The sequence below is a fragment of the Rhipicephalus sanguineus genome, chromosome 4 (assembly GCF_013339695.2).
Source record: "Rhipicephalus sanguineus isolate Rsan-2018 chromosome 4, BIME_Rsan_1.4, whole genome shotgun sequence".
NCBI lineage: Eukaryota > Metazoa > Arthropoda > Arachnida > Ixodida > Ixodidae > Rhipicephalus > Rhipicephalus sanguineus.
Window position 1 is genome coordinate 137,054,044 of NC_051179.1, and position 72,089 is coordinate 137,126,132.

The 72,089-nt window shown below is 45.9% G+C and overlaps 1 protein-coding gene across 1 annotated transcript; it reads right to left on the reverse strand.

The window, feature by feature from the left end:
- Window positions 1-6,024: 6,024 nt before the first annotated feature.
- On the reverse strand, window positions 6,025-43,775 carry LOC119390738 (monocarboxylate transporter 2). The gene is made up of 6 exons (XM_037658428.2): window positions 43,655-43,775; window positions 37,045-37,157; window positions 12,043-12,189; window positions 11,420-11,563; window positions 7,428-8,216; window positions 6,025-6,254 (listed from the first exon to the last, which is right to left on the reverse strand). Exons 2-6 carry the CDS (start codon window positions 37,133-37,135, stop codon window positions 6,094-6,096), a joined length of 1,332 nt encoding a protein of 443 aa, XP_037514356.1. The 5' UTR covers window positions 37,136-37,157; window positions 43,655-43,775; the 3' UTR covers window positions 6,025-6,093.
- Window positions 43,776-72,089: the final 28,314 nt, after the last annotated feature.

The window sequence follows — 72,089 nt, forward strand, 5'->3', positions numbered from 1 at the left end:
ATGGAGGTGAAGACAGAACACCCCTGGAAAACGCCCGACTGCCATCCACTCCTCCACTTGGTTTGTCAGAATGACGCAGTGTGCTCTTGATTTCATATGAGGCTGGGGCGATGGCCTCATGCTCACCGAGGATGGCATCAGATTGAGAGCCACTTTGTGGCATGCGAAGGAGCCGCCGCTAAGTGGCCCGACGGCATACGGCTATACTACTGCAATGTGGACGTCGACCGCTATAACGCACTTTGCCTCAACGCTGCAGACAACGGGTTACGTCATCCCATACATAACATAACTCTGTCATACCATACAACATAACTGGCTATAAGAACGAGCAGGTACACAGCGATGCCCTGAAAAAGGTGGCCAACATGAACGCAAGCGAGATGGTTAGCCTGCCCAAATCAATTTACCTGAGCATCGGCAAGCCGTATATGATCATGGCCAACATCGACGTAAGCGACTACCTCGTTATGAAAAGATGTGCACCTTGTGGTACATCGAGCTCGATGGACATGGCAGCATCTTGCGACTGTGGCTTCAATTTCACACGTCCACGATAGGTATTGTCGTTCCAGCTAGAAGGAAGCACATCACTATCTCACACGCTAAATAGAATTGAAATAAGTGTAACTTAATAGCGTTTGCTGTCGGGCTAGTTGATGCATAGCTGAACTTCAATTGATGGCGCAAATCTTAAGACAGGAACGTAGAAGACACGTAAGACACGTGCGCTTGTCCGTGTCTTACGTGTCTTCTACGTTCCTGTCTTAACATTTGCGCCATCAATTGAAGTGCAGCTGAAATGAGTGCCCGTGGGAATGCGAACCACCACAACTGCGACATACGCCAGAAAAATATCTGGTGCTAGAGGGCACGGTTTACCCTTGCGCAAGCAAACGCCATAGCTATATGTAAGTCACAAAGAACCACATACGGCCAGGACACAATATGCGCCATCCACTGAAGCCGGTCTATGTAGCACTTTCCAGGGCTACCAGCCTCGACGGCCTATACCTCACCGACGCAAAAGTTCAGGTTCCGACATGTCGCCGGCTTTATCGTCAGTCTGTCGACGACATGACCCGGCTAGCAAACAGACCTCTGGACATTGTCGTGGGTCGGGCTACCACCTTCATTCGGGACCACAACCACAACAATCACTTCGCGCTCACCGCTCTCAACGTACACTCTGTGCACGCGCACGTGCACGATCTCGAAAAAGACGCCCTGCTCACAGAAATTGACGTGTTAGCACTTTCTAAAACCTGGGGCGATAAGCGCACTGCAATCAACGGGTTTCCAATGTGTTGTCCACAGCAACCGGCTTCATTGCAGGTGCGTCGGCGTCGCCATGTAGAACACGGCGATGCGAAACTCCAACGCAGACCGCGTCCCACTACGCCGGCCGCCAGACACCGAATACACAGACAAGCAGCGGAATCGGCGAGGTCAGCGTTGCGCACATCAATCACAATAACAGGCATTGCGCCCGCCGCAACCTACGTGAGAACTGTCAAGAACCCCTTCCACACAATGACGCGGCTTCGTGAAACGCGCGTGCGTTCTCCGTCCTAACCAACGTTACTAGAACAAACTCAGTTTAAAAGCTCCGCCGGAGAGGCGGTCCGCGTGGCGGTGCAGTCACGTCTAGCTCCCGCGGCTGGCGCTTGTGATCGGCGCCGTCGATGTACGAGCGCACGTGGGTTACAGCGTCGTCTGCGCTTTGTTAGCCCGTCATATTTGCGACTGTTCTTGACCAGGCTTAGCGTCTTGTACGGAGACAAGTGCATGATGTACGAAGCGTAACGAGGGCGAACAGATTCACAGTGCGGTATGCCGACTTGCTTTGCGCCGGGCTGCAAGAGCGGCTACCGCAACGACGACTCCGCTTCACGACACTTCTTCGGACCTGCAAGAGACCCTATGCCATTCAAGCTTTGCATCGCAAAGATGGAAAACTTACTGCGAAATGCAAGGTCTGTGACGTTCATTTTGAGAGTGACGACATTGTAAAGCACTATGGTCGTGTCGTTGCGGGACAAGAAGTTTTGATCCCACGTGGAAAGTGGGAACTCGCGCCAGGTGCCGTGCCGCGCTTGTTCCCAGCACTTGCACCCCACATTTCAAAGTCAAAGTGTTCGGGGTTTAGGCGCAAATCCCCCCCAAAACGCACGGCATCCCGCGAAAGCCCAGTGCCCAATCTGGAGGAGCCGCCAGAAATAGAACAGCAAAACGAAAGGCAGGCGATTACCTATATACGCTACCGAGACTGAGAGTTGCATCACACTAACATTCGATCAGTTGTCAGCTGTCGCTATGCGTTCAAAGCAGTGGATTTTCGAGAGATTTTACGATAGAGGTATTGAACAAGATGTGCGGAATATTTTACACCCGCCGGCTCGGGAACGGGCTGCTCAGCGCAAAAATTTGACACGGTACACATAGAAAAGACGAGGACCAGCGCTGGTCCTCGTCTTTTCTTTGTGTACCGTGTCAATTTTTTTGCGCTGAGCATAATAATGGAATACCAACTAGCCCAATCCCACACTTTGCTTCGGGAACGGAGACTTACTTGTGCAAAAGGTAATTGTAGTTGACGAGCAGTTTAACTGCGTAGTGAACGGCTACAGCACGAAACGCAAGCGGCTGTCGTACAGTGTAAAGTACTGCGGGCATGGAACATCTGCTCGGTGAAGTTGAAAAACTGAAGTTGAGTACTGACGACTCTTCTAGCGACAGAGTACGCGCGAATAACTGCTCTGTGCTCACATCACGGCCGATCTGTTCGAATTGTTTAAGGCACCGTAGAAGGATGCGGCGTAGAAAGATGGGACACCGAAAATACAACTATCCGCTGAAGTAATTGCTCAGAGACGACATCTATTCGATGTAATCGCACACTGAGATTTCATTTACCGAGTTCTCGTAAAATTTTCCGATTTTGGGTCAGTATCCCTTTAACCGTCGCGAAAACGTGTCTTGTAAACATTGCAAAGCATTGGTGATGTTTTTCGAGGAAGTTTTTTTCAATAAATTGTAGAAACATGAGTGCTGTTTTTCTAGAACGTTTTTGTATCTCGAGTAAGTACGTTTCTTTGTGCACTATAAAGGCTTTTACAAACGTGTTGGGTTGTTCTTGGTCTAGATAAGACGGCAGCGGCTAAAATTGTGGTGGTAGTTATAAAAATTACTCTGAAAACCCTCATTCGCATAGAAACTCCTATGCTTGGAAGTTAAGCGCAATGTAGACAGCTCAAATATTGTCACAGGGTCGTGACGTCGACGAAGGCAGCAGTCAGCAGGTCAGAGATGAAACTCTTTATTTGGCCGAACTTGTGGCCGGGAAACAAAGTCAAGCTACAGCAATACACTGATAGCGGCGAACAGAGCGTCGACCGTCGATCAACTGACAAGCGGTCAAGCGCGTTGGCTTTTATATAGGCGCTATCGAACTTTCCAGCGATATCGCTGGTGGCGGCGTTATCTCTCGACAAAGCTGGAACATTCGCGTGCAGCGTGCAATCTTACCAAAATGATCTATTACAATCGCAAAGCTTCTCGAACACTGCTTCGCGGAAAGCGTCGAGCGTTGATAACCGTCCTTGCTGGTCAAACCCGAATACATAAAAATAAAACAAGAAGTGGGCGTGGCAATATGGACCGAACATCGATTCTTAGCCAATCAATGAACAACGCACGCGGGCCAATGCATACAGACGACCTTATGCATATCCACCTAAGTATCCACCTAACTAGTACAATAAGAAAGTTGCCGCGAGCAACTGCGCGGCGGACGGCAGCGTTATGCCGTGGCAGCAGACGACGCGCCGATAGTGGCGCAAGACGGAACTGCAGTGCCGCTAGTTCTCGCGACCGCCGTTCGGACCACCCTCCTCCGCTGGCGGAGATACGGAGCTCTGAAACTGAGTTTGTTCTAGTAACGTTGGTCCTAACGGACAAGTATAAGCACTATATATCGGCTTACCACGTCGGGTGTTGGTAATACCTATGTTGCCGTTAGCATCGTTGCACAACTGTAAAAACTGGTTATATAACACATGTGCGACTCTAACATATGTGTGTGCGTATACCACTTGCGCCTATCTTTAGCGTCATTTCGTAACGTCTCGCTCGATGTAAAAAAAAAAAAAAATACGCCATAGTCACCTTGCCGCCGCATGCTTCGCATTACATGGTTTCCCACGGTACGTGGGATCTGCCGAACTTTTTAAAACAGTTTCGTCCTGTGCCATCACGATAAAATAGCTATAAACGGACGCAGGGCTACATAGACGGTCAGCAATGGCAGCTCAGTGACTGTAGCCTTTTTTTTTAGCTCTGCGCTTGATGGATATGTAAAGTATTCGGATTCAAGGAAAACCACATGTGACGAGAGTTTTAATTCAGAAAACATATACGTAGGTTTTTGTGTCCCGCAATAACGCCAGGTTATCCGTTGAATGGCAGTCATAAGCTACTACGTCACATGACTGTAAGGTCAGGTCCCTTTCTTGGCGTGAAGCCTGATTGAATTGCCACTAAATTCAAGAACCCACATATGAATTCCTTTTGGGGCGAGGCAGTAAATCAAACTCAAGGCGAAATTGAAAGCACTTGAGGTTTTCTGCTACATCACGTGCTGTAGAAAGGCAGCGGTACTGAATGTGGCCACACCAATGCTCAAAAATGGTAACCGGTGAAGTTGTGGTTCTCGTTTTTTTACAGATTATTGTTAAAGCCACTACACTTTGTACTGGCGTCGAACTTTTCTCAAGCTGTGCTGCTGGCAGGACGCTAAGATACCTTGCCATGTTAAAGTGCGTATATACTCTCTTTATATTTCACGGTACGATTGTTTCCAGAACTTCAGTTATAATAATGGGACTCTAAACAATCGGCATGCCACCTCTTGTTTGAAAATGCAAGAATGTCCTTTGCGCAACCGAAGGTTCGAAGCTTACGTAATTTCAATGTCAAGTTTTCAGATTTAACGAGAAATGCTTGAACAGTTGGTGTCGCTGAAGCCACCGTTTTGGCAAGTGATCTGGTCTTCTTCGAGGATGCAGGTGATCTTCATGGCTGCGCGTACTTGTACACTTTGCTGACTCCCCTCGACCGCAAAACAAGAAGAGGGGAATATCTGGTTTGTTTCAAATGAATTATTACCAACTGCAACGTCAACGCAGTAACATAATGTTTTATGCTCTTGTATCCATAACGCTAATTCCTAATAAAGTAGAGGTGTCCGAGTAGTGAATATTAGAACCGAATCAAATATGAATCGAATAGTGGTGACTCCCAATCGAATACGAATACAAATTGAATACTGTTCTAATACTTTTCAATAGTAAGGTAAGCATTTTGAAAGCAACCCTAGACTGCTAAGGTAACAATTTTGAAAACAGCCGAAGAAATAAACCGCATTTTATTTCAAGCAATTATCCTCAAGCTTTAACAAAAGAACATTACGATTACTTTTAATCGACAAAAAATATACAGTTATTTAAACTGAGGAAAGCTCATGAACAGGAGCAACTAGACCCTTCGAAATATTTTGTAGATGCTGGCTGAATTGTAGCAGTGACTACAGTATTCAAGGTGGTACTTCGTGAACAGATTTTAAATAAAACATATATATAAGTACTACCTAATTTTCATGGGTTAACGTCATCATGAATGCCATGTTGAAGACAGTGGATTAATGACATTGTCACTTCGGCGACACTGGAGTTCTAAGCAAAAACGTCTTCATCCAGTGATCGCTATAGCGTCGATAGTCGCGTAAGTACATGGTTGCGTGCACCTTAGTAATTCGATGATGCAAAGTTACCTCACGCTGTTCCACTGTCTCGTTCTTTCAACCATTTTTTTGTCGTTGCTGATTATCCGAAAAAATATTCGGTATTTCGAATATGCACTATTCGATTCGAGCACCGAATCGAGTAGAACACTGTTCGATTATTTATTCAAAATTTTCGTATATTTTCACACTCCTTGTACGAAGTCAAAGATTTGTGATGCTCCATATAAATAGCGCCGTTCGTTATATCGCATTAGGTGTTCTAGTTGCTTTATTTGGTGTAATTTGTAGCATCAATGGCGCCTGTTGGATTTTTTTTCAACAAGAACAAGGATCTTTTTCCTACTTCTCTCCAGTGCCAAAACTACAATCCAAAGAGCGGCCGCAACCACGTTGACAACTCCACAGATTACGAAGAGCCAGTCGTAAGCGCCCCCGTTGTCCCTGAAGTGGCCTGCAAAACAAAGATATGTCGACTCTGTTATAGATAGCGCCTAGCACCAGGACGTTGCTCCTATTAAGGACAAGGACAGCCACATCTCGACTAGGTGAAATGCCAAAAAGTCCGTTTACTCAGTTTTAAGTGGACGACAAAGTACCCAAAAAAATCGTCATATTCAACTGGGAGGCCTCATAACTATATGAAGGAAAATGTTGTGGAATTGTAACGCGTAGAACTCCACAATTTATATTGCTGATAGAAGATCTATGTGCTTTGAAACGCAATAAATTTAAGATCATGGCTGTGAAAGAATCTTCTGCTTTAGCTAAATCACGCATATTTAGACGTGAGTATTGACATGCATTACGGGAAATAAAAACTACTTTCACCTAAGGTAAGCACTGCTTCGCTAAGGATAAAACAATATGCAGACTACTATGGAGTCGCTAATAGATGTAAGTTTTCTCTAAAACACATGGCCGCTTCAAGACCTGCAACAATCAAGCGTAATCAACCATCAGCCATCAGACTATCGGAGTGGAGCTGATGCCGAACGAGGCAATGAAACGTCTGCGCTGGATAAAATGCACAAGGATTAGATTGAAATTAGAGATTGTATGACAAACCTATAACACTATTTCTTAGAACTATTCAAGTCAGACTCCACGATAAAATACCATCTGCATTTCACAAGTTGTAGCAGTTGATCTACACACAAGCATGTTTTGAATGTCTTCGTTACAGTTCTGTTTCCTTTAAAACGTGTGTGTTAGTGCTTGCTTTCGGCAGGCAGTGCCCGTGGTGATGTGTCCGCACATGTTTTCGTTGAGCGAGCCGCCCGCAGTGAAAATATCGCCAAATAGAAGTTGACCTTCATGTGGCCGCTTAATGAGCACAGCGTTTATGGCAAAATATAAAAAAAATATTGTTTGACATCTTGCATTGATTATTCAATGGAGCCTCCAGCACCGACTCTATAGCGTTGGCCCCAAGCATTAAAATTTAACTGAATTAATATCAATTACCGGAGTGGATGAAATCCACTGATATATTTATTTAAGAGATGCTAACTTCAAAATCAGCCGCTAAGAGCAAGCTATTCGATGCCTAATTTTTAAATCGGTGAAAGGAACGCAATAGCTTGCGTGTGAGATACCTTAGAGGAAGTGCACAAATAAGACATACTTATCAATAACGGCCGTACAAATGATTGCAATCCGGCCGATGCGACGATGATGCCGAAAGCTACCGACATCTTCTCATGGCCGAAGTAGTGCACCAGGGTCACCGGGAAGAGAACTATAGCAGTGCCGATGATGAAGCCAATCGCAACGGCCACGGCGAAGATGGGTCCGTTGTTGCGTAGGAAAGGAAGCAGAAAGAACGCCACGGCCTCCGCACTCAGTGTGAACGTAAGAGCGACATTGTTCTTTAACAAACTCCGGTCGACGGCGATCGGTAGCAAGAACCTCCCAACACCCTCGGAGACAGCTCCAGCAGCCATTACGGTAAGAGCAGTCGACACCGTTACTCCTCTATCACAGGCAAAGTCAACAAACAAAGACATGTACAAGTCATACGACATGCAGTAAGCGTTGAAACTGTACATTATAAGATAAAACATCGGGCTCTTGAACACTGTGAATGCGTCGGATAGCTTGTTGTTCCTTTCGTTTTCAATTTTTTTCGGAGGAACATGAGCAAAAACTTGAGACTCATCGACGGCAACAGTCCGGCAACCTGGCCTGCGGGTGAGTAAGCTAAACGCTAGTCCATTCATAGTGATGGCACCACATATAAGAAGAGCGCCATGCAGTCCATATCCAGCCACAAGGTATTCGAGCAGCTTTGGGAACACAAAAAGGGCTGCGGTGATGCCGGCGTAGTTGATGCCCATCGCGAGGCCCGTGTTCTTCACGAAGTGCTCGCTGATGATGATAGGAGCTACTATGAACACCATGCCCGTTCCAATGGCTGCAAATGTATAGATATTTTTGTTGGGTGACATGATTACGCATAAACAGAAGGCTCACTCAAATACACACATTTAGTGAATGTTCGTCTAACCATGCGACGCATCAGTTATAAATGTTACTCAGAAAAAAAGATTGGGAGATCCCACGCATTGTGGGAATTGCTTTCATGCGAAGCAGTCAGCTAGTACCTGTCTTTCTAAAACTGCTGCTTGGGCGAGTTGGTTCATGTTTATGACAAATTTTACCAGCGAACAAAAAATTTTTGTACGAGTATAACGCACAAAAAGCTATCAGGGGCACCTTGGTGTCAATTGTAGGAATTGAGGCCGCGCACCGAAGTTTCTCGAGACAGCTGTCATTGCCAGACACAAAGAAGAAAGAACTAGAGAATTAATTGAAGCAGCTGAAATGCGTAATCATGCAAACCACAATTAAACTTTGCAGCGGGTTATCTCGAATTACAGACATGCTAGAATTCTTTCAAGTGGAAATGTGTAGAACGCGACTGCCTCTAACTTTTCTATACAAACATGCCCGCCTGCTGCACTCATTAAAAAGTTCATTATTCAATCTCTGCTAATTGGACGGCTGACAGCGATCATTGTTGTCTCACTTTGTGTCCCCCTTGATACATAACTTATCTAAAAATGTGGTTTTCACGTTCCTTTCAGTGCTGAATATTAACAAATTCAGAAAGCTTAACTTTGAACACCCGGTGTAAAGAGATTTCACAGCTTTTCTACTCCTGTTCCGAAAAAGTAGGAAAATCCCGAACTAGAAATGGGTTTCTCAAGGAGACACAATCACTCTAGTGCTAGTCACTGCTTGTATAGAAGTATTCAAACGACTAGATTGGTAAGGGATAGGTATAATGATTAACGAACATATGTCAGGAATTAACGGTTTACAGACCAGATCGCGATCTCCATGAATTACAGCGACACATTTTCAAAATGACTGAAGGAATCAATTCAGAAGGCTTCAAAATTGGGTGAAGGATGAATGTGTAAAAACCAAAATTTGTTAGTTGGCCCTGCGACAGAGCGAGAGTTGGTGATAGCTGTTTCAATCACTGTTGTACCGGACCCTATCAGGCCATGCAATAACAGATTAACCTATTCGAGTACAGGAAATTCACCGAATAACAAGCATGTGATAGTATGCATACGGTAGAAATTGTCAACTCTTTACCGGTACAGTGTCACTAAACCTGAAAGTGTACAACCATTGTACTTTGGCTGTTCCAACATAAGGGGCAGAACCCTGCGTAATGCCAAAGTCGAGAAGAGGCAAAGCAACTGCCATTGTGCAACGCCAAGAGAAGAGACAGGCCTAACCCCAAGAGACACGAATACCGCGGAGTGTGTAAAAAACAAAAAAATGAAACAGGCATTTTCGGTATTACAATATATATTGAGAGAAAAATTTTATTAGGATGGCTCAAGGGCGCCAACAGTTGAACATAGCCGTGCACAATTGTGCTTTGTCCCGCACGGTTAGCAGAACACGGTCTCTCCCGTGTTCTGCACGGTAATTCAAGTGTCCACTGTCGAATCAACACACCCGTGGGTGTCTTTTCGGCTTGGCTGAGAAGGGCAGAGCAGGAGCAGATAGCCAGATCGCTAACAGAGCAAAAGGGAGAGATTCCTCCTATTGGCCGGGTCGAATCGCGTAGAGCCAATTTCTCCCCTGGCAGTGAACCACTGGCGTAGACAGGCGGGGGGGGGGGGGGTATTCAATCGCTCCTCCCCCCCGTTTCGAAACATTTCAGTTTTGCATCTGCATATATACACGCACACAAAAAAACCCACGCACGATGACTAGTACATAAAGTATGGTTGAACTCCCTCCGAAAAATTACACCATCTCCCGCTAAAGGGGACCATGAGGCGGTGCGAAGCCGGAGCATTTGCATGATCGCGTTCCGCTGGCGTTCGTTGGGCATGCTACCGACTTCGGGCATGCTACCGACGTCGCGTCGCGGTACGCGAAGAACACTACGTGCGTCGTGTCTTCCCTCTAGCCTGGCCGTTAATTCTCACAGGGCGAGCGGGCAACGCGGTCGACAGGCGCGCGAGAGGGAGGGGGAGCGTAGGATGGCAGAGAGAGGGAGGGGACGCGTGCGCGCTGGCGCTCATCGTGGCGTTGCGCAGGAGAGAATGCGGCGCGTGAGATGGAGGGGGCGTAGGAGAGGAGAGGAGGTGGAGGAGGATGCACATGCGCAGTAAGGGTGGGAACGCCGCACACCACCACCACCGGATTGAACTCGGCCATAACATGCTTCGCATCTAAAGATAAACCAGGCGAGGACACGTCATGAGGAGGACAGATAACCAATGGGCAGTTATATCGTTGGAATCGACATCAATAGATCGGAAGCGCGTTTGGATATGGCAAAATGTCAGGTGGAGCGACGAAATTCTAAAATTTGAAATCATACAATGGTAATAGCTCGCACAGGACGGGTTGGGTCCAAAACCATTAGGTGAGGCATTTATCCTGTAGTGTATAGAAGTTAGGCGAATGATTATGATGATGTCAGTGAAAAGTTATTTTCTTGTGTGTAGTTCTATCTGTGCTTATGTATCTATTTTATTTGTGCTGGTTAAAATCGATTGTTTTCACAAAGAGTTACCTGTAAAGCATATTCTGAACATGTTACTTTGATGATCTCTTCAAATTGACAGAAGGAGAGGGCTTTTTCAAGCTTTTTATTCTACAGATTTCCCATCGCCTGGTTTGTTGGAAGATCTGCACTCTGCATTTGTGTGCAATTTTGAGAAATGTCAGCTTTATTGAATAGCTGGAAAAAAAGTCATGTGCCTAAAGCGCCGGTTGATATAAAAACTACATTTCACTAGCGAGAACTATTATGAGACGCTCAGTTGTGCATACGCGTGGCTTCGCTAATGTTACATACGAAAATATGACCTCGTAGACACAGCAATAAAAAATATAATCGCCTCCGGGTCACCGTGGTGGAGCTTAAGAACACGATCTTTAGACTGGAAGAATTGGTAACAATTCAAAGAACGGAGTAAACTCATTGAGACACGCGTCAGTCTCTTTGTCCCGTTCCGTGCTCTGTTACCAAATTCTTCTAGTGTGCACCAATCAGCCCAAGTTAACATCTTATTGCAGATCTTTAGTAGGTGCCACATCCTTTTGGCCTATCATTAGATGCTAACAAATGCGCCTTACCGTGTATTGCACCCAGGGAAAATGTCAGGAAACCAATACTTGTGGCAAAAAAACTCAACATTAAGCCAATGCTTGAAATAGCAGCTCCCGCAATGATCACAGGACGAGCGTAGAAACTGTGAGCCAGTGGTCCTGTAATGATGCCTATAAAGAGAAAAAATTGCAGGTACACGTTTTTCTCGCACTTTTTGTCACTGTGCTCGGCTGCTTCGACACTGCACACATTTCGTGTTCTCGTAAACTTTTATTGATAAGGTTTCTGGCAAATGCATATATGAGAATGCATGCCGGCCAACAAACTAGGTTTCGGGCTTCACGTTGCCTAACTATTCCTGTTTTTCTCGAGCGACAAGGTCAAGCAAGTACTAACTCCTACTGCCAACACATTCCCGACATAATTCTGCCAATTGCAGCATAACGAAAGCAAGAAAGCCTGTTTGCCTTAATATGTGCTGAGGTTGCCCTCCGCTCTAACGTTAGCACTTGCTCATTTTTTTAAAGCGCCGATACGGAAGCGAGCAGTGCGCATTTCAAGCTTTGGCACTCACTTTTACACAATCTCACAAATAAATGTAATGTTTCCAGGAATAAAACTGCTTGGTTGCACGGTGGTTTGTTCTCACCTATTAGGTAACCTAGAGCACTTAGCACTACTATTGGCCACGAGCCTTCGGTCCTGTTGACCTGGAATGTCTCTTGTATAGAGACGAACAGGAATCCCAGAGAACGCCAGCCAGCGAGTGCGAAGAACGATGACATTGCACACGCACCTGCATAAAGGACATTGATACAACATACATGTCAGAGCCGCTTGCAGACGTGCTTCGGTGAACGCATTCCGTTACAGACATTATCATCGAAGAGTGGCAATCCAAAATAATGGCATGTGATGGATGCCGTATCTTATGAAGGCTAACTCAAGTTATAATCACGAAATCTGATGCTCATTAGAACTGAAAATGCGTGTACGTTGTCACCCACAAAACAAGTACGAATAAGACATAGATATATATTTTCGATCAGCTTACAACAGAATAAAAAAACGAAGACGCAGACCAAGGATCTAACGACACGAGCGCTGACTCTCAACTAAAATTTATTGGAAGGAAGGGCACGAACAAATACATATAGAGGCCAACCGGCTATCGACCGAGCAACTGCGCGTGTGCGTCAGAGTCATCGAGGTGATAACCCAATTACTCAGGGCACGTGGAGCACCTCCGTGCTTCAAAAAAAAAAAACATACATACAAAATAAGACTCGTGCCCTTCCTTCCAATAAACTTTGGTTGAGACTTAGCGCTCGTGTCGTCACATCCTTGTTCTGCGTCCTGGTCTTTTTATTGCGCTGCAAGCTGATCGAAAATTAACGATAACCAACTAGCCAAGATTTCCCTTCTTTATATAGATATACATTTAAACGGGGATAGTAAAGTAAAATACATATAGGAGGATTGGATATATGATGGAGCACCTGTTCTTCAGTGTTGATTAAGAGCATTCGTTACATTCTGGCATAATCCAGATACATACCATTTCAACACAGCCAATCGACATTATCACTACTTTGTTTATACAAGGCTTATCCGTAAAGCAGGGTTCCCAGTAATTTTTCACAATAAGCAACATGCTTATTCGCATTGGCTTATTCGCATTGAAAAACTTAGTCTTTTCAAAAGCTTAGTCTTTTCCCTATTTTTTCACATAATTGCCGTGGAGATCAATGCATTTTTGCATGCGGTGTGCCATCTTATTTATGCCTGCATCGTAGAAATCTACCGCCGCGCCACGAAGATGGCCTTCTCGGGACTGACCTTGCCCAAACCTTGGCATAACCTAACTGGCCTGAAAATTTTGTAAATGCAGGTCTCGTTGACATTAGCAATCATCTCGCAGAGCTTCCGAACCGTCGCCGTTCAATCTTTCAGCAGTTGCTCCCACTTTCGCAATGGTTTCGTCCGAAACCGATGGCGGCCCAGAACGCAGTACGTCATAGATGCTTGTCCGTCCGTCTTTGAATTTTCTGCACCATTTGCGCACGTATTGAACGCTCATACACTTTCATCCGTGGATCTCACACAGTAGGGAATGAATGTCCACCGGCGCAGTGTTTTTTTTTTTTTTCGCACACAAAAAGCGAATCACAGAGCGTAATTCGCACCTAGCGGGATAAACGAGTGGGAGCTCCATCTCTATGCTGCCAAGCCAGGACTGAGCGCCGCAGACAGTTCGGCGGGGCAGGGACTGGGAGACGGGGAACTAAGCTACACGACAGAGACGCCGAGTGCCGCGCAGCTGCGTTCCTCGCGACTGCAGCTCCTTGGGAACCTTATTATACGGACAACCCTCGTACATGTAGCACGCAGTTCTGCAAGACGAATTGAGGCCCCAATGCGCGTATGTTTCGCGTAAGAAAACGGCATAACTGTCTCACTCTGCATTTGGTCGAAGCTACTCGAAACAGTCTTTTGAAACAGTTTGGGATTGGGTTATGCGCTAGAATGTCGTCAATTACGTCACTCAGCTTCGCGCATTGTTGGAAACGATATTATAGGAGTTTATCACCACAGATCAACAATGGGAAAAATGAGCACGACAGGAGTCCTCTATATCGTTAATTTAGGTATTATGTGTCTTCCTCCTCCTTGTTCCTGCCATCACAAGTGTCGGCGATAAAGGCCAAGAATATGTCTAACCTACAAGGCTACAGGGCAACCCTTGCTATATATTGTTTTGCTGCTTTTTTGCGCCATATTGTTTTTGTTTATTCTTTCTAGAGCGAAGCTCTCAGGCGCCTGTTCCTGCGTTGAGCGTCGTTGCTTTTGCCCTCGCCGTGAACAATCAAACGAGCGCAGCGAAAGATCTTCTGGCTCTCGTGCCTTGAGTCACGTGACACCCTTTTTCATTTGCTGAGGCCGGCTAGATTAAACTCGAACATTCGTTGCCCAAACAGACGACAAGAAAAGTAAACGACAAAAATTATAATTGACTTAATAAAATACAACACTATTATAGAGCGTTCTCTGTGCAGTTCGCGCCGGCGAACAAGAAAATACATATAATAAATAAAAAAATTTAAAAACATAAGACAAAGCATGACGAACAACAAAGAATTTAAAATTTTACAAAATTCAAACAAGGAATGAAGAGTCATCCGTGCCTGCACGTACAGACGTGTCCGTTTGAAATTATTCGCCTCAATAGATCGCCAAAATAAAACACGCGTACAGCTGCCATCACATTTCGCATTAAGGAGCGTCCTAATCTTCGGGAATTTTTTTCCTGTGCTTACATTGAGCAAAGCTATCGTTACAGCATTAGTGTTGCTCGTTTCTTTTTTTTTAGGGGGGGGGGGTGGTGGGGGGTGCGCGTGTTCGTTTCTTTTACTTATACTTTACCATAAACCCCATACAACTTGCACAATTTCCTGCCTAAAGCTTGAAAAGAACAGCGCAGCTTCCGTTATGAGTTCATGTTAACATTGGTGAACACCCTGTCATTGCCACTTCAATTCAGAACACTTGCAAAGAGGATGCCAAGTAATCTCTTCAGCTCTGTATGCCAGGCAGTTAAGTTTGTTTGCACGGCTTATCGTGCGAAAATGTAGCCGAGTGAGTGCCCGCACATTGCCTAAATCATCAGGGTTGCCAATGGTGGCTACTTTTCGCCAAATTGGCGAATTTGAGAGGCCCGTGGCGACCTAAAATTACGAATGGCGACATGGCGAATGTTTGACGATTTTCGGCTTAGGTCTCCACCGAGTTTTGAATCCTAAGCTCAGTGTCTTCCCAACGAATGAGCGGCAACATTCTCAGTATGTTTTTTTTTTGGTTTTAGAGCCACGAGTAGAATGTGCACATTACGCGTCATTCGGTATGTCCGTCCTGTAACTCGTGTTTACCTCCTCGATTTATCTAGATAGATAATAAAACGTTTATTTGATGTTCTGTGAAAATAAGATCAGTGAGTGGGATCCTTAGTTCGGTATGCCATCTAGATGCAGGAGGTACTGGAACGTCCCCCAGCGACATTCTAGCAAAATGTAAGTCAGCGGACTGCCTTGCAAACCACGAGGGGGCAGTGATTGACTAGGGGTTTATGGCTTTAGGTGCTTTAAGCTTATCTGAAGTTTCGCATCTGAAGGGGCAAGACGACGGGTTGGCCGCGTGTTCCGACCATTTCTTCCGCCAAAGCTCCAACTGCTGTGAATAGCTCGGCGACTTATTCACTGTTGCAGTACCCCCAGTTGAGCTCGCAAAGACTGTTTTGGAATAGCGAAGAGAGGCGGATGCGCGGCTCTTTCTCCAATAAAAATTATTTATTGAGGCATTTTTTACTGTTCTCGGTGAGCGTGTGCAATAAAAACAATTGCTATATAACATTTTACATTGTTATACAGCAATAACGCATCGAATTGACGTGTGTAGATATAGGTAACTATAAGATAGGGTCGGTGATGTCCGGTATCATATTAGTTCACACTGAAAAGGTGTAAGACTCACTAATGATCGGTTCCTGTAAGAATTCTGCCGTGTTACCTTCAATAAACCGTTTAATCCTTTTAATTCATATAAGGGTACGTAAAGCTGTCTACAAATAATGCTTTCACGGCTTTCGCCCAAGGTTTATACCACACTTTTAGCTTTGAAACGAGAGGACGGGGATGGAAGGATATCATGAGCGTTTCGTTCATTCACCCTTGCGCCACCACGCACATCTTGCGGCTAGTCGGAGAAGCAGCACCATGCACTCCCATGGTGAAACGGGCGATACGACGGCATCGAGAAGCGTCAATATAATTGAAGGGTCTTGGATGGTACTGTGTTCTACGGGGCTATACGTGAATGGAAATTTTTATTACTGGGTATACCGCACATATCTAGAATGGCTACTTTTTTGGCGATATTTGTAAAAAAAATGGCGACTTTTGGCGACTTTTTGCTCGTCGTTTGGCGACATTTACTCGAAATTCAGTGGCAACCCTGTAAGTCATCTAAGGCAACTGCCATAAAGAGTGTTGACATTCTTAGTCCGTGGAGAGCTCAGACATAGTTCGATAGTGACTTAGCTATGGACAGTATCGATAGTCCTCCATCACTACTGCTGACCCGAAGGTCGGGGGACCGAGTCCCGGTCGCGGCGGCCGCATTTTCAGCGGAGGCGAATGTGCTCGAGGCCCGTGTGCACGTTAAACAACCCCATGTGGTCTAAATTTCCGGAGCCCTGCACTATGGCGACCCTGATAACCAAATCGTGGTTTTGGGAAGTTAAACCCCAACAATTATTATTTATTAACTCCGTGGTAGCGTGTCGTGCGCGCTGGGCGCGATCAGTTTTGATATCGCCCTTACAATTCGATGAAGAATATCTCGCATTACGCGCACCTTTCGCGATATCTAGAAAAATGAGTGTTGCATAAATTATCATGCACTACCACTTTCAAATATGAACAGCTGGCTTAAAGTCAATAATTATAAAGTTAATTACCGAGTTTTTGTTAATTTATCTTGACAGTGTCATTTTAGGTACGGAAAGCATTTCCGACATGACGTAGAATTCGTGTGCTAAATCGACAGAAGCCTTCTTGCCATACGATTTTTATAACAGAGCAAAAGCACCCTGTATGTTCTTGCCGACGGGATACTGCCACTTGCCTAACTACACAGGGTCAAAGGCCTCCCTCGGCCTTTCCAACCTGTGACTTCCCAGCACGCACTTATATTTCTATGTGCCGTAAACGAAAATATAAAAAAATAAAAAATACTTTTGGCGACCCTAAACGTTTGAGGAATTTTGGCTCAATTGGGTAGGCTTTAGGTAAGGTTTTGTTCGTGGACTTCCATAGTTTCAATGAACACACACACACCCTCCACTAACTTTTAGGGGCGAAGCTCCTCTTAGTCTAACCTTGTCACGCGTCCGGCGTAAGGCGTAACCGGCCCATCACCGATCCTTTGCAAACTGCCCACTACTTCGTCTTTGCAAACATCCCACTACGATTCATCACCGATCCATTAATTCACCGACCATAAAACCGTTATAATGAAGGGGGAACGGAAGCCACTTTTGCAAACTGCCCACTACTTCGGCTTTGCAAACATCCCACTACGACCCATCACCGATCCATCACTTCACCGACCGTAAAGCCGTTATAATGAAGGGGGAACGGAAGCCACTTTTGCAAACTGCCCACTACTTCGTCTTTGGAAACATCCCACTACGACCCATCACCGATCCATCACTTCACCGACCATAAAGCCGTTATAATGAAGGGGGAACGGAAGCCACTTTTGCAAACTGCCCACTACTTCGTCTTTGGAAACATCCCACTACGACCCATCACCGATCCATCACTTCACCGACCGTAAAGCCGTTATAATGAAGGGGGAACGGAAGCCCCGTCTAGCTATCACTTACGATTAATAAAATTTCTTGTATAAATATATATAGTGTTTGTCACGTCTTTGATGATGTACTGGGCTATCGCTTTGGTTACTGCTGGGCGAAACCACTGAATATTTCACGGTGTAACCATGATTGCTTCAGGAGCTTCGCCCAAGCTTCATCATTCACCCGTGGATATGCTGTGAATTTTTTCACCGTCGTCCACTTTAATGAGCCAGTCGATGAGTGAAAGAAGACTGTTCTGTAGTGGGTATGTGCGATTTTATGTAAAATACCCACAAAAAACAGTCTATGATAGTGCTGAACACGGTATATCGATTGCTAGATTAGTGAGCTGTGATGTCCGAAACTACATTGTATCCTGGCTACAGGAGTTCCTCTCCGAGGGACAATTCTTTTGTTTTCAAGAGGGAGTTACATCTGGCTCATATAAGCAAACAAGAGGTGTTCCGCCAGCATCGTGTTCCGCCCACTTTTATTTATTAATTGATTATTGTCTATGCCGGTTCATCGATATGTTTACTTTTATGTCTATGCCGACGTTATCGCATTTTTCTCGCCATCCTGAGATATGAATACTTTGTACCAAATTTTTTAGTCTTATATGACTCAGCTTGAGGTATGGCTTGACAGAGAGTTTCTGTCGCTCAACGTTAACAAATGCGATGTACTTGTATTCCCATTGTCATATTCCGTTTTACAGCGAAAGCTGTTAACAGGTTACAACGGCAGTGGGGTAATTGTCCGCCGCCGCCGGTGTCCGTAACCACTATCGCGCGGAATAGGAAAAATATTACAGCATGTCCACGGGTGATTGATGAAGAGCTTGGGCGAAGCTCCTGAAGCAATCATGGTTACACCGTGAAATGTTCAGTGGCTTCACCCAGCAGTAATCAAAGCGATACGCAACTTTGATTACTGCACGCCATCTGGCGTGCAGGGTGCCACTGCATTTTTAAAGACGATAGTCTTTCTTGGGGAACCTAAACGCAGAAAATTTGGTCTGTCTTTCTGTCTTTCTGTTTATCGGCACGTCACCCGATTCAGCCAACCGGCCAAAGTTGAACCACTTGCTTACCGCCCACCCATTTTGAACTGCTCCGGCTGTTCATACTTGTGAACGTTGTCGATCAAAAAGTAAATATTACGCATATCTGAGGCGTAACATCATTAGGTAAGTATTAGGTGGTGTGTTCCTTTAATAGAAAATACCTAGATACGCAATTTTAAAGACCTTGATGGTATGCGTTTAACGTTGAGACAGTAACGCGTTTATTAAAAGATTGCCACAGCTGAAGCCATCAGCGGTCCAAGCCGAGCAAGCGCGAGCGCCAACAACAACCGTCTTCGTCTTCTTCTTTCGCAGGCGTTCTCGTCTGCGCCATACCATGTTACAAATCACTCCCCCGCGGAAAAGGAGCCATCCTGGCGACCTAAGGAACAGGTACAACTGGTGGGTCATAATGCGGCTTCAGTCGATCGACGTGAAGAGTCTCGCGGCCGCGACGACGGCGGTCCGTAGATGATTGAACAGGCTCAGTCATATAGTTAACTGGGGATACTTGACGTAGGACGCGGTAGGGGCCTTCGTACTTAGGCAGTAGCTTTGTGGAAAGGCCAGGAGCGGAGGAGGGAAAGCGAAGCCACACCAACGTCCCAGGCGAATACGACTGAGGAGGCAGGTTTTCGTCGTGACGGTCCTTCTGGCCCTACTCGCCCTACAATGTTACAACCCTAGTTTCTTAAGGTGCGCTGAAAATGCGACTGCGCTGAAACTTGTCTTTCTCCGTGCCCTCTGCACAAGCTCAGGTTGTGTTTCGGTTTCGGTTCAGTATTGCAGTGTACGAATGACAGGGGGCGCCGCCCTGTTTTACCCAGGCAACGTGTAAGTAAAAGAGTTTGTGGAGAGTACTCGTTGAGTGCGGACGTTTCTTCTCCTTCGGCGCATCGCCCCAAACAGCGTGTTCAGGCTGGCCGGCGTCCCCACCGGTCGCGTTGGTCACCGCCGGTCTTCGCCTGCCGCTGCGCCGGGACTACCAACCCGCAATACAGCACTCATGTTTCCCGACGTATTGCCAGATGGCGTCCATATCTCACGCAGCGCCTCTTCTATCGTCTTTAGACGACATTTGCAGCGAAGCACGCAGATACGCGGCCAATTTTTTTTGCACACATCTCTATTGTACAGCGCCATCTAGCATATCGTCACACAACTGCAGTTTCCATGCATCTCTATGGGACAGCGCCATCTATTGAATGATACGGGAGACGCGACGGCGGGGGCACGCCGCATGGAGCGACGACCGACCAGGTGATGCTATAAGGAGCTTCGCTCCTAAAAGTGAAACGAGCATAAAATTTCTAGGCATCAACCTGGGCGTCAGATACCACCGGTGGTGCGTGTCGTTCTTTGCTTCAAGGATGGCCACTAGAGGGCCGGAGCGAACGGACGTGTGTTGCGTCCGCTCCGTGAAATGACCATTCTCTCTTGGAAAAGACAACGGCCTGCTGATAAAGTGCTCTGTGTGTTTTTCGGACGTGCTCAGGATACTGTGGATAATTTCACAAGACTGTAAGTCGACTTTGACGGTTTCTGTTTGCGCCTTTAGTGTTCGACGACGTAGCGCGTCTTGCTAAGTCCACCGTTCGGCCTAGCGCCGAGGTGGCAGAAGCGGCGTCCGAGGGCCCAGGCGTCGGCTCATAGAGCGTCTGCCGCTGCGCTATGACGATGGAAGTGAGTGTTAACGGTACGGATGTCGATCCGGCAGAATTGGAAAGCTCGGACTGGGTGACGAAAGTATCGAGACGCGTGGCGGAGCTCCACGAGCGTTAACAACGAGAACGCAATGGCGCCACCAGGGTGGCGTCTACCAGCGGTGGATGCGGAAAAGAAGGCAGGACAGTGCCAGCCGGCTACAAAAGCGACAAGTATGGTGTACGCGGGGGACCCTCGTTCACAGCAGCGGGAAAAAGCTCGCGGAGCGGTCCGTGGCGTCGCACTTACCGCGTCTTCCGAAAGCGGATCATAAGATTATTATCAGGCCCAAAGAAGGATTGACGCTCACCGAACTCTCGGCGCCCATAATTGGGGGAGCAGTCAGGATGGCCGCAGGCACCCCATGGCAGAAAGGTCGGGAGGAGGACAGGATCGTCGTGAACGACAAGCAAGGAACACTGATATCCCAACATTCCAACGGAGATGACGCCAAGAAAATGTTGGGCCTGAAAGTCATCAAGCTCGATGGCAAGGAGTATGAGGTGACCGCATATATGGCTGCACCCGAAAGCTGTAGAAAAGGAGTGGTACGTGGACTTGATCCGAGACTCTCTGAGAGGGAATTGGAACTGGCTTTCTCATACGAAGAAAATCGTCCCATTCTTGGTGTGCGGAGGATGGGCAACTCCACCTCGGTAATCATCACCTTTGTCGACGACTACGTGCCAAGATGGATGATCTGTTTTGGGACGCCGATGAAGTGTTTTCTATCCAAGTAGAAATATGAAGTGTGTTACAGATGCGGTGAGCTGGGACATCGATCCGACGTGTGCGACAGTCCGCACGCAAAATGCAGAGGTTGTGGGGCGACCTCCCCATCCAAGGACCATGAATGCACACCGACGTACCGCCTCTGTGGCAAGGATCACGTAACCGGAGACAAAAGGTGCAAAGAACTTTTCCCAACACCTTACATAATGAACAAGCGACAGTGGGAAATGAAGCTGGAAGAAGAAGCGCGGGAGCAAGAGGAACGACGCAAGGCCGAAGCGGAAACGCAGCGCCACAGCAGGACAGACGGGGGTCAAGATCGTTCGAGGCGTAAATCCAAGCATCGCAGCGGGTCGAGAGGACGCTCGGAATCTTTTCCCTGATTGCCATCACTGGAGAAGCAGGGGCTTTCTCACAATGAACCCCAGGATAGTGGTGATTGCGCCCGAGAGAAGTCAAAGTCCTCTGGACCACAGGTGGGTTGGGTAACTAAGGTCTCCCAGGATGCTAATACAGAAATGATTAGTGCTCTTAAAGAGCAAAACAGGATATTACAAGAGCAAAATGCGGAATTACGCAAGCAACTTGATGAGATTAAGGCACAACTAACCAGTAAACCAGGGCAGGCACTGGAAACACCCCGCGTAGCAAACCAACCGTCTTTAAAAAAGAAGAGGGCTAAGGAAATAGAAGTTGAAGAAAATCATGGAGCGAGAATTGTAGCGCTTGGGGTAGAAACAAAATCCTTACAAGGAAGGCTTCAAACGGTACTGGAACAGATGAAACAAGTAGGCAGCGCTATCGAGCAAATGAAGGCTGAATTTGCTAGTCGGGACAGACAGACAGAACTCAAACATGATGGCACTGCGCCCCTGTAATAACACGATTTGGCAGTGGAACTGTAGGAGTTTCTTGCGTAAGCGTGCGGTTTTACAGTCCTTTCTTACCAACGGCGATCGACCGGAGGTTATTGTGGTCCAGGAGTGCGGGAGAAATGCTAAATTAGCTGGTTACAAATCTTTTTCCGGGTTGGGTAACGATATCCAAGTTACGACCTTTGTAAAGAGAAACATTCCAACGTTGCAGCACGAGACGGGGAATTCGCAGATTGATCATGTTTTAGTCGAACTCGTTCCTCGCAAGCGCAAAGACAAGAATCTTTTCATCCTGAATGTGTATAGTTCCCCCAAACAGCGCAAATGTGACTTTGGCGATTTTTTCACGAAAACCAAGGTTATTTCAACAAACAGTCCACTTTCGATTTTTGGCGACTTTAATGCGCATCATATAGCATGGGGTTATAAATTCACGCAGATTAAGGGCAGAAATTTGTGGAATGAAATTCAACAACATGTGCTGATCATTATTACGGACCCGATGAAGCCCACAAGGAAAGGAAATAGCGTATCCAAGGACACGACACCAGATCTAACTCTGGTAGGCAGTGGCACCACTGCCACATAGTGCAATACCGGAGAAGACCTAGGTAGCGATCATAGAATCTTAGAGATCATAGTTGAGAATGGCCCACAGGTGATGAATAAGAGGATAATTAAGACTACAGATTGGGTTGCCTTTAGAAATATCAGGTCGGGACAGGACCCGATAAATGATATTAACGAATGGAGTAAGGGGTTATCCAATCGGTTCAGGATGCTACCGAAGAGATTGACGCTGAGGATCAGGAAGTTGTTGATAGACATCTCGTGCACATGTGGAACAAAGAGAAAGAGTTAGAGCGAAAAATCGGTCAGAAAAGAGGAGACAGGAATCTCCGAAAGCAAGTTGCTGCACTGAACAAAGAGATTGAATATCATGCATTGGAACTCACCACGCAACAGTGGGGCAGTATCTGCGATCAGATGGATAAGGAAATTGGCAATGCTAAAACATGGCACCTACTACGACATCTATTAGACCCAGAGAAAACAAAGTCGGAGGCTAGACAGCAACATCACAAGCTTGTGTATAAATATGAAGGTCAGACGACGCAATTATTAGCGGAGGTTAGGGATCGATACCTCTGCTGCGCTGAATGTAAAAATCTGCCTGACTACGCGCGTTCAGAAAACCCAGACCTAGACAGCCACATCACGTTTGGGGAATTGAGGGCTGAAATTAACAGACTCAAAACCAAAACGGCTGCCGGGCCGGACAAAATCAACAACAGAATGCTCAGAAATCTTGACGACAGCTCCATTCGTCACCTTGCCACTTATATGCAAGAATGCTGGGACAAGGGAGAGATACCGCAAGCTTGGAAAACTGCGAATATTGTCTTTATTCCGAAACCAGGGAAGAAGCTTAGTCTTGAGCATCTCAGACCCATTTCCATCACGTCTTGTGTTGGAAAATTGATGAAGCACGTCATCCAAACAAGACTGACTAGGTTCATGGAAGATCAAAGCCTGTACCCTGATACCATGATAGGCTTCAGATCATACCTATCGACGTGCGATATTATGCTACAGCTGAAGGAGCAGATAATAGACAAAACGACTGTTGACACCAAGGTAATTGTGGGACTGGACGTCTCCAAGGCGTCCGACAATGTCAAACATGAAGCCTTACTCGAGAACCTTAGCGCGCTAAATGTAGCCGTCAAGACATACAACTACGTAAGAGATTTTCTCTCTAATCGCACAGCCACCATCAGCATGGGAGGACAGTCACTCGAAAACATTAAATTGGGGAACAGAGGCACGCGACAAGGGTCCGTCCTCTCTCCGACTCTTTTTAATATAGCGATGATCGGGGTTCCTGAAAAGTTGGACGGACTCGAATACCTACATCACACCCTATACGCGGACGATGTGACGCTGTGGATTAACAGGGGAAGCGACAGACAAATTGAAAGCACACTTCAGAGGGCTATAGATAACACAGAAAAATATGTCGAACCGATAAGGTTTAAATGCTCGGCAGAAAAATCAGAGGCGCTTTTTCTACCATCACAACAAAGGAAAAGAAACATTCCCCCTGGAAGGGGTTGTGATATTGCTTTACGAGTGAATGGCAATGCTATTCCAACCGTAGACAGTACTAGAATACTAGGGTTGCGCATACAAGCAAATGGCAAAAACACTGAAACTATCCGGAGACTCGAAGCTAGTGCGAACCAGACGTGCCGCCTGCTTAAGCGCATTTCTAATAAATATGCGAGGATGAAGGAAGCCAATCTTTTGAGGTTGGTTCAAGCTTTCGTGATAAGCCGTGTACTATACGTTGCGCCTTATCTTAAACTGGGTAGAGCAGAGAAAGATAAAATTGAAGTCATTATAAGAAAAGGCATCAAAACTGATCTAGGGCTTCCCCCGAACACCTCTACGGTAAAACTTCTCGGGCTGGGCGTCTCCAATACTTTGGATGAACTCATAGAAGCCGCCACGATGTCACAGCATCAAAGGCTTTTGAGAAGTAAAACCGGAAGAAAAATCATGGAGCGCTTGGGGTTCGAGCCCACGGAGTATTCCAGACAGACAGCTAGCATACCTAAATCAACTAGGGACAGACTGAAAATGACTCCGCTGCCGAAAAACATGTTCATAATGATTTTTAAGGCGCAAAGCAGGACAAACACAAGAAAGGACACGGGACGGAGCGCCACTAACAACTGAAGTGGTTAGTGGCGCTCCGTCCCGTGTCCTTTCTTGTGTTTGTCCTGCTTTGCGCCTTAAAAATCATTATGAACGTTCACCAACTTGCCCAACAAAAAGTTATCCGAAAAACATGTATCCGGTATTTCACGAAGGCAGACGCAAAGCAAGAGCTGTAGCCCTACAGGGCAAACTTGAAGGTCGATCCGACGTGCTTTACACTGACGCTGCTGAATACGAAAGAAGAGGAGCATACAAAGAGGTGGTGGTTCGCGAGAGTGGGGACCTGGTCTGGTGCTGCACCTTTAAAAACACAATTGCAACTGAGTCAGAACTTGCGATTGCTCTGGCGGTAAAACAAAAAGGTACACGAGTGATTGTCAGCGACTCTAGGTCAGCCATTAAGAACTATGACATGGGCAGGATCTCTGCTGCAGCCGCCAAATTTCTGAGACAATGACCAGTACCCGCAGAGCAAATCTCACCGATATGGTCCCCGGCCCATCAAGGTCTGAAGGGGAACGAGAAGGCGCACTCGATCGCCCGAGGGCTCACTTTCCGGTCGATCGCCGCTGACTCGCCGCCTCCACTCGAGCAACCCCTCTCCACAGGAGACGAACTAAGAACGTTCCATGAAATCACCTCACATTATAAATCCCACCGTAAGATCTATCCAGAGGCAGCTAAACAGCTGAACGAAAATGAGAAAATAATGTGGCAAAAATTGCAAACCGGGGTGTTTCCAAACCCTCACCTGTACAATAAATGGCACCCGGAAGTGTTTGATTTCCGATGTGCGCACTGTAATAGCACTGCGGGTCTAGTTCACATGGTCTGGACCTGTCCTTGCTACAACGAGCCAAGCAGAAAGGTAGAATCGTGGGAGACCTTATTACGCAGCCAAGATGCCAAAGAACAACGTAAAGTCACCGGTCTCGCCCTGACCGCCGCCGAGTCCCAAGGGATTCCGGCTGTCGGCTAGGTGGATGAACGGGGGCAGAGGCCAAAGCCTCCTCCCCCGTCATTCTCGACGGGTATAAATAAACGTTCTCTCTCTCTCTCTCTTGCTTCAACCCACCGCCTACCTATACATTGGTAAGCAGTCACTCTGTGCTCTCGTCCACGGCTCTGGTGACAGTGATGCTGTTTGGGGCACTTATATATATATTACAGCCAAAGCTGTTATGAGATGACAAGAGCCGATTTCGACGCCGTAGTTGGCCGCTGCCGCTGCCGCCGCCGCTGCCCGTACCCGCTCTCACGCGAATGTTTCAATCTTCAAACTGAAGATTGAAACAAATTGTAGGAACAGATGGGATTTGAAGCCGGTACCCGCTGCATGGCAGTCAAATATTCTACCACAGGGCAACACTGGTGCTTGAAATTTCTCGGAAAAATGCCCTATACAGGTCTCATGTCGGGCAAGCAATCGTATTAACATATGTGATATAGCGTCGTAGAAGAGTAAAATGAAAACCAGGCGTCACACAATATGAATTGCGCAACGAGTGACCGGGTCGTTCATTGCTTCGAACCCATTACCAAAGGTTCAGCCATAATTGTTCATCGTAATCACCCACAGCACAACAAAGTGCACATAATGCCTTACAGATGTGTAGCGGGTACCTCGCTTATCCGCAGAATGACGAATAATGGCATTGTGGGTGCCTCCCTACTTCATGAAAGTTACGGTAGTTTATGGCGTAGTGGCTGCCTTGCATGTGTGATTGTATTAGTGGCCCCAAGAGAGTCGATTACGGGCTCTTGAAAGGCCGCTCTTCCAGCTTTCGCTATGACTGTGCTGCGTGTTCCGCGCAGACCTGGCGATTTTTTTGTTTCACTTCATTAGCGAAACGAATAGATTCCACAAGTTACATCATTAAAATATCTAGGCATTGTTCATGTTGATAATTTCAGTTGGCAGCAGGAAATTGAAATTGAAGGGGTCATGAAGCACCCATTGGGCTTGTTGGAAAGACACAACCTGCGGAAAGCTGACACGGCTATGAACTGCTCTGCAAAAATATTACTGTCATGCGCGCCGCGTAAAGGCCACAAGCGGAGCGCGAAGTTGCCGTTTCCTGAGGCGCCCTCTTTTCAAACAGAGGCCGGTTCTCACTCTTGTCGGTGGGCGGGGCGTCTGCACGTTGACGTAGCAGAGACATAGCATGCTTATTGGCCGATAGCCGGATGAGATGCGCTTCTTGCCACGGGGTGCGGCCACTTGCCCGCTACGCACTCCTCAGTCTGCTAACTTTACACGGTAGCCGCACTCGCGCATGCGAATCACAGCGGGAGAGCGATCGCGTTTCATGACGCACGCTGACGTAACTTCTTACCCCCGTGCCATCCCTCCCTGTCTAGCTTCCAGTGCGCTCGTCGGCACGAGAAAAGAGAGAAAGCGCTGGGAGCGTGCGCCAAACCCACGTAACTCCGCTGATTCATGACGGATTCGAGAACTTTTTGCGGCAATCGATTCGGGAGGCAGTAAACTCCGATACTGAGGTCATTAGATCATTACTTGGAAAAGTGGTTCATGACCCCTTTAAGACTCGCACAGCAGAACGCGCCATGGAATTGTGGTGCCGGCTTTGTAATAAACATTCAGGGATGCGTAGAGCAACTTTATATATAAACATTACGTGTATCCCATTTTGGAATTCGGTTGCGTTATTTCTTTTTCAGATGTTCTGCTTACAAATGAAGACTTCTAATATTATTAGAAAGGCAAGCGCTACGTCTACGTCTTGGACTACCGAGATGCGTTGCTAATACCGTGCATTAATTGGAATTCCATTTTTGGACGTGCTTGAAAAAGAAGGAGTCAGTGGGGCACACACAAGCAACAAAGAACGTGCTCTAGCAGCTGAATTTTTTTGAGCATCCTGCCTACATTTACACATGCCAACTTGAACCATCTCATGTACGGTATCGCACGATCGAGTTAAGGAACAACATTTCGTTTTGCGACAAAGCAACTGACGGAGAGCTGACACATGGGGCCCCTTCTTTCATTATAGCTTGCGCCTTTATTATGCAGTTATGCAGTTAGGCAGTTTGAAAATACGAGTGAGCAACCACAGTCATTGCTGTGTATCGACAGGTGCCCGTCCGTGAACAGCGCAATGTTTTGTCTATGTTGTGTTAGGCCAGGGGTCTCCACCACGCGGGCCGCGGACCTCTCTCTAGCGGCCAGCGACCCCCACACGTCTATCTGCGTGCTATATATATACACGAGGATGGCTTGGTGGGTAGTTGGTACTGCATCATGAAAGGCTACAGTGCACATAGACGGGTACGAAGGAAGAACACACAAGACATAACGCTGACTCCTGACGTCAGCGGTATCTCGTGTGTGTTCTTCCTTCGTCCCCGTCTCTGTGCGTCTCTGAGCTGTAACCGTTCATGACCCATACATACATTTTTTTTTCATAATAAGCATGTTCATGAGCCACACAGGCATGACTGGTCTAAAGCGTTCTTTTTCATGAGGCAGCCCCTGCGTTCACCATGTGCTGATGCATAACCAAGAACCAAAACTCCATATTGGAGAATCGGCGTCCAAACTTTAGTCATTTTGAAGGTAAGTATCGATGTGTTGTAATCCTGGCGCCAAATCCCCTTCAGAAATGACCCACGTCCGACATAAGAAAAATATATTTCAAATGGCCGCGTTAGCAGACATCTTGTACAACAGACCCCTCCCGTCCCCTGCTCCTACCTTCGTCACTATACTGGCCCTTGAGGGAGTAAATTTGCGTGACTGTGGCACGTTAGGTGAGGTGAATTTGAGGCCCCTGTATACACGATCGTTTATAGATCTGCTAGTTTGGCCCACGTATTGCGCACCACATGTCAGTGGCAAGCTGTAGACCACCCTTTCTGCGCAGGATGCAAAAGGATTTCGATGTTTTTATTGCGATAGCAATTATATGGACAGTCTCGGCTGATTTTTGCCTCGCCGTCATGCACCGTGTATATATATATATATATATATATATATATATAGAAAAGGCACAAAGAAAAATAATTCAGAAAAACTTTCCGACGCGCGGATTCGAACATGCGACCTCTCGCTTGCCAGCGCGCGGCGTTAGACGCTAGACCACGAACAGCAACGTCTTTCAGCCTGCTAACGGCGAGCTATTTATATACACCATTTATTTGGCATGCTTTCTTTGTGAACACATAGATGGCGTGACGTGCGCGCGTGGCACGCTTCAAAGATCGTGGCCTCGCTCCTACGAACGCCGTTGCTCTTCGCCCTACAGGACGTGGTCGCCTTCGTGCGCTTATCTCGAGGAAAGAAGAGGCGGCCGGTGGGGTGGAGGGGGGGGGGGTACGAAGGTCACTTCGCTCGCTGCAGCGGCTGTGTTTGCGAAAGGAGCGCGCTGTTGAAACAGAAATAAGTAACAACTGTGACAATTAGCGTTCGTCTTGTGTCTACCTGTTCGTTCGTTTTGTGCGTCCTGCTTTATGTTTGAGCACTGCGCCCCAAGTGTCGATTTGTGACGCATTAGTTCGCGCTCGTCCTGTGTGCGTTCTTTTCGTGCGTCCTTTAGGCTCGAGCGACACGCTGGCAATTTCGAGCTGCTTTCCGTTCTTCGCGTTACATTCCAATTTTTTGCTATCGCATTGATTGCTTCGCCGTTGCGGCGAAACTGACTTTTTTTCTGGTCTCCTCTCGGCTTCACTCCAAATGGTTCTCTGAGTTTGCACATTTTTTGCAGCTTTTCCGGTGAGGAAAAAGCCACCTGGACTCCGACTTGGCCGGTCACTTCCTTCAGCACATGCCAAATTTTGTGAACTTATGGGATGACCGCCAGATTTTTCTTTTTGCTGGTTATGGTCAGATCGGTGCTATCCGGGCTTTGTACTTTCTTTAGCACGGTACCTACTACCGAAACGAACACCTCGGTTGGGTAACACGCGGGGGCTGTCGAAACAAACACGCCATATATGTATATTCCATGGTTCACCACGTGGTAACCGCGCATGCTTCAGAACAATTGCTATCGAAAAAATGTTTTTCTTATGCCCTTAGTCTTGCTTACTTCGCTAAATATTGGAAACGCTGTTTACGCTCGCACGAAAGCAAGAATCTCTTGATATCATACAGGAAAAGTTCTTGACCGAGCACACAAATGCGCTATCAAACGCAATTTCACTAGGTGAAAATGGTGACATGAAAGAATGTGGCTTTTAACAGAAGCGGGCCAGCAGAAATTATTAAGACAGAATGAACAATGCATGCGGCCTAAAAACGGAGTACGTCAAAAGGTGAAGGATAACTTTCAAAAAAGGAGGTCGTCAGATGGTAACAATAAAAGTCATTGGTTTCACACACAAAACAAAAACATTGAGCGGCGATTACGATACTGCCTAATGCGAATTCTGAGCGTAGCTTCGTGTTAGGGCGACACCAACTGCGTTTGAAGTTCCGGCTATCCGCAGTTACATATTGCCACAGAAACTGCCAGCGCTGGAGTGCTACGCGCACCACTCCACGCACTGCAGGTGTCGCGAACTAAGCGAAACGACGAGAGCCCCGTTACGACTAGCGAAGCCAGCCGCAGTGCACGTGCTCGCCCTGCATGCGCACGAGCTCCGACCGAGGGGCCACCGCGCGTGATTGAGGAAGAAAGCGCGGTTAGAGGCTAGTGGCTCGTGGTATCGACAGACTCCGCGTTCACTCTCTTTCGTCCTTGTTCGCTCTATCTGTTGCGCCGTCGACGACAGCCAACGGCGACGCCGTTCAACGCAGGGACAGGCGCCTAAGAGCTGCGCTCAAAAAAAAAAAAAAAGGGGCAGCTACGTTTTGTTGCGAAGACTGAAAACAGCGGATCTCGTAGCGTTCCTCTCTTCATTTCTCTCCTCCTCATCCTCACTTTCTCTTCTCACACCTTGATATACTATACTACACGTGGCTATGTTGTATACATGGCTATGTTAGGTTAGTCAGCGCCGCTCGCAGCCATGACGGTGAGTTTCAACGTCCTGGCTACGAGCGCCCGTAGAGCGTTCGCATTTAGGCCGTTTAGCACGGGTGATACGCACATCTCGGAGGCTCTTGAGCGGCTTGACACAGCACGCGCGAGATGGCGCCGATGGCCCTCGCCCTCGCTATTAAACGACATCGCCCCGCCGTGTGGCCGTGTTTCGTCGCGCCGCATGCATGTATATTAGGCATAGAGTGTGTCCGCGCTTTGGCTTTCCTTGCGGCACGGCACGGTTTAGGTCTCCACCGAGAAGCCGAGCGAGGCTAGCGATTGTTAAGGGGATGCGAACACGGTACGTTTACGCTATCGCGTTCTACGCTTGAAAGCTAAGCTCAAGCATCCTCCAAGCTTCAACTTATTTTCTCTCCTCCTCCTATCAACTTCTCTTCTCCTGTTCTCCTCCTTGGTTCTTCATCCTTCATCCCCATGAAGTGCCTCTACAAAGTAGAGGCACTTCATGGGGATGATAGTTTCATGCGAACGCTGTACGGCCTTACCCCCGGCTTCAATGGCTCCGCTGTTAAAACACAAGCTCTTTCTTTGAGAGCGACACAGAGGACGCAGCTGTTCCGAGCTGTTTTATACATGATGTCTCATATACTACTTCTCGAGCAGTATGGTCTGATAATGACAACCTGGTGAAGAAAGGAGGAAAAAAATCACAGCATATCTACGGGGTGAATGATGATGAGTGGGGCGAAGCTACGGAGGGAATCATCTGTAAACCGTGAAACTCTTCCGTGAAATGCGCCCAGTACATAATATAAAGAGTGTGAAACATCGTGTATATATTAAACATCAAACTTTTATTGTACTGTTGGTTTACGTGGTCCCTTCATTATCACTTGTGATCGGTGAAATGCAAGGAAGTACGTCACTTCACCAGCTAGCTCGGACCCAGACTACAGTTCAGCACATATCCGGGTTCTACAGTTCAAGGAGAAGTACAGCGTTGGCTAAGCAGCATGGGTGCGTTCAGGGTGTCGGACCGAAGGAATTTCGGGTTTGGTTCGCATTCAGTGCAACGCGCTTCAATGAGATCCGCTTCAGTTCCGATCCGGATAAATATAATTAAACGGCTCGTGAACCAGTTCGCAACACTAGACCGCGGCACGAGCCAGTTCGGAAAACTTGGGCAGCAGGCACACTCCTATTGACTACATTAGCTTAGCTGAATCACATTTCATAGAACTACCCGATGCCTGCACACGTCATTTCACCAGAGCACGGGTGGTTGTTTGACGACCAGGGCTGGTTAACTCAGGTTAAGCCAACCGGGCTCAGCCTTGGCTAACTTCCCTGCATCTCTGTTATCCTTCTTCTCTCGTCTAATTGTTTTTTTGTAATTGTGTTTTATAATGAGCGCATGCCACATTCGCAAGTTTTGTGAGTAGGAAGAAATGAGCCCGCTTGTACAGTGGAAAGAGTGATGACATCTTGCATTAATATCAAGGACATTTAATAGGCCAAGCGGTATTGCCCATAAACAAGGTATTATTACATACCGCTGCGTTCCATGGGAAGCTTATGCTTAGGGCCCCGTGTTTTCGGAGTTTATCTCTCTTGAAATTCGGAGGGTGTTTTCCGCAGTTTATTTTTTTGGCGGAAATTCGAGGTTTATCGGAGTTTATTTCTCGTAAATCCCCAATTCTCCGAAATTCTGTGTTTAATTTTGCATTATTCTCAATACTCCTAAATCTTACATGAAATGATATCTGAACAAGAAAACATCAGAACACACTAAGTGTGTTTTAGATGTCTGGAATTTTTGAACGCACAAACACGTATACACACAAGCATATATACTTGAATATAAAACACCTGCGTTTGGTGGTATTACAACCTTGAAGCTTGAACACTCAAGCATACTTTACGAGGTTGCTCTCTCTAATGGAATAGTGCTCCTTTCGATTTATGATTCTCAGCTCTGAAAATGCTATTTCAACGTTGGAAATGCCCTTTCAAAATCGGAGTTTACCGGATAAATTCGAATTGTCCAAAATTTTACCGGCGAGGGTTAATCGGATTTTTTTGGATTTCTTCGAAAACACGGAGCCCAACTTATGCTCCACATCGATGCGTCTATTTCTGATATCTGCTGTTCCTATTTTTCTTTCTGCTCTACATCACATAGTCAATCGTTAAGCAAGGTGTAATTACCCGATGTTGCAGTGGCGAGACTTTTGAATCATTTTGAGTAGAAATGTTAGAAAAAAAGGCTATAGAATATCGGTATAAATAAAAACTGTGAAACATTTTCTAGAGTTCGTGCGGCAACAAGTCTGTTGACGTAAGTTGACACGTGCGGACCACGTGTGGCACGTATGATCTCATTGAACCTAGAACGAGAAGCAGCGCGCCATAAATCCGGCCGTTTTAAGCGCATTGCTGCTCGACTTCAAGGCTGCAGCCTGACTACGAAGGAATTTAAACATGTTGAGACTAGTGAAAAAATAAATTATATCGATGAAAATGTAGCAGCGTAATGATAGCCTACATGAAAGGGCCCCACACCAGGCCACATAGCAAATTTTAGCTAGACGCTGGAAGTTGTTGTGTGCCGAATGAAGAGAGTAGTATGCCGCAAGAATTTTTCAAATCGGTTCATTACGAGCTGAGGAAACAGTAATTTGTAACGGCGCGAAACCATGATGCGAGGAGGCGAGTTTCAAACCCTTGCCACTCGCCCCGTGTAGCCTTAGCAAGCCAAATCCCTTCCCTGCCCTCTTCACTTGACACGTACGCATGAACACGTCATGCGCATGCATGGTCATGTGCGCATGACGTGCCCTAGCCAGCCCGAGCACACGAGCGTTGCACGGCCGCTACCTTTGTTTTTATGTAGCGGCCGTGGGCGTTTTGTCGGCGTTCTCTATGGTGTACTGCCTGTTTCTGCGGGACGAGCATGAAAGTTGAGACATTTGTACGGGCACGAGAGTGGCGGTATCATGAGCCAGTGCCGCATTAACGTTTACTTGGACGCGGTAGAATAAATGAGCATAATGAGTGCTCGAACCCGCCAGAACATTACTTTCGTTTCCAGGGCTGGCGTCTGCTCGTTGCGCTAACCGCGGGGACGCGAACGCATGGGAAAGGGAGGCACATTAGCCCCGCATCTCCCTGCAATTCACGAAAAAAAAAATGAAAAAGACGCACAAATTTCCTTTGTGTGTCTCATTATTTCTCTCAAGTTTTATTAATCTGTTCAAGCAACAAATTACAGAAACTACACATGTCGTGTCAAATAATTATCGCAGTGTCACGTGCTACTGTTGGCGACGTCAGAGCACAGTCGTCTACGTAGAGGAGCGACGTCACAGCACTACCATCTACGTAGGGCCATTTTCTCATGTACGTCATCCCCTCATTCTCTACAGCGCGCGCCCGCGAGAGAAAGGGCAAGCAGCGTTCACCTTGAAATTTGACCCATTTCCGCGGCGCGTAGCGTTGCAAATTTTGGCAGACGTGATCGTGAACGCTCAGTGTATGCATTGCGCTCGTTAGCTCAAAATTGTCAAACCTGGTGAGGGGGCCCTTGAAGGCGAAATGTTTTGCACAAGGGACCTCATCCTTATGTTTGCTCGGGAACACCGTTTCCTGCTCAATGATCAGCAATACACCAGAATCACTTAGCTGAGCCTCAATTCGAATTGTTGCTAGACGACGGCGCTAAGATCGCTTTTTTTGGCATTTGATGTCGTGACACATTTGTATTCGCAGCTGTTGAGCATCATTAAAAGAAGCAAATTACAACCCTAATCTATTTTCTGCGCCAGAAACATGGGCGCACAGAGAGACAAAGCCAGAGCACTTCTTCCGTCGTTATTCACACTCACATACACTAAAATGACCCAGCGGATCCGCGCCCAGAACATACTGGGACGATTTGCCAAGAGGGGAAGAAAACTGATTTCAGACTACCAGACACACGTCGGTCGACCACAGGGCCATGATCCGACAACGCGCACGGGTAGATAGATTCACAAATAGCGGATACAAAACCGACAGAAGAAGCGATCGCAAATACAATGCAAGAAAGTGTCGAAGAACCAATTAAGAAGCACATGAAGGTGGTATGCAAGGCGCACATAACCAGTGACATGCCGAAAAATGTCCACGCGAGGTTCTTGGTGGTGGTGGTGGTGGTGGTATTCGAGTGTAGGGTTCACCGCGCCTCTTCCCCTGACACAAGTATGCCGGGCGACTCAGTACTCACCATCCCCCAGTGCTACCGGCTCGGAAGACGCGTATACCCTCCTGCACACCACGATCTAACAAGACGCGAGGCCGTCCAGTGGCGCAAACTACAGACAGGCAGCTTCCCACACCCCATCTTCTGCAGCAGAATTTTCCCCGAACAGATAGCGCCAAGGTGCAAACATTGCTCATATCCGGTTACACTCATACATATAGTGTGGACGTGCAAGGTTATTGGCACACGAACAGAGGTAGCTCTAGTCGGGCACGACTTTTGTGGTCTGCCCTATTTCTACCTCAAAGGTCGATGCACACAAGCCTGCACCAATGGGCGCGCGCCCGATTGACGCCATAAGCCAGACGGCCGGATAACCCCTAGGAAGAACATTGCTGATTGCATAAGCTGGACTATGTACTTGGCCGCGGAGGCGATCGGCTACCGCGTTTCGGTCATTTTGCGGGGCTTCTGCGTATTTCTTAAGTTGTAGCGGACTGTATTTCTGTGTGAGGGAACCATATTTCTGTCTGAGTTCCAAGCCACGCGAACCTTGATGGAAAGGGCTTTGAGCATTTTCTTTCCTGCATTGCGATATCAGGCCCTCCGAATAAATGGGAGGGCCCGCTAAAAACAAAGAAGTTAAGGAAGAGAAACCAAATAGCAATAATAAAGAGACATGCGGAACACAATACACTTCTGGCACCGCGAGTGACGCTGAGCAGGAAGTAATCCGTCTTATGCGGACACGCGGAAGAGCACGAACTAAAAACACAACACACCATATAATATATAATGGTGTTGAAGGGCTGGTCCCCCGCGAAACGTATATGTAGTATCTAGGCACCACAGGATGCGCTTTGTGGTGTCCAGATAAGTAGTAGTAGTGTTTATTGAGTAGATGACGCTTAATTCTGCAGCCCAATAGGGGGCACGGCGCCTCGTCATGGGAAGAGGAAGCGGGAAATAAAGAGGATAACAGAAGGGAGAAAGAGAGAAGAATAAACAGCCCGGATAACCAAGATACGTGAAACGCTATATATACAACCTGATATCTTCGTGGGTGGCGGTCTAATTCGCCGGCAGGTAGCGTTACAGCAACGACTGACTTCATCACGCCACTCTACTCAGCAGAAGCAACATGTGATAACCATCGAATCTCAACGACGACTTGAAGACACGCAGTGTTACAAATCGCTGGGTGCTTTCAAAATCGTTTAAGTCCGTGTCTAGCATCCATACAAATTTTTCGGGAAAATGTGTCTCAGCACTCCATTCACCGACACATTAATTCCGGGATCATCCAAGACGCAAAATAAGGGAATACAATGCGGGGCTTATTGCATAAAATCGAAACTTTAAAGTTCAGTCACCACTGCGAGATGTATCCTCTCTGAAAAAGTGTTCTATTTTTATGAAAACATGCCTGACACTGAGTAACGAGGCTCATAGGAAGTTTTTCGCGTGGTAGTTACATTTCACGTCTTGCCCGTGCAGCTTTGGCATCTCCGTATTGAAGAAACTGCATGTCATTAACCGAATAGTGCGCCTTAGTATCATGATAATCATAATAGTCTTACGTCGCTTCCCTACAATGTGGACCACTTAATTCTTAAATGGCGCTGCATCACTTGGTGGCGAAAAAAGGACACTGAAATTCATGTCCCGAATTCGTAAGTTGGTTTATTTCTCCCGGTGTTGTCTGCATCACCTTCTTTCAGCGCACAATAATAGCCTCTCTTATTTCATGAAACTTGCGTTTGAGCACATTGGTGAGTGGCCAAGCGAAGCATTTTTATTAACCACTAGCCAGAAATGCAGTCTTATCTCGTTCCAGGTTCTCTTTCCCGCTCCTTGATTGAACCGTCCCTGAACAAAACACGTGCTCTCAGTTGTACAAATTTCCCATAGTTTTGGTTACGCTGTAATAATAACCATGAAACTCACCGGCCACAAGCCAACTGTGTAAGCTGTCGGGGCCGTGCTTTGGCAGTCGAGGACAACAGTTCCAGACATACCACCTCCCCCGTCCAGGCATGGTGGGCTCCGTTGAGGAGATACTGTCATGAATTAAATCAAGGTGTTTAACATCAATTTGAATCTTCAAGAAAAGTTATGTGCACCACAAGTATAGGCCCAAATAATTTAGGCAGGTTTTAGCGAAATACAAAAAGACACATTCGCTGTTTCACGAGCCGATATTTTATTTTGACTGCGGCAACCTAGCGATCGCATTTGTCAGATTTTTTCGCTTTCCAGTAAATTGCCATAAGTATAGCATACTTAGCAGACTGTTCTCGTACGACTTAGAGCGGCGGCTTCATTGCAGCCGCATCATAACAGTCATTAGAATCAAAGATCGTAAGATCATAGCAATGTGCGTAACTAGCACAGAAATTCAGGTAATTACTGTAACAGCACGCCATCACAGGGACTCACAAGTGCCTTATCGCTTCGTTGTGTCTTCGTAAGCTTGCCCAATTCTCTTCCAGAATGCAGTAGCTAACTGGAAGTTCCTTTTCTCCTCTCGACACTTTCTCTACCATAGTAACGTAGTCTTCCCTTTATTCAAATTTTTCATTCGCTGTCTGCTGTAGCTGACGTAGAAGTACGGTGTGCGTAAAGAGTAGAGATGCCAAAATTGGGCCGCCAGCTGTGACCCACTCATAGAATGCTGCAGGCAAGAGAACCAGTGGATAGCGACCACTTGAATCGAGCAACTGGTTGTAGAGCACACAACAACGAGCCGCACTTTACTATCCAGATTGGTAAGATTGCTGACCTTGATTTGAAGAAGGGCTTGATCTTCCTGAACTCAATTGAGTTACATGTGTTGAAAAAGTGAGTTTGATCGGCGTCTGGGGCACAACATCTGATGATGTGGTATGCACACAAAAAAAAAGACTGAAAGCTCTCGTATCGATAACACGAAGGTGCTCTTCTATTATTAAGGCCAGCAATGCGTTTACAAAATTCTTGTAAAATGCAGAGTGAAAAAGAAGGTACATGATGAAATGTTCAAGTACTCAATTTTACGCGACATAGAGAATAACAAAGTAACACGGCCATAAACAGCACCCATTGAAGCCTCGAAAAGCAGGCAAACTTTATGCATTGTACAGCGTTCTAATCCCCATACCGCTACCTCACGCTATATCTTCTTGCAGTCTTTAGTTCGTTAGAATTATACCAAGAGTATCGTGACGGGCCTTCGCTCATGCATTAGGGATGTTCACTTGAGATGCTGTAAAGAGGATGTTTCGCTGAACATTTATATGAATTTTCGTTTCCGCGCTTTTGAAATGTAAACATTGAGCATTTGCAGCTTTAATGCATTTTTTTTTTGTAAAATGCATGCGTCAAATAATGCATCCGGTTGCAGCACACTTATGTGTTTTCTAAAAATAACAATATACATGTCATTAATATGGTAACAGAGCTCTTCTCATCACATCATTTTATTATGCATTATCGTGCATATAAAGAAATATGTGGTTATCACCCAACTCGCAATCTCCTTTACCAGCTGCAACTACGGCACGGACTTGACGTTGAGAGCCCATATCCACAAAAATATACTATTGTGGAGTTGCTCCTAACAGCAAATTCCAACATAAATATATTGTGGGATATTTTATCATCTGAAGCATTCGGGTGACCTCAGTCAGCCATTAGGAAAAAAACAAGTTTTTGCGAATTCGACCCCAGGGTCTCCGTGACCGGCGCTATCGAACACGGGTGGAAGATGCAAGAAAAAGCCCAGCTGAGGCCTAAAAGCGATGGCAGGCGTACGTTGGGCACAACGGGAATTTCACGTATTCTATCAAGTTTTAAGCAAATACGATATGCACACTGCTGCAAAGTCACTATATGTCCCATCACGGCTGACGTTTGGGCACGTGTCTACATATCAGCAGCACTAACGGCGTAGAAATACATTGGCTTCAGTGTAGCTGCTAAAGGCAACCATCGGTGCGCAGCATTTATTACCTCGTGATATTAAGAACAAATGGTTGTGTGAACAGAACGAAAATACGTTTCAGTTTCCTCGTGTCTCAGAAGAATCGAGCTTCAACCAATGCTACAATTTATGTAAACGTGAAGCCAACATCCGCGAATTCTCACTCAGCAGAAAGGTTTGGCATGTTTACATGAAGTCAAATTGCAGGTATTTTCATTACCTTTAAGACGAAATTATCTGTTGATGTTTGTCACAGTCAACGCGCAGAGTAGTGTTTTGGATGAAATGTTTTTGCAAAATACAGACCTGCAGCCGCCTTCGCTAGAACAACAACCCTACGACACTACATCTGGGTTGACTAAAGGCACCATTCATCACATTATACTGACTTCAACGATATGATTTTTTTGAAGCCATCAACTTTTCGGAAAGCGTGCCAAGCGTATGAACACCCTTACTCACGCGAGGGGCATTCGTAAGGTTATTTAACACGAAAGTGTTGTGCCGGGATCCACCAAGTCCTCAGTGACGTACTTCCGTCACGGAAGTGACGTCGAAAAAATATACACGATCAGATGGCAAAGAAAAAAAGGTCCGGCAACGAACCCACGACCGCTCGGTCCGCAACAACAGACGCCGGGCACGCTATCCACTGCGTCATGGTCACAGACTCTAAAGGCTTTACAAACGCGCCTTTGATATCTACCACTCTCCCGGTCGGCGGAGTGGTGTTGCCTTGTGGGAGCGGTAAAGTAAAGTAATTCGTCATTACTGTTGCCTCCACGATTTGCACCTGCAACGCGTTACACGTCCCTCTCATTCAGCGCGTTTTCAATAGAAATTCAGTTTTGCCAATGCCTTAACACACCGCGAGGTGTCTACCCTAGACCAAGCGTCGTAAAAGCGTCGGCCTCGCTCATAGCGTCATGCTAATCCAAACCAAAAATAGATCTGCGACGCACGCCTGCCTCACCTGGCTGTAACACCACGTTCCCCGCTCACGTGATCGCCCCTAGAAAAATTGCGGCCGGGCTACCGGGGCAGCACGACGCGCTTTGCGTTTCCCTCTAGTCCGACCGTGGTGTTCAATCACGTTTTAACATGCCGCGGGATGGCGACCAAATTCTGCGTCCAATATGCGACGCTCTTCTGGCTATCACACCTCGTTCTCTGATTACACTTTCACCGTGAACTACTACAGCTACCACAAGGGTTTGTTTAATCATTTAGCGTGGCCGTTAGTCGTCGGGATAAAGATGTACCCCCAATCATCAAAGTGGGTACATCCACGCTAAACGGTGCTATAGCTGCAACACATCAATATACATTGGTCAAACTCTCTTATATCAATGTACGGTAAACATTCAGTTACTTCTGTTAGGGCAGGCTTTACTTTGGTGCTATTCCGATTCCTATGACGGAGGGATCAACCATGTTTTTTTTGTTGCTCTTGATGACGCAAACGCAGAAATGCGCATGGGGGTGTAATTAGGGCACCTGGTTTCAGAGACTGAGGTCGTGTGTTTAGATTCAGCTGTCGAAAATTTTTCACCTATGTTTGTATGCTTCTTGGGTTATTACAGGAGCTCATCTGTGCGCGCGCGCGCGCGCGCGCGCGTGTGTGTGTGTGTGTGTGTGTGTGTGTGTGTGTGTGTGTGTGTGTGTGTGTGTGTGTGTGTGTGTGTGTGTGTGTGTGTGTGTGTGTGCTTGTGTGTGTGTGTGCGTGTTCATGTGTTCATGTGTTCGTTCACGTGTGTGTATGTGGTGTCACTGGCGGTTATGCACATTTAAGCAGTTATAGTCTTGTATAGCGCCATAAGCAAAATGACAAAGACAAAGAAGAGCGACCCACAAAGCACAGCGTTATTGCGTGTCCTTGTGCTAGTTGCGCTGCAGAATAAAGCCACAAAATACTACACCAAGTAACCAAATTTTCTATTCATGGACATTAAACCACATCCTGGCCTGGATAAATGTTTCACATCGGGTTAGTCGATGAAAATGACGGCGAGAAAGAGGCTAAAGAATTGTTGTTCTTTTCTCGGTTCTTCTCTCATAGGAAAAACCTAAGGTAGACTATAGTTTTGTGTTGTGTAATGTAACTAGAAACGCAATTCTTTTTATTGGGTTTCTCTCGAGGGAATTAGTTCAACTGGGTTCGATGTTGGCATACGAAGCACACCTGTCATTTAACTCAGCTTGCCCATAATTTCCGAGAATGCCTCCATTTATACTGAATCTTTCGCTTACATCTATCACGTAGTTACAAAATCTCGAAAACCCGCAGCAGTAAAGGATACACCTGAAATCCAGCGAACATAATTGACCATTGATGCTATGATGTTGAGGGTGACACGTGATATTTAATGACACAACGGCGAGTTGTGGACAAAGTGCGCAAAGGCTCCCGTAGAGTTATGGGAGGTCCTTTAAAGCTAAAGCTGAACTAAACGTACGCTTGTTTGCCACTGCAATCTCCATAGCATACAAAAATTTATGCAAAGTGAATCGTCTCACACTTGCCTCTTCCAAAAGCGCTGTTCTCACTGTTATCAATCTATGTACTCTTAATAGTTATCGTATGGTTAGCAAGATTATGACAAAAAACTCGAACTTCCAAGAAGTCTATGGTATCTCACCCTTCTCATACCACGTCATTCACAGCACTTACCTGAAGGAATTATGCACCTGTTTCTCTCTTTTAGTGGTAATTGTACCGATTAGTACACACCAATTAGAGCAAGAACTTTTATAGCAACCTGCATTACTTACAGTTATTACGTCCTGTGTGTTGACTGTAATTCCTCCTAAAGGCTTCCTGCCCGTAACGCTGAGCCCTTGTGCAGAAATCCAACGTATTCATTTTTATTTACATACAGAGCAGCAAATTTTAAGTACGATTACTTCAGCATGCTTATGCATCATCGTAATAACAAATCAATTTGGAGACCCCGTTCGACCAGGTGCAGCACGTAATAACTGCGGCGTCAATCACAAAAAATCCGTTTTCTTTGACATTACTTTGCTCTTTACTACGTCGAAAATAAATACAAGGATAGACGACCCCCCTCCAGCGCAGCAAGCGAGCGCTACACTAGGAAAAAACAAGCTTAATTGAAACTTAAAAAAACTAGCGCAATTGAAACTTAGACATCACAAGTTACTAGACCGTAACACAATGCACAGCACAATTAAACGCGCATTAGTGGGCCAAGCCAGACGTAAGTTAAAGTGAATGTGGAATTTCGCAATCCCGATACACTGCCGGCTAGTTTGGATTAATTAGCTCGGGAGACGGCTTGAGGCTTCTGCTATGGTCTGCGGGGCACACTTCTGAAAACCCCCTTCATTTTTAGATCAAGCAGAGAGGTAACTGATCCGACAAATCTGATTCTTGAAGTATAATTCGTTAAATTCATCGTGACGATGTAATCCACACCGCGTGGTATTCGTTGAAGCTACGCCAAAGCTAGCTACATACACGGACCTTTAAAAATGTTGCAGTGGCACAATGAAGGTTAGAGACACTCACGAGCTGCGTGAGAGTTATGTGTAGTTCCAATAATAACCGGAGAGCTTACTCATGCAGAAGGTATTTACCAAATAATAAAGATGGAATCGTGCGCTTACGGTAGACGTGATCGACGTATGTCTGGAGGCTTGCCACTGCCACTAAAGTGGAATGTGTACAACCACTATATTTTCCCAGCGCTAATTCACACAGGCCGTAACATGGAGAAAATAAAGAAGTAGCAGACAGCGCGCGATGCAACAAGAACAATAGGAGCTACACTTAGAGATAGGAAGACAACAATGAGGGCCAGACAACGAACAGGGGCCGCCGATATGATAGTTGATATTAAGTGAGAAAATGTGGCTGGGCAGGTCACGTCACGAGAAGGAGAGATAAGAGATGGTCAGTTAGAACGCCCGTATAGGTACCACAAGGTGGATAGCGTTGCCGAGGACGGTAAACGGTTAGATGGAGCGGCGAAATTAGGAAAATTGGAGGCGTAAAATCGAATCAGGTCTCTCAGGACAGGCCGGGTTGGAGGTCATTGGGAGAGTTATTCGTTCTGCACTAGACACATATTACGCTGACGGTAACGATGGTGATGTGCTGCAGCAATGTCTCGCTGAATGCAGGGGGTCACCGAATTGCCAAAAGCCGCACAATGTTTCGCCGTGAAATTGTGCTTCGATGCTCTTCTACAATGTAAGAACGACGCGAGTTCGAACGCGACGCGAGTTTCTGTAATATTAGTGGTATAGCGAACAAAAACCAAACATGAGCATGGTAATCCGAAGACGCAATCGATTATTGTTTCGTGCACAGTTATGCCTTTTGTAACATCCCCTTCGATGAGGTAATGCATGAAGCTTTGCAGCTGCTGTAGCGAGCATTTGTGTAAGGTATACTTCTGCTAGCATGACATTCGTAATTGCTCCGGGCGACAAGTCTTCTCCGTTTTTCAAAGCAGTAATTTAACCTGACGCATACACCGTAATCCGGTCTTTTTTTAAGAAATGTGACAAATTATTCATTTGATTACGGGCTGACAGTAAAAACAGATTAGAGAGAAAATGTTTGCTAACCTGAGGACGACTAATGGTGTGGCGTTAGGCTTCTGTGAAGCTTTTATATGGCCCTCTCGGTCTGTCGCAGCTTTTCCAGTCGCCACGTGGCGGATTCTAGTGCATCGCCGCTATCTTTAACGACTGCTGCCTTTGTTGTTACGTTATATGCGGGCCATCCACGGAGTCTCCTTGCATGCGCTCTCTTTCGCGTCGGTCGAAGTAGTGCGCCGTTATGCAGCCTCGTGGAGCGCTTTCTTAGTAGAATCCTATGACGAATTATCAGGATGCACTGTACGATTTTTTCTCAAATGCACTGCCGCCATTCGGTCACTCTAAGGACAAGAACCAGGCTGTCCCTCCAATATTTTCGACGCCTCCTAGTTGCCCATGTGTGTTAATCCTTCTCCGTCTGCCACCTTTCTTGCAGTTATCGCTTCTTTTTTTTTTGTTTCCTAAGCGGTTCGACATCCGCTAGACATCATTTCTTAACTGATAAAGATATACGCACACCTTACTCCTACACTTGTTGACAGCTTTCTGTGGACGTCTCCACGTACTGTACAACAACAGAATATTCGCACATAAGAACCCTTCGGAAAAAGAAAGCACCAGATCAATGTAAGTTTAGCAAAAGCTAAACTTACATTAAAAATTCTTCTTGTTTAGCAAAAGTTAAACGTATATTAAAGACGCTTCTATTTTAACAGGAAAATAATTTTAAGAATGCAAGATTTTTATTTGGGCGGTTTGGTACATTCTTAGCTGGGGAAGAACAGCGCCAGAAATGACGTTGTTTGCGCTAGACGATTGATGTTTTTTTTTTTCTGTTGCTTGTTCGTCTTTGTTAGGGGCTGGCTTTATTGGTTTGTCACTTGTGTTCATTTTATCTGAGTGTGCAAGATGCGTGCACACAGTGTAATTCATGTACACGTGATAGCTTTCAGTGACAATGTAGTTTGCCTACCTGATGTGTTTGATTCGTGGTTTGATTGAAAATGTGTGCGCGGTTTGGTGCGCTGTAAAAACGAGCGGTTGGTGCAATAAGAATGTCAGTTGTAAGTTCAGCGCTCGTCCAGTGTACTGTGTTGCTGCGTCCTCGTCATTTCTTGCGCTGCCTTTCCCCATTTAAGAATGCACTACGCGGGTTCCAGGCCATGTTCCAGCCTTCTTTAATGCGGCAGCATTATACACCCCACGAAACGAAAAAGCCAGCGTCTGGCGTTCGACTCTGAAACGGTTTCTCGAAGGTATAATAGGGTGTAAACTACAGCATCACCAAATCAATCGCCTCAGTAATTTAGCGATGCAAATTTATGATGTCAGCTACGGCCAATGGGCTGTTGGCCTCCACCCTCGCGCTTATTTTTAGCGATAGCAATTATCTGGATACTCTCAGCGGATTGTTGCTATAACAGTCATTTCCCGGATATGTATATGTATGTATATATAAATAAAAGCCACAAATACAAATAACTTACAAGAAAAAAATTCCGAAGCGCTCGAATGTGGTTTTGAACCGGCGGCCCCTCGCTCCTTAGATCCCTGCCTTAAATTACGCCATGCCTCATTCGTTCTCCATGATACTAATGGGAGAATACAAACGCACGGGACGCCACACGTGGCGTAATGAAAATTATGCCATACGCGGGTGATGCTGCATCTTTGCCCGCGCTGCGTTTGCGTCGTATCGCTGGCGAGCCACCCTACTTTTCGATTTTGGGGCTGTAGCGCCACGCCACTCATGGCCAGTCGGCCAGAAAAAAAGAAGAGCGTCCCGTGGCTCCTGGTGGCGTGAGTTAGTGGGAACGCTTTGGCTCTTTTGGACTTGTGCCACAGGATGGAAGACACGAGAAGGCTGAACCAGAATCACGGTATATATGTTACACGGCGACCAGATTTCTGAGGCTAAAGTTAGAGCGCAAACGCACAAGACACCCACGAAGAAAAGAAACGTACGACGCAAGCGCTGACTAACAACTGCTTTATACCTTCATACGCCAATGCATATATAAGGCCAAGGCAAACTTACCGCATATGCGCACACAACACCAGCTCTAAACAAGGATGATACTGCATTAGATACGCGAAGAAATCAAATCATGTTCAGATGGGTGCCGGGAGGAAGAAGTAAAGAAGAAGTAAGAAGGAAAAAAAAGTGCGTTTGCGCTGTAGTTTTAGCCTCAGGAATATGTACCAACTAGAGCCAAATGAAATTTTATCTTAGTGACCAGAATCGACGCCCGCAGGAAACGCGAGCCGCAGCTTCACGTGCCACTGCAGATGACCGGATTTATTTCCTTCTCTCAAGGTAGCGCGCTCTGCAGCTTTGTTTGCCACCCAAAGGAAGGCGCTGCAGAGTCTTGGGACAACGCGAGTGCTAAAGTCCGAGAGTGGTTTGCGTTCTGCGCATGCATCCTGGCGGCTCGCAAATTTCTTGGGTCCCCAATTCTAAAACTGTCTAGTGTTTCACCGAAGTTGGGATGTGCCCCCTCGGCTTGTACTTTGCATTCCAGGCCGTGGTCGACCGTGCTCGCGCGATTACCTCTTCAGGGTGGGGGGGTTGTACTTCGTGTGCGTTCACCGCAAAGTTTGCGTTGAAGCTACAGACCACACGAATCTCACTTTTCTTGCTGCAGCGGCCGCGTTTGTGAAATGAGTGATCTGCTAGGTAGAAGAGCCAAAATAGGGGTTAGTTGAAGTAACACGTGTGACAGTTCGCGTTCCTCCTCTGTATACCTGTGCGTTCATTTTGTGCCTCCTTTTCTCTGTTTCAGCAGCGCGCTGCGAGTGTCGAGCTGTAGAAGTTGTTAGTTAAAGGGACCGACAAATGCCCTGACCACGAAATGCGAGGACTCCACTGATGGAAAGATTGTCCGTCGCATTGACTCAAACCAACCCTGTTTTTTTCGTGAGAGTTGGCTTTATATTTTTATTTCTTAAGTGAATGTCGCGAAAAATGACCTGTGGCGCCTCTGACGGCAATAACATGAATGATCTGATGAAACCGGCCACGTGACCGTTGACTGCTGTACGTGGTCAACGATTTGTTTGTTAGTATTAAAATATTGTTAGTTTCTTTGTTATAAAACTATAACTCCATAAAATGTACATATAAGCCTGGGTTAGTAGTATGCATTAAAGTGGCGCTGCCTTCGCGTGACGTGATGATTCCATGCTCGTCAGCGCGTCTTGAGCAACTTTTCAGCGTGCTCATGCAGCCGTGCACGCAGTTTCCAGGTCGCTAAGATTTTGGAGCGACATAGTTTTGCTACCTACACTTCGTCTCAGAAATGACGTGCGCTGCTACTCGGCGTGGCCCCGCATATGCATAGTGACGTTTTCGATGACTTGGCTTGGCTCGTGCATCGAGAGAGTAATGACACCGGGACAAGCCACTCATGACACAGGCGCAGGCAACCTTGGGCGCATGGGCACACAACGCGGTGCAGATACAGGGAAGGTGTATAATGCCACATCATCTCATTGTAACAGCTTGTTATTTTCAAAAATAGCTGAAAAGCTCTAAATAAAGGTGGTTAAGCATAGTTACAGGAACTCCTGTGAAAGCAGAACAACGATAGATTTCACAAATCGCGAGGAGGACTGGCGGCATCGCTATCAATTCTCAGCGTTGCTGGAGGAAAGCTCCGTCCGTGTTTAGAGCCTTTCAGATCGAAAAATACTGCTTGTAAAATAACTACGTGCTTTTGGGATTAACTACTGCAGCTACAAACACTGCGAAGGGTGAGCTTTGTGGCGCGCCGTAAAAAAATGGGTCGAGAAAAATCATTTGTCGTTCCCTTTAGTTCGCACTCGCCTTGTGTGTTTTCTTTTCCTGCGTCCTTTGTGCTTTAGCTGCGCGCAGCAAGTTTCTAGCTGCTTGTCGTTTTTCCTGTGACATTCCAATTACTTGCTATTGCATTCATTGCTTCGCGCTTGAGGTGAAACTGTGACTTTTCTTCCACAACTTCATTCAGCTATGGGTTCACGCTGGCGACCACTGCGCGTCCGGCTGCCATATGTAGCAGCTGACGCCAATGCATGGTTTCATTATACTACGGCCACTAGGTGCGATAAGGCTGCTGTAGAAATACTGCATATGATACCACACGTGGCGAAGTAGCGCGTCTCTCTGTCGAAACGTTCCTACCAGCAGCACATGACAATCAAGCAACCATGAATTGCTGAGAAAATGGCGCTCTTTCTTATTTCCCGTAGCCGCCGATGAGGTGATTTGGACTGACGCTAGCTATCGCTAGTCAAGTTCAAAGCGAATCAAGCCGATTTTCGCGTTTAGCTGCTGCCGTGCGGGCCCGCTGTGAAACAACTACTCAATGTGTGCAGCACATCTCATAGTCGCTTCATGGCAACCATTGGAACGATACAACGCCCGGTGGAGAAGGACTTGTTGCTGGGCTAGTTGGTGATATGTTCATTGTCACAGCGTAGCGCGAAGACACAAATACAATGACACGGAGACATAGCATAAACGCCACAGCACACGGGTGTCTCCTCTCAACTTCACCAATCGCTCGCAAAGTGACAATGCTTTTTATCAGCAAAAAAGTTACGCCACAGTCACCTACCCGCCGCATGCTTCGCGTAACATCGACTCCCACGGTACATGGGATCTGCCGAATTTTTTTTTATTCAAGAGCACGTGGGAGAATAGATATTCTTCGCCTAGTTCAGTGGTTGCTTTCAATGCAATGGCGAAAGCCTTTGTCAAGTAACTGAAACATATGGGAGGCAAGCTTTCCTTAGGAACAATTTAGGAGAATGCATTACATATTTTTTTTTCGAACGTACAGTTGACGTGTGTATTATGTAATCAACGCTAAGAGCTGCCGATATCGCTCAATTACTCACGGGGTTTACAATACGCAGTGTTTTTAAAGCCCTTGTTGGGAACTATGACAAGAGATATGTTAAACATGCGCGTCTTTGTGACATTATTGTTGCGTGACACTGCGAAGAACCTGGAGAGTGTTTCTGATAGAGCTGTAGAATGAGGTCTTATGCCCGCCTACTACTTACACATTACTGCTGCAAACTCATCTTTTTGTCTTTGTTTGAATAACTCCAGAGAGCACGCACTGATGACATCGAACTATGTAGTTAAAAGAACGTATGCAAAAGGTATGTATGATTATAGGCCTTTGTACATTTCAACAATTCGGAAGAGTTTAGTATGCGCGAGTCTCTGATTGAGTTTACCCCTCTAACGTGTGGTAACGAGAGACAGTATAGTTCTTTAGAAATTATACTGCTCCTGGCATCTGCTAACAAACCCTCAGTGCAATAGATGTCTAGCATTGTTTTCTCGAAAGCCTTGGCTCACTGGCTGGTGGTTCGTAATGTGTGGTATAAAATCCTCAGAAAACGAATATTGAGCTTTTTTAGGCTGTTACTTTGTTGCATGCGTTACGCGCGCCAATAACAATCCAGTTGGCGTTCAAGCATTCGATGAAACAAGACTAGGAATACAGAGTTGCTGCAGAATGGTGCCGGTTAGAGCGATTTAGAGTTTGCGCTCTGTAAGAAGTGTGGCCGCTCATAATGAATGTTCATTTGCGTACACAATCAACACACCTATTCAGCTTCTGGGTGAAGGACCAAATGGAAGAAAATAATAAAATGAAATGGTGTCCATAGCATGTTTTTTTTTTCGTAAGTACACAACAAGGCATGCGAAACTTAGCGTTATTAAAATGAGCTTCCATACCATCCGTGAATGTTTATTACTATGTTTCAGTTGCTCCGCCTGTAAACTCACCCTTACAAGGATAACCCGCGCCGCCCATGACATCACTAAACCAAGATCAGGTGAGTATTCCGAACCGAACCCCACGTTCTCAGCCACTTTCCATGGTACAGACTTCACAGAACTGACAACTTCGCAAGAAGAGGCCCCAGGCGCTCCTGGCATCTTCAAGGCTTCTTCCACGCCTATAGGCGGGATAATACTCAATGCCTGATAGATGAGAGATTCGCAATGCTGGAGCCGATTTTTCGACCAGTGGACTTGTCTTTTTGAAGGCTGCAACTGACTTTCATAGCATTTGTGTGTATATGCTTCGTACCCTCTCCTTCAATCCGAACAAAGGAGGAGGACAGGGCGACTGCGAAAGCGGGGGCGGGGGATAATGAGAGGCCACCATGACGAATTGGATATTTCCAATGGAGAGAGATATTCCGAAAATTAATTAGTGTTAAGCCCTTCTTCCAGGAATTTCTAACCTACAATTGTTAAGCCGTGCTTCCCTCTGGCAACCATAGTTAAGCGAAACGTCAAGCCCCCCTCTCCCCCCCCCCCTCTGTTGCCTCTTCTTTTTTCACGGAATAACTCTTTCCTTTGCGTTGTCCAGTGGAGCGCTTTTAGTCCGTCAAGACGGAATGTTTCAATGAAGCGTCCATAGCAAGCGTGTTGCTTCACAATTGTTCTTTGCGTCGTCGGTAGGACTGATTCGTATGCTTCACTTCAGCTGATATTGGGCAAGCATGGGTGCGTAGCCTAGACTTCAAGACATTCGCTTTAGGACCGGAGAACCCGTATTCAAACCTCACTCCCTGAAAGAAAACTTATTGTGCTTTATTTGTTATTTTTGGTGTGCGCCAGCTGTAGGTGAGGAGGGCTTTTCGGATCACCGCCATCACCTCAGACAATACAGGCTTCAAACAATACAAGGTCAGACAATCTTTTCTGTTTAGATTAAACGCTCATCTGTCTGCTCTGCTAGGACAATACTTGTAGTTTCTCCGTCATATATGCCCTTCTGAAGCGAAGTTTGTACTGACTGACCTGTGGATCTGGTGGTGTTCCAAAAAACGCCTTACAAAAAGGTCCGTGGGTTTCTCTTGCTATGCAGCACATTATCTCAACAAGGGGGCCAACGGCGGTCTCAAAATGACATCCTTTAGTGGTACATACGAAATCATGTCATTTCGAATGTGCAAAAATCTCAGGAAGATTGTGTCTTCTGCAAGGGGTCCTGTTTTTGAGGCATAATTATTCACTTCATTCTGTCATGTCAGCGACATCGTACACCTTTATGTTTCTCGTTACACAATGTCCATTTTATACGCAAAAAAGCTGGATTAGGCGAGCTAATCACTTCGCCTAAACTTCTTGTCTCCGCACTTTTGTACTTCTGGACACTACTTTTCTGCATGTGCGTATATGAACTTCCTGGGTAATGACAGGTATATCATTAAGGATAACTTTTAAATGTTTTAGGGGCGAAGCTCCTTAAGGCGGCACCCGTTCGTCCCTCGTAGTCGTAGTCGTAGTGCGTAACCAGTCTTACGCTTTGACCTCCAAGGTGGTGCCGGTGGGAGATTTTTCCTGTATGTTGTTGAACAATAAAAAATTCACAGCGTGCGCGTTAACTAAAAGCCGAATTCTTCTGTCTCTCATTCCCCATTAGCAGCCATTGGCATGTTCCAGTAGGAAACGTTAGTAGAAGTAGAAGTGTAAGTGTTTGCTAAAAGCCGACTTCTTCTGTCTCTCATTCCCATTAGCAGCCATTTTTTACCTCCAAGGTAGTGCCTAGTGAGATTTCTCCTGTGCGTGATTAAACAATAAAAATTTTGTGCAGAACGCCGTTGACTGATGAAATAAACCAACGAAAGACGCCAGATGTTTTGTAAAAGCAAAACAAGAGAACGCCAGATGTTTCTAAAGCAAAACGTAAAGACGCCAGCTGCTTAACGAAAGACGCCAGATGTTTTCTAAAGCAATGGTTTTCTAAACAATGAAAATTCACAGCGTACATGTAAAATTAAAGTGAGCTGCAAGTCGTCATAACTCATCGAACCTTTAGTATAAACGCGCCCGATCTCACGTCGGTGATGATGTACTGGGCAGAATTCACGGAAGATTCACGGTTTACCGATGAACCTCCGCAGCTTCGCCCACTCATCATCATTCACTCCGTGGATATGCTGTGATTTTTTGATGATTTATTTGTTCACACGAGCGATGACAAGCAAACATTTGAACACCGATGTTGCTGTGACAGACTTTCTTCCTTCACCGCGATGTAAGATACGAGATCAGAGATCAGTTCTGTTATAACATTAGTGTTGACGCAAGCAGCGAGCTCAATCGTATATTCCATACAGGGGGCACAAACGCTTTAGTATCAGAAACGAACATGGAGAGACGCCTCAACCTAGAGGACAAGAGACGGCATAAAGCAGAAAGCGGTAGAAACCGGCTGCGTAAATGGCCGTCAACATTTCCTTGTCATGATCAAGTTCCCATGCTTGGAAAAGGGCGGGATGCGAAGCAGCTAATGGTCACCAGCGGTGGTTCACAAAGCACTAAATGTAGAAGTTGCCTCTGTCAAGAAAAGATAAGACTTCTTAAAATCGATTACTTTGCTTCTGGAAGCAAAAAGCAGCTCAACGGGAAACGGAAAACTAAATGACCTCCAGGTGAGACAACTGTAAAGGGTATTGTGACGTTGCCCAGTGTTTTTAAAATAAATTCATTTTTTAAAGTGTCTTGCTTGAGCAGTTTACGGTGCTGAAAAGAAAGGTGTTTAGCATTGCGACGCGGAGGTTCAATGCTGAAACAGGAAGTAGCAAAAGCCAAATAAATGTAGATGCAATTAACTGGTCGCGAACAAAACGCTAGTAGGATGGCATGCGCTAAAGGAAATGTGACAACCTTTTTTGCGACGGAAAGTAAGGGCCTGCTCGCCCAGCCCAGAGACTTGGCGACAGCTGTGCAAGCAGGCCCTGACGTTTCATCTTACAGAAGGGGGTACACTTCCTTGAGCGCATGTCATCGTGCTAGCCTTTTTTTTTTTGTTGTTTAACAGCATTTTTTTTCTTTTGCTTCTACATTTGTTCGGTCTTTAGCAACTCTCTTGTTCTCATGTACTGCGTTTCGTTTTTTTATGTCGTTTTTATGACATTCGCCTAGTATAGAGGTACACGCTGCTGGGCTAGTCGGTCCATGCTCAAGTACAAGCCACGAAGGTATGGCTGCTTTTGCACAAAGAAATAACAAGGAAAGGGGTCAAGAGGAGCGCCTAGTATACCAACAGAGCGCTTTACTTTTAATGTTCCTTATGCCTTGCTACTGGCAGTTGCAAGTCAGCGCTGTGTCTGTGCGTCCTGTATTCCTTATGTTCCCTCTTTTGTCGAGGTGTTTCTTTCGATATGATAACATGCGTTTTTCATGTGCAGTAACCGCTTTCAACTAATGCATCGCGGGATGACAGCGCGTCATTGTTAAATCACTAGAAACACTGAGAAAATCGTTCGTATTTTTGGTATTCCTAACACTAATTGTGCAGAATGTAAGCCATCCTCAAAAGCTCAGTAAGCTTGACTACCGACCGCGACGCTGACTGAGCAAAGAACATCATTTCTGAGGCTTGTAAAAAGTCCAAACAAAAACCTTTGAGGACAAATTTCGCGCATCCCTATTAATGATTCATACCTATATTACACTGATTCATAATGAGCCAGAGTAGTCAGCCGCCATGTAATGATGACAAATTTTGTGATTGCGTTTTGACGACCTTATTAACCGTTGCCGGCCGGTAATATATAGCGCCATTGCCGACACCCTGTCATCCAGCCGTTGCTCAATAGCTGTTAGGTTAGGAACTGCCCCAGCCAACCACAACTACCATGCGTCTTCGTTTGCCACGACAGTGCTCGCAGTGTGGGAGTCCCTGGAAATGTGTGCCTGACACTGCAAGGCCTCCCAAAATTGGCCCATATAATCCATCCAGCAAGGAACGGTTGGCAGCCTACGATCTTTGTTCATGCCGGTTTGACTCAAAGCTCGGTGGACGCTGCTCACCACTTTGCTTCTAAGGTTGACACGATGTTTTTGTGTGCGTGCGTGTGTGTGACTGCGCTTGGTGCTTTAGTTTAAAGAAATCTTTGATCAGAAGATGCGTGAAAGGTACGCAATGCCAACGCTACCGATGTGAGATAACTACTAAGCAAAAACGTAAGTTATAAGATAGCATTCCGTTTTTAAATTCTGTTGAGTTGTGTGATCTACGATGATTTCGGACCATATTTACTTTTCCAGCCTGTGGCTTTGTAACAGCTGTTCTTACGCTAAACGAGTAAAATAATGCATTTTTAAATTAAAACACAATGAACAAGTTGCAGGTTTCGTAGTGAACGCAGTGTGCACTAATAATGACCCAGGGATAACGGAGATTTCGAGGCTTCGTGACATTCATGGTTAAATAGGGCAAGTCCCATAGGTCATGTCCCCATCACTGTGTCAGTCAACGACGGCTGCATTTTATTGTGGATTAGCCCAACTTAAAAGTTTGAGACGCTATCTCGTCATGGGCCAGGAAAATAGTCTGGACGGAGCGACAGTTTCCTGGCATGAATTACTCAGCAACAAGGTCAGTCCCCGAAACGCATAAGTGATCTCTGCCTGAAGCCCCATGCTGCGAAGGATTTCCTGGGTTTTCGACTCCTGCAGTTGCTCTCAGAACTATAACGGTTGATGTTTAACTTAGTACGATAATCAAGGAAATGAACTACTCCAGCTTTTTTTTTTCTTTCTGCACGTACCTCTTTTGACGACTCGTAGGATATTGTGCTACTTCTGAAAGGCAGACATTAAGACCTCATGAATAAGGAATCAATGCTGACATTACAGAAGATATAACTGAAATTGTCGATGTTGATGTTCGTGTTTTTTAGCTTTCTTGAGAAAAGCTAGAGCGTCGAATTTTTCTGTGGCTGTATTGAGCATACGATAATACATAAGCACAAGATGAGCCTAACATACCACTTGAGCATTGTTGATGGTAGCAGGCACGTGCCATAGCTGTTACACTTGAAATGTTACACTCAATTGGCCGAAATCCGCCGATAGTTCCATCCCAGACACTAGTCAGACCCATGTAGGCTCGTGCAAATTTGTCTCGTGGTAATGAAATTAACCCGCTCCACTCGACGTGCAGTGTCAAAAGCATTAAGAAAATTGTTGAAGAGAGTTCCGACCTTTACAAAGAATCCCTTACGTGCCACAGTGTTCCGCAAAGTTCTTTGTCTCATTTTTTAATGCGAAGCATTTCTTAGCGAACTTTTGGCAACTTTAACGTTTCTATCTATCTATCTATCTATCTATCTATCTATCTATCTATCTATCTATCTATCTATCTATCTATCTATCTATCTATCTATCTATCTATCTATCTATCTATCTATCTATCTATCTATCTATCTATCTATCTATCTAGCCGCCTACGCCCTGGGTACTCTCATGATCGCCTCCTTAACTTGGTCGCCTCCTACCCTCCCATACCGACCAAAGTCGGCATGGGAGGCAAGAGCATTTGACGAATGTCACTGTCGGGTCATGACATAAATAACGTGAAAATCCTGTCGCGTACGTCGTGAAACCCTTCCTTCCAGACACGTGTGGCCCATACCCATTTACCACGGGCCGCCGTGCACGGGTATGCGCCACAGGTGATTGACAGTTCATATCTACACAGGAACGGCGAGAACACACATCGGTAACACAAATGCGTGAGCGTTAAGAAACACCGACATCGGCAACCTTGACCCGACGAATGGAAAGAATAAAAAATTCGCGAGGCTTGCTTCGCGCCGCGCAAGGCTTGAAGCAGGGTCATTCCATGCCAAACCTCCCAGCCATATTGGCGACCATTTCAAATATGTTGGAAAAAAATCGTGCTGACTTATTACATTGAAAACCGTGAATTGGTAGAATATTTCTGAGAGAAAAAAAATTGTTGGTCACGTGGGAGCCTTCCGAATTTCCAAGAATGTCCAATAACGTATGCTGTCGGGCTAGTTGGTGCATAGCTGGTTAGATAATCGTTGGCGCAAAGCAAGAACGAGGACGAAGAAGTGCGCTTGTCCGTGTTACTTCTTCGTCCTCGTTCTTGTTTTGCGCCAACGATTTTCTATCCAAGAATGCCGTCTGGGTGTTGTATGTAAAAATTTATAATAAAAGGGTCGTTTCTTGTTTCGATATCAAATAGGTTTACATATTAAGAAAAGGCGTCTCTGCCGGGTGTTTGAAGCTGTATAATATTACTGCAATTTTTCTGCTATTTACGCCTGCGGGAATTAGGCCAAAATGTTCTATGTTTGCATATTTTCTGTTGCGAGATTGCGCCTTGTATGAACATCTGAGTAATGATTACTTACTCCAGGAGAGGTACATTTTGCTCTAAAAATAGTTTGAGACTTCTCAAGTTTCTAGGCTTTACGAGAAAAAATCGGGAATTTTAAAAAATTGTGATTTTGGTCCACATTTAGACGCGATTCACACCACGTGGTGCTCCAAGTAAAAATCAGCTTGATGCCTCAATCGAGAGCAAATGAGCCGTTCTTCTTATATGGCAAGTTTTATCATTACAATTTTTGTTTTAAGGAAGAAAATAATTTTTGAAGTTCCCCACTGACGGCAATCGGGAACGTTAAAGAGCAAGCTGCTGCATGACCATATGGGACTGTAGGCAATAATGCTGAAATTCAAAAATTATTTTCTTTATTAAAATAATAATTATAATGATAAAACTTGTCTTATTAGAAGAACGGCTTATTTGCTCTCGATTGAGGTATAAAGCTGATTTTTAATTGGAGCACCACGTGGTGTAAATTGCGCCTCAATGTGGGCTTAAAATTCGTGATTTCTTTTCGTAAAGTCTAGAAACTTGAGAAGTCTAAAACTATTTTTAGCGCAAAATATACCTTTCGTAGAGTAAGTATTCATTACTCAGATGTTCATACAAGGCGCAATCTTGCAAGAGAAAAAATGCAAACGTCATGCAAAAAGTCACAGTTTCGCCGCAACGGCGAAGCAATGATTGCGATAGCAATAAATTGTAATGTAACGCGAAGAACGGAAAGCAGCTCGAAATTGCCAGCGCATCGCTCGAGCCCAAAGGACGCACGAAAAGAACGCACACAGGACAAGCGCGAACTAATGCGTCACAGCTCGACACTTGAAGCGCACTGCTCAAACATAAAGCAGGACGCACGAAACAAACGAACAGGTACACACAAGACGAGCGCGAACTAATTGTCACAGGTGTTACTTATTATTTCTGTTTGAACGGCGCGCTCCTTTCGCAAACGCGGCCGCTGCAGCGAGCGAAGCGAAGCACCCCACCGGCCGCCCCTTCTCTCCTTGAGATAAGCGCACGAAAGCGACGACGCCCTGTAGAGCGAACAGCAACGGCGTTCGCAGGGACGGGGCGACGATCTTTAAAGCGCGCAGCACGCGCGCACGTCGCGCCATCTATGTGGCCACTAAGAAAGCATATAAATACGGTGTATATAAATAGCTCGCCGTTAGCACGCTGAGAGACAGTGCTGTCGTGGCCTAACGTCTAACGCGGCGGGCTGCAAAGCGAGAGGTCGCCCGTTTGATTCCGCGCGTCGGAAAGAATTTCTTAATGATTTTTCTTTGTGGCCTTTCTATATATATATATATACATACTTATACATATACGGTGAATGACGGCGACGGGGACGGACATTTTCCAGCCGAGACTGTCCATATAATTGCTCTCGCAATAAAATGGATGCGCGCAAACCATAGACAACGACGCAGAAGACACGGACGAGCGCAAACTTTCAACTAACTTTATTTTTCGTCGTCGCTGTCAATTGCACTTGTCCGTGTCTTCTGCGTCCTTGTCTGTAGTTTGCGCGCATCTATTCTTTTCTTGCAAGTATGAACCAACTCGCTCAGCGGCAAGTTTTACTGAACTATGGTCTCCAAATGCTGAGACATTCACTCCCACATATACTAAATAAAGTCAGTTTTTCATTGGAGCGATTGCGCCTCTTTCGGAACAGGTTATGTCCAATTTTTTATCCGCACATGACTCAAGAGAAAAAAAAAGGAAAATTTTCGCACAAATTTTCAAAGTTACGAAGATTTTTTTGTATTTTGCTTATTTTTACTTTTCGTATTTCTTCAAAGAGTGCAATACTGTCTACATTTTTTTATGTACTCACATTCCTTATTGTGCCACTTTAAATAACGAATTTGTGTCCGTTTACTTGTTTAGATGGCTTAATGAATGCTGTCACTTTTTTCGCATTGTATTGCTGGGATGTGGGGCTAGTCAATCTGCGTTTGTATCGCAGCTTTTTTCCCGCATTCCACATCACGGATTGTATCTTTGTTTCATGAATGACTGTAAAATGCAAAAAAAAAATGTAACACTGTCTTGAAATCAACTTCAAACTTCAAGTTCAAGTGACCTTGTTCCTCGCCTTTTTCCTTTATATTGCATTGACGCAATAAATAACGCAGTTGTTAGCGCTCGTCTTGCGGTTCGTTCGTCTCGTCGATTTAGTGCTGTTTTTGCCTTTTACAATACTCCAAAAGTCAGGCTTCCTTCTAGTATTTTATGTTTCACCAAATGTATTCAACTGAAGCACAGTGCAGCGAAATTCTTCAAATCTAGTGTCTTCAAGCTATCTCGGTGCAGGATCTACAGACGTCATCCACGATTCCTGTTAGGCAATAATACTTCTAGAGGAGACTAAGAGCAGACATGGCTGCAGCTGGACGTCTTAGGGTATGCATGGCGAGCTTACGAGGCATTCGTCTTCACTGAAATTGCTTAGTCAACGGTTTTTTGTCAGCTGTCACGTTAAGACGCACGTTGTTATGTGTGCTGCATTTGCATTATTTTATGTTTACGGATTCGATGCAAATATACAATGATACAGTAGGTATCTCTTATGAGCATATAAATCTTTTTGTCTTTGTTGAGAGCTGAATGACAGAACATTTCACAGCTTCCTGTGTCGACACATAGGCCACCCGACTTAAAGTACCCGCCCTGGTTTCTGGAGCTACTAGCTACTGAAACGTCAATAGAAGGACTTCGCAGTGAAATGACGTTACAGCCGTTGCCACAGTACAGTTGGCCTCACATCACTTGTTTGACAGGTATCAAGGCTACACTCACGTGTACACTGATGGCTCCGTCGCCAAAGAGACTGCTACATCGGCATTTATCATTCCGGAGTTACATGAAGTATATGCGTGTCGGCTCGGTGATCTTTCCTCTCCAAGAACATCGAAGCTTGACATCAGCTTTATTAAACTGTCAACGAAGCCAAGAAGGTGAGTAGTGATCACGGAATTCCTAGCGGCTCTTACGTGTGTGGAAAATGCCACTTCAAGGAAAATTGATATACATATAGTACACGCTATCCTAAAAGAGCTTTCAGAAGCCGCAAAGTGAGAACATCACGAGGTATTGCAGTGGGTTCCCAGTCACTGTTGAATCAAGGGACATGAAGTGGCAGATGAGCTGGCAAAAGTCGTTCATCATTGTACACACACCCGCCTCATTCCTATATCACAATGCGACATGCACCGCATATTACGAACAGTAAAACGTGAATTATGTTTCTCCATCTGGTTTTCAGACAGCATAAGGGAATCGATCTTGTAGGCTCTTGACCCTAATCTTAGGTTCCAATTAGACCATCAGCTCCTACGACGTATCGACACAGTCATGCATCGCCTAATACTCGGAACTGCTTACACAAAGCACTTTTTATTACGGATTCAGCATGCGCCATCGTCAACATTTTAATGCGGTCACGACGACCAAGATATGCATCTTCTGTTGCTCGACTGTCCCAAGCGCATCGCACGTAGAGAGCGACTTGAACAGAACTGGACTCGGAGCGAGCGTTCTTGTTGGCCATCTCGGATAAATAGCCAAGCAATGAAAGCGCTTCAACTCTTTTTTTGAGAAACCAATATTTGTGATAAATATTGAGCGGACTACATTGAAAGTGTGCACTGCGATTGCATGTGGGCTCTGTTCAAACGAGAACTCTTGAACTTACCAAATGTAGGATTGTATATATGGATATATTTTTTCCAATTTTTTTTCTATCATAACAGCCAAGTGGAAAGGGGTAGCCATCGCTAAACAATGATGGCAACAACTCCTTCATTTATTTTATATTTCAATTAAAAACGGCACATTCAACCACATACTCTTCTAGCTTGTAATAACATGTTGTCTCTCTGTATTGCAGCGGCAGAGGAAAGCGCAAAGTTTTGCGTTCACCGTTCACAGACGACTTTTTGTTCTGTATTTCAATCCTTGCTGTAGTGACATCCTGCACGTTGCTCTGCCGTTTTTGCCTGGATCCCTAACATATTTGTATCGTGTGTAATTAGGTGAATTCCATGCCAAATAAAGAAACAATTTTAGCTTGTTCATAGTAACGTGTATTAACATTAAAAAAAAGAATAAGGGACAAGTCACGTGACACATTACTGCAATAGATGTTGTTCTTCCTTTGTTGAACTACTGAGAGGTCCACAGGCAAGGGCGCCTGAAGAAACTGTGCTTTTCAGTCAACTGCCTTGTTTTCAGCAAGTGTCTTTCGGATGCATTCGCTTGACTTGAAGCAAGCTGCTTTTGTCGGCTGTGCTAAAAACTTCACAAGAGGAATATTACAGGCTACTACTAGTCCCACAGTTACTTTACTTGAAAGTAATGCGAACACACGGAGTTCTGCAAAAGCTTTAGTTTGTTGTGATTACGAGTTTTGGCCATAGAATGCGCTAGGATGTTTTAAGAGACGCGCTGTAAAAAACCGTTTGCATTTTAAAATACAACGCTTCGAATGTTGTTTCTGTACAGAACACAGATTAATACTAAGAAAGGATACTTCATCTACCACATTGCGCATCTTAATTCGAGGCAAGAGGCATGACTGTCGTTACTTAACATATGGTAAAGTCCGAACTGCCTTTTCCTTTGCTATATCGATCCTGTCAGGGATAACCTTAGTACAATTGACTTCAGTAGCACGGAAGGTTACTTTTGGAATTCCTATAGTGTAGTTAATATCCAGCGGCTGCAGGTAGTTAGGTACGTTTTCACAGCGAATGTTTCCAGTACCCAAGTCCAAATATAAACGTTCATCCATTGATCGTTCGGTAATATTTTGTGTGAACGCCTCCGTATCGAGAGCTGTGGCACACACCGACGCATTGAGTTCACTATATTTAGTGCAGTGACCGCTGTGAAATCGTCCATGAACATGGTAAAAATCGCTGTATGAAAATATTTGCGCGCACGTGCACTTACTCTTTTTTACTTAATTGGCATGGTGGTTTTATTTTGAGAAAGACGTTGTACTTGCATTCAGCGCTCGGCTGTCTTTACTGTTTGCTTGTTAAAAGAGCGCTGCACTTCTCTTAGTCGCCTGTTTACCTTTGTTGAAATGAAATCTCAATGCCAATAATTATCGACGAGAAGGAAAAATATTAAGGCACCCGACTGGTTACCTGAGATGGCAGCGATATCCAGTGTTGAACTAACTCTTTAATTTTGAACGCTGCAGCGTCATGCTCAGGTAGCTTTATTTGCTCGAAATTCGTTTCATGATCATCGAGGGAAGGAAAGGCACTTTGAGGGCACGTTCATTTGTCAAACAACGAAACGAGCCCTCAAAATTTCCTTATTTCATTCATTCAGAGTGAAGGTCTCGTTCCGGCTGACTTGGTGACTTCAGGTAGTATGCGAGGGGTATAGGTCAGCTGTCCGCTCGTAAAAGGTTCACGTGCTACGTGACGCTATTTGGCAAAACAAAGAGTTCCACAATAGCCCCAATGGCTACGAGCGGCGCTGACTAACACTCCCAGGTATGCATGCACATGATTAGCCGATAAGTGGACGGAGGATAACCGCCGCCGTAGCTCTTTTGGCAAGAGCATCGGGCGCGTAATCCGAAGATTGCAGCTTCGGTCCCTGCCGGCGGCAAGTGGTCTTTTCGTCCAATTTACTTCACATATATATCGCAATTACTACAGTATACTTAAACAGTACAATTAACGTCCTCCATACCTTCCTGAGCTTCAATATCTGCTGGATTTAATTAAGGTTCATGATCTCTGGACTAAATAAATTAACAATATCACTAAATTCACTCAGGCTGGTCGGTACAATGCACTATTTTATTGCGAAGAAAATGAACGCTGCATTTGACCGGAGGTGGAAACTCCATGTCAATATACGTTGCAAGGTCAAAAATTGCGAGACGGTGTACAGGAGAACGCATCAGTTCCAATAAAGTGGTAATATATGCTTTGCATCTCGCGTCGGGTTTAAGAAAAAAAATAATCCGCGCTTTTGTTTTTTTAGTTATCTTTTCGAGTTAGCTGTTAAGATGCACATTTTTTTTTGCGTTTAGGCGGAAAAGCGGCTCACACGAGTTGGAAAAGCGCTCAAGGTCGATCAGGGATATGGAAGGCATGTCGCTTGCGTATCGTTTTGCTTTAGACGCTTACCAGGCAAGTTAGAGGAAGTACGCGCTACAATGCCACCTCTGGTGGCATTCTTCAGCGATTCTTCGCTACCTGAGAAATGTTTCATCACATCTATTATCCACTTTAGAAGAGTCTGATGCTGGGCCTGTCGGTGCATAGTCTGTAAAATCGACGAAACCAGCCTCGAAAAACGCGTACACAAGAGGAAAAATTTTGGCGAACACACACGCTGGGTAGCCCTTACTCACACGCTAGGTAGCCCTTTACTCAGCGTGTCTGTTCCCCAAAATTTCTCCTCATGTGTCTTGCCTCCGTAAAACTTGTCCCCCGTAAACCTTACGTGACTTTTGCGGTTGCACCCACCGCTTGTCTTCCTAAAAGCCAACCCTGAACTAGAATCGACACAGTGAGACTGTCTGACGAATGCTTGAGCACGGTTTCGTCACAGGCGCTAGTTGCGAGAGCGTGCAAAGAACAAGCAAATTAATACAAATAGTTACACCAACGAAAGCGCGTTGCCAGGGAGCCCAACTTCGTCATTACTGACGACATGCGGCTTATACTGGGTGCAACCGCTTTCTTTAGCCAGGGTTTAAAATATGCCGACGCACTCTATGACGACGCGACCAAATGCATATTGCTTGCTATCGTCTGGAGTAAGCCACGCGATTTTTTTTATTTCCCGCTTAATTATCTAGCTGGGCATGATTACTTAACTAACGTTTCAAGCAACGAAGCTAGCCAAAAATTATATAGGGAAAAATTGTAAGCCGGTTCGCCAAACGTCCGATTAGACATTTTATAACGTTGTATGCGTGAATTATTAGTGTTTTTCTGCATATTGCAGATGCCCGCGAAATACAAAAAAAAAATACCACGTGACATGTCCGCTTGTGCGCCTGGGCGCGCCTTGATTACAGTGCTCCCTTACGTTCCGTGTACAAACGACATGCTTCCCTTGCAACGGTTCATGACAGCAATAAACAGACGCTGAACTTATCGCTTATGTAGTCGCTATCAAAACGTGCGTCACCGCACAGCCACCACCATCGTCGCCGCCCTGCCGTGGCAGCACACCCGGCCAAAAACCGTGATATTTTTCGCACGGAACGTTTGGGAGCGCTGCAATACGGCGCGCAAGCGGGCATGTCATGTCGCGAGCAGCTGCGATAACCTGAAAAGCACTAATAATAAGCATACATAAAGTTATAAACTGTCTAATTGGACGTTTTGCGAACCGATCGACAATTTTTCCCCACGATTTTTGGCTAGCTTCGTTGTTCTAAAAGTTAGGTAACAAAACACACCTAATTAGAAATTAAGCAGAAGAAAAATTTTGTGACTTACTTCAGACGATAGTAAGAAGCATGCATTTGCTGGCATCGTCATAGAGTGCGTCGGCATATTTTTCAACCCTGGCTGAAGAAAGCTGGGGCACTCTGTGTAAAATCTAGTTCATGGGAAGTTCTCGCCGCAGGTCTTTGTAATCAAGCAAAGTACTAAAATGCATGAGCCGGCCTCTTACCTGTTCTTAGATGGGTGAGTGTGGGACGCATCCATGTTAGCCGCTGTTGTACTTGACATCTTCAAGTAAATGAATTTCGGTATATCTGCTGTCGTAAAATGGTCACCGGCATCTGATAAATCATCTATTGTAGCTGTAAATCATCCATTACAAACTGACACACCAACAGTGGATAACCATGAAAGTCCAAGATACCCGCGAGTCACCTGTGCAGAGCGCACGCAAGTTTCAATCTGTCGGGATGTGAGGCGCGCGTAAGAAGCCCGCGTGAGAGGAAGACAGCGAACTAGCCGAGCAACTACGTCGGAAACTAATGGATAACCGTTTTTTTTTTTTGCGAAAGGGTAAACGTGGTAGGAGGCGTGGCTGCACACAATGGCACCTATAGATGGCTCGGGCTGGGCGACCGCCTTAATGAAGGATACGAGGATATGAAAAACAACAAGAGTTGATGACGTCACCATTTATGTCGTGCTCGTAACTATGCGCTTGTACATGCGGCCGAAAATGTGACTTTGCCGCAGTCGAAAATTTTGCTGGACCACGTGCAAAAAAGACCAGGTCCCCTGACAAAAATTGGTTTAACCTACCCCAAAATCTGGATGGACCAAACCCAGAACGTTGGGCTTGTACAAGTATTAAACTGAGTGTACGAGATGACCCACGTTGAAAACCAAAAAACCCGCTTCTAAAACCGGCTCGGCCCATCCCCAAAATTCTAGTGGTATACACTAACATTGACCTTGCCTACATCGAAAATCCATTTCAACCACGTTACAGACCGACCTCGCCCTCTACAAAATTGACTTCGCCCAACGCAGAATTTTAGGTGGCCGCATTCGAAAAGCTGAATTTGTGCATATCGCAAATTTATTTTACCCATGATGAAAACTGACCTGGCCCACTCCCAAGATTGACATCTTTTACCACAAAAATGTCAGTGCCACGCATCCAAACATGGGTTTTGCCTATATTGAACATCGAGTTGAACCATGTTCAAAGATGACCTGGTCCACTTCCAGAACGCATTGGCCCACTCCCAAAATTACGGTAGCCTAAAATTGAGTGGGCCATGTTCAAAACCGAAAAGACCTAATCCCAGAGTGGAGCTAACTGACCCACCCCGCAATTCTGAGTGGCCCACACACACAAAAAAAGAGGAAATGTCACCAAGCCCATATCTGAAATTGAGCTCAGCCAAGTTCAAAAGCGATCTCGTCCACTCCAGTAGAGTTGACTTGTTTTATCTCCAACATTTGGATAGCCCACACACAAAACAGACTCGACCGTTCAAGCAAACGTCAGTGTGCCGTAGTCACGCGACGGTCATCATGTGACGTAGTGACGCGATTGAATATCAAATTTCAAAATCGCGTGACGATGCGAGAACGTCCTGTGTCAATGTCACTTCGAGATAGTATGAACGTTCAGGTAGCCGACACGCCCGGACACGCCGTGCTCACACGCACCGTGGCCTTGCCGAGTACGCCAGTCTTCTCTGTGTATCTCTCTGTGCCTAGCACTTCTTTCACATTCGGTGCACGCAAGGGCACTTCATTTCACCTCTGTCTTTTTCTTCCTGGCGTGGCCCAGGCCAATAACTTCACGGAAGTTAAGCTCAACCAAAGTCGATTGCAAAGACAACATAGCAAAAACGGCGCAACACGCTGCCGACTAATTTGCGATGCAAGAAACGTGCTTGAACCACGTCGTGATAGCCATATGCCCTTTGCCACATGAAGGTGCCCGAGCGATAGGACGAGTTGGATCCAAGGTCGTTGCTGCCGCGGTCTCGTGGAAAGTTAGTCCTCTGACGCAAACGAGACGCACGTTAGCGGACGAATGATCAATAGGGAAGAGGGCGGGGGGTGGGGGGAGCAGAAAGGAGATTAGGTGACGGGATCAGAGGGTCACCGATTAAAACTAATTGGGCTGGTCATATCGCTCAATGGACCAGCTTGCATGACTTGCGTCGTGTAAGCGAAATCTTAGCTGTTTCGTGAACGCGTAGCTTTCTCCCCGCCGACCTTCATCAGAAGGGGGAGAGGAAGCCGCTGCTCTTAGTGCGGTAGAAAACGTCGAACTAACTAACACAGGGATTTAGTCTTTAGTTGCGGAGGCTGAACGCTGATCTCTGATATCCCGAAAAAATACGGGCGTCAAATGAAGCAGAACGGAAAGGCACGCTTGATGGTACTGGTCCATACTTATGTTTTAAAAGGCACTAACGCAACACGGTTAAGAAAGGGTAGAATTGAAGGCTTTATTGCTTCATAAGAAAATATAAGTGAAAACTCACCTATATAAAATTAACAAACTTAGTGTATTTTTCTCAGTTTTGCTCTTACTCAAGTCATTCTAATGCAGTTCAATTTCATTTGTACGTGGTTCTACGGCTCGCTTTTTGAATGCAGAAGCTGTAGATTCTTTACACCAGGTTTCTTGAGAAAACTGCAGCGCTCTATTCACAACACGCTGAGACTGCGTGGCATGAGTGCAATACCCTGTCCGCATCAACCGACGGTATCATTAACTGTGACACACTGCGCGAGGGTGCCTGAAATGATATCATGATTAGTTAGTACAAAGTGCTCTTGTTTTATTTTTTTGTTGTTTGTCTTGAGTTTCTGTATATTCTGAAATCTCGGAGTTTTCTAGGTTCTCATAATTTTGCGTATGCGATCATTTCTTCTGATTTCCTGTATTGTAAGCGGAGTTGTACGTAAGCCATAACAAGTAATTGATTACTCGTAATCAATTACATTTTCTTGATTTTCTAAACTAATCGAGCGCATTTTCGAAACTATAACGTTTTTGGGTATTTCATTCACATTTCGTATAATTGATTACCGGTAATAAGTTACCCAGCCCCCCCCCCCTCTCTCTCTCTCACGCTCCTCCCGCGGTTTTTTCCTTGTTTATTTTTTGGGCGCCCTTGCTTTCTTCCTCATGCCGCGCGCCGTTTCTTTTTTGTGTGTGCGTGGCGCGTCTTTTATTTATTTTTTTCGCGTGCGCGCACGTGCTGTGCTTGGTCGCGCAGTCATGTTTTTCTGTCCGCTCGTGGTACGCAGTGCGTTTTACACGCAGCCTGTATGATCCAGAGCATAAGGGATGACTTCCACCCACAACATATCTGTGACTTCGTTTTATTCCTGCGTTTCCGAAACTCAAGATTCGCACATAATGGGGCACGGCACAAGTTCAGGAGAAGAACAGAAGGAAAGAATGCACAGTGTGTTCATGAGAAAACAGCACAAAAGTTCATTGTAAAGTTCAGAAATTGGGAATTAAAAATAGAATACACTGAAATATGTAGGCCCTTTGACGTATAAACATATAAGTAACACGATTTTTGTTTAGTACAATGCTGACCAAAGTGCACAGGAGCTTCTGACGTGAGAGAGTCATGAAATTTAAAGAAATGTAGGCGAAATGTCAGTGCATGGCAAAAACAATAAAGATGCGCAAAATACCTAAATATGGAATAATAATGCAATGAACTACTTATTAACCGCTGTACTAATACGAAACACAAAACAAATATATATATATGCTCAGATGTTGCACAAATATACATAGATTGCTGGACACCTTCACTAGTGATAAACAAAATGAAAAAGCAGATTTAGCAGAGTAAGCAGTACATCGCACTAAAAAGAGAAATACACATTATTTGGCACTTGACCACTACTGTCAGTTAGCTGGCGGCAACGACATGAAGGCGATGGTCAGTTTATGCACCACAGATAACATTCGAAAAAACGCTTATTACCCAATGGGCAAGTGAAATTAGTGTACTACGCAGCTTTTCTTTCCCCATGAATACAATGCATAGCTGTGAGATAACGTCACTGAAGTGAGAATGTCAAGCCGCGTACACTGAGCACTTCATTGAGATAAACGCATCAATAAAATTCTGCATATAGGACACGTGCAATACTCAAGGCTCACCAGAAAAAAAAAAACAATTCTCATGTCTACGCATGAAGGTTCTTCGAACGGTTTTTCTCTAGGTAATTAGAGAGATTATACATACACACGAAGAGTACTTTTTCAGCTGTAAGCACATAGAATGAACATTCACGCACCGAAAGAAAGCACTGAGGGCAGAGTAGAAAGCTGGTGCACTCGATGTTGCGTATCGAGACTTCGCAGAGAGCAGATTCTATAGTTGTTAACCCTTCCTTGGTCAAACGCATCACTTGTGACCTTCTCGATAACTCCGAAAACGTTTACGTCCGCCACAAAAGCACTTGCAAACTATGAATTCCAACGAGACAAATTACGCAGTCGCATCACGCAAACGTAGTTTCGTCGCAGAGACTCAGAAACGCGTACTTAAACGAAGGCGAGTGATAAACAGACAAAAAAAATGCAAAACGCACTTCCAAGGACGCAGTGATGTCAGAGACGCAAAAGTTAAACTATGAGTCTAAAGTGCTTTCTTTTCGCTGCTTCTTGGTACAGCGATATTAACTGCAACATCGCGCTCTTCACGATTCAGCCATGTTTAAAAGCAACTGTTGCCCAACTGCAATGAAGCTATGTATGTGTGGCTGCGAACGCAAACCGCGCGCATACTCACCTATAGTTTTTTCGATCAGGGAAGAATCTTGCGGAACTCGGTCTCGAAGTATCCGTGCACCGCTGCGTGATGTATGAATGGTGCGTGCCGTTAACCATCACGGCGGCAAGAGCGCACAACACGCAAACGCCGGCCAACGGTCGCTTCATGTAACGGAACATCACGAAACTTCATATCAAGGCTGGCGACGGGCTCCGATATGGCGGCGGCGGAGCACGGCTGACCATAACGGCCACTCCAATAAGTCTCAAGAGCGAACAATGACCCGCCAACCACAGCGGGAGACTTGCAGGTGTCCCCCAAGCATAGCCTGCCTGCACGGCCAGCCTGGTGCATGCGCTCAACGCTCGCTTCGTGCTGCAACGGAACTTTCGAGGAATTCAAAACTAGCGTGGCGGCGCGCGTACGGCATCCGCGGCCGGCGCGGGGCGCACGGCTTTGCCGGCACGGCGGCAGGCTGCCATTGGCTGCTTTCATTTTGACTCGCCATCGAGTCTAGCGCCAATTTCGCCTTCAGTTATCGCGCTTCTGGTTGGCGGCCAATTTTCAAGATGGTGGCGATGACGTACCATCACGTAATTCTTTGGGACGCCTGAATAGCAGTCTTTCCGACCGTTGACTGTATCACAGAAGCCACAGTAAGCCTCCGAGCCTTCACGGAAGTCTCGCAATTTTTAATCGGTTACTTCTTTTCTGCAACACGTACAAGGATGAACTGTTCTCGTTCTGTGAGTGCTCATTTCTAGGGGTGTGCGAATAGTCGAAAGTTTCGAATATTCGTCGAATATTATATTCAAAATATTCGTATTCGATTCGAAAATCGTGTATTCGAAAAGCTTCGAATATTCGATAACTTCGAATATTCGAAAAATTCGAATATGCGATACGATTATCATGCATAAGATAACTCGTCTTCCACATTTCTGCTGCGTTCGTATCGCTAAAAACGTTGCTGAGAGGAGCGATAAACATCGTAAGTACACGGAGGCACGATATCTGCCTGCGACGAGCGCCCCAATACGTATGATTTATTGCTGGTGCATCTCCGACGTGCAGCGCTGTTGGCGATCATGTAACTGTACATTTTCGATATTATGCGGCCGTAACGTGCCGCACTACCACTCGTTCACTATGCGGGACCACTTCTGAAGAAAGACAGTGGCAGGGGGGGGGGGTTGTCTCTGTTAGAAGGGAGCGCCTGCTGCCTGATCATTTGGAGCAACTCATATTTCTTCATGATAATATGTAGTCATTACTTTCATTGTGCCGTGATATTTGCTTGTCTTGCCCCGCCACGGTGGTCTAGTGGTTATGGCGCTCGACTGCTGACCCGAAGGTCGCGGGATCGAATCCCGGCGGCGGCGGCTGCATTTTCGATGGAGGCGAAAATGTTTGAGGCCCGTGTACTTAGATTTAGGAGCACGTTAAATAACCCCAGGTGGTCGAAATTTCCGGAGCTCTCCACTACGGCGTCTCTCATAATCCACCGTGGTTTTGGGACGTTAAACCCCAGATATTATTTGTTTGTCTTGTGATGTGCATTGTGCTAGCCTGGACATTGTGTTCTGGAGATAGCAGTGTATGTTGTGTTGCCAGTCAGGCTGTAAATGTTTTCTGTTCTTCAAATAGCTACATGTTAAATAAAATATTGTTACTGTGGAGGCATTTTTCCTTTGATATTCGATATTCGAAGGTGGATATTCGTATTCGATTCGTAATCGAAAAATTTGATATTCGCACACCCCAACTCATTTTTTTTTGCCCGACCCCCTCAAATAGGCCCTCATAAGTCCTCCGGTCAGATGCTTGCTTGTATGCGCCGTTTTACATTAACCGATGCTCTCTCGATCGTGGACTTTTAGGTGATCAGCGCTTCTGATGTGGAAATAATATCTTATATCGAGGTCACTTGTCATTTCACATTGTCACATTTGAATGTTGAGTTTGATTTCTGCATTTCCCTGTATCACGCATGACCTTCGTTTTTGCCTGTAGCAACAGAAGTGTTGCGCTACGACGCACATGGGTGAATGTTCAGCTCCAGGCAATGAAGAAGGACAACGTTAGGAAAGATGAAAGCGCAATGTGAAAGAAGGAAGAAAGAAGGAAGAAAGAAGGAAAGAAAGAACGAAAGAAACAAAGAAAGAAAGAAAGAAGGAAAGGAAGAAAGAAAGGACAAAGGAAATGAAGAAGGAAAGAAAGAAAGAAAGAAAAGAAAGAAAGAAAGAAAGAAAGAAAGAAAGAAAGAAAGAAAGAAAGAAAGAAAGAAAGTAAGAAAGAAAGAAAGAAAGAAAGAAAGAAAGAAAGAAAGAAAGAAAGAAAGAAAGAAAGAAAGAAAGAAAGAAAGAAAGAACCTGTAGCAACAGAAGTGTTGCTCTACGACGCAATGGGTCAATGTTCAGCTCCAGGCAAGGAATAAGCACGACGTTAGGAAGGATCAATGCGCATTGTGATAGAAAGAAACAAGTCAACGAATAAATACAGGAAGAAACAAAGACAGAAATAAATAAATATTTAAATAAATAAAGAGCAATAATGGGCCCGGCACGCACACCCAAACCTTCGCTTGCCCCTACTGTCCTGATAGGGGAAGTGCTGTTATTGTTTTGACTCGGGCAACGCCGGAAAGACGCGATGGACGAAGTACACGCGGACATCTCGCGCTGACCTCTTAACAGCGAAGCTGTTCTTAGTCGAGGCTTTCATGTCTGGGGTCGGCGTAGAACTGCTCACGTGGTGTTTGGCCTTGCAATGCAGCGAGAGCAGGCTCGCTAGCAAGGGGAGGGCTGCGCCGTGTTTCGAGAGGCGACACATGCTGCGAGAGGGGAGGACGTGTCGGGAGATGCGAGGGCGTAGGCGGAAGTTGTCGAGGGGTGAACCTTCGAGAAACGCGGCAAGGGGTGACGGTGAGGCGCAGTGTAGTGTAAAATAGCGTGTCAGTGCTCAGCAGTTCCCGCTTTCTGAATGGCGAACATTTCCCTTCCTTCTGATGAAGAAGAAGCCACCCGAAGTGAGCGCCAGCGAGAGCTCACGCGAGAACGGGCAGGTCGTCACGATATAGCCTGATGAATGACGGCCGTAAGCTTCGCCGTTTCGACTGTGTTCGCGAAGTGGAGCTGGCTGGATTTTTTAGATGCGAAGCATCTTATGGCGGAGTTCAATCCGGTGGTGGTGGTGTGCGGCGTGACCACCCTTACTGCGCATGCGCAAACCCTCTCCCCACACCTCCTCTCCCATTCCCCCCTCCCAACTTCCCCTCCCCACTTCCCTTTCCCCTCTCCATCCCTCCTCTCCTTTACCCTTTCTCCGCTTCCCCTCTCCACTTCCCCCTCTGTAACGCATGCTCGAGATGCCGAAACGCTGCTTCGCATCGCCTCATGGTCCTGCTTAGCGGGAGATGGTGTGAGTTTTTTTTTAACACGAAAGTATTTTATGCCGGGGTCCACCAATATTTCAGTGACATATTCCCGTCACAGATATGACGCTGATAAAATGGATGCTGACGGATCAGAAAAAAAAACTAAGAGAAAGCTCAGCCGCCGGGAATCGAACCAACGACATCTCGGTCGGCGACGATAGGAGCCTGCCGCTCTACTGACCACGCCAGGGGCGTCCATGTACGCCGCACCACAAACGCGCCTTATATCTCTCACACATTCTATCTCGCAAGCTACACTTATTGGCTGGGCGGTGCCGCCGTCCGTGAGTGGTGAAGCGAAGTAATGCGTCATGACACATACCAGCACCGATATGAAACCATATGGCGACGATGCAGTTAAAGCATGGCCTCCGAGATGGCACGCTGGCAGGAAACCTGCCGGCGCACAATGTCTGAGGCCATGGTTAAAACGTCTCGATATCAGCGAGGAACACTAGCCTCGCTAGCATCTGTGAGTCGCCCTAGACGCTGTTACGTTCTTTGCCATTCGCTTCGTGTTAGCGTGTGCCGGCTTGTTGCCGGAGTAGTGCAGCTTCCACATGTAGCAACGGTGTTTCTCCGCTGCCTCCTGCTTCGAGTGCGATAGCACCGACCAATAAAGGTGCT

Bases quoted from the DNA above. Each gene is read 5' to 3' on its own strand.
- LOC119390738 (XM_037658428.2), bottom strand. From the start codon at position 37,135: ATGCCTGGACGGGGGAGGTGGTATGTCTGGAACTGTTGTCCTCGACTG. The intron at 8,217-11,419 runs GTAAGGCGCATT...ATACATTTGCAG, and splicing joins TTCCCTGGGTGCAATACACG to CCATTGGAACGGGCATGGTG. The intron at 6,255-7,427 runs GTATGTCTTATT...TTTGTTTTGCAG, and splicing joins TGTACGGCCGTTATTGATAA to GCCACTTCAGGGACAACGGG.